General features: G+C 39.6%; 5 protein-coding genes across 11 annotated transcripts; 3 read left to right on the top strand and 2 right to left on the bottom strand.

The window, feature by feature from the left end:
* Window positions 1-28166: 28166 nt before the first annotated feature.
* Window positions 28167-34318, bottom strand: LOC137708361 (RNA methyltransferase family protein). 7 transcript variants are annotated; one of them, XM_088689577.1, is made up of 11 exons: window positions 33895-34318; window positions 32998-33240; window positions 32496-32657; window positions 31740-31849; window positions 30903-31011; window positions 30275-30430; window positions 30020-30131; window positions 29782-29948; window positions 28994-29124; window positions 28736-28912; window positions 28167-28653 (listed from the first exon to the last, which is right to left on the bottom strand). In XM_088689577.1, the coding sequence occupies exons 1-7, from the start codon at window positions 34219-34221 to the stop codon at window positions 30111-30113; spliced, it is 1128 nt and encodes a 375-aa protein (XP_088545703.1). In that variant the 5' UTR covers window positions 34222-34318; the 3' UTR covers window positions 28167-28653; window positions 28736-28912; window positions 28994-29124; window positions 29782-29948; window positions 30020-30110. The 7 variants fall into 7 exon arrangements, with proteins under 7 accessions (XP_088545703.1, XP_088545701.1, XP_088545706.1 ...); XM_088689575.1 differs by having other exon boundaries at window positions 28768-28912; window positions 30020-30091; XM_088689580.1 differs by having other exon boundaries at window positions 30271-30430; window positions 33895-34317.
* Window positions 34319-39621: 5303 nt separating this feature from the next.
* LOC137708663 (small ribosomal subunit protein eS30z/eS30y/eS30x) lies at window positions 39622-40466 on the top strand. Its single transcript, XM_068447785.2, has 3 exons — window positions 39622-39761; window positions 39852-39989; window positions 40234-40466. Exons 1-3 carry the CDS (start codon window positions 39758-39760, stop codon window positions 40278-40280), a joined length of 189 nt encoding a protein of 62 aa, XP_068303886.1. The 5' UTR covers window positions 39622-39757; the 3' UTR covers window positions 40281-40466.
* Window positions 40467-43065: 2599 nt separating this feature from the next.
* LOC137708210 (glycosyltransferase BC10) lies at window positions 43066-46152 on the top strand. The gene is made up of 3 exons (XM_068447233.2): window positions 43066-43513; window positions 43912-44457; window positions 45262-46152. Exons 2-3 carry the CDS (start codon window positions 43939-43941, stop codon window positions 45895-45897), a joined length of 1155 nt encoding a protein of 384 aa, XP_068303334.2. The 5' UTR covers window positions 43066-43513; window positions 43912-43938; the 3' UTR covers window positions 45898-46152.
* A 107-nt stretch (window positions 46153-46259) lies between these two features.
* LOC137708209 (IAA-amino acid hydrolase ILR1-like 4) lies at window positions 46260-49453 on the bottom strand. The gene is made up of 5 exons (XM_068447232.2): window positions 48826-49453; window positions 48607-48732; window positions 48016-48330; window positions 47012-47140; window positions 46260-46829 (listed from the first exon to the last, which is right to left on the bottom strand). The coding sequence occupies exons 1-5, from the start codon at window positions 49186-49188 to the stop codon at window positions 46422-46424; spliced, it is 1341 nt and encodes a 446-aa protein (XP_068303333.2). The 5' UTR covers window positions 49189-49453; the 3' UTR covers window positions 46260-46421.
* An 8538-nt stretch (window positions 49454-57991) lies between these two features.
* On the top strand, window positions 57992-63996 carry LOC148689562 (uncharacterized). The gene is made up of 2 exons (XM_088688499.1): window positions 57992-59392; window positions 63934-63996. The coding sequence occupies exons 1-2, from the start codon at window positions 57992-57994 to the stop codon at window positions 63994-63996; spliced, it is 1464 nt and encodes a 487-aa protein (XP_088544625.1).
* The last annotated feature ends 7538 nt before the right edge of the window (window positions 63997-71534 follow it).

Genomic DNA, 71534 nt, shown 5'->3' with positions numbered 1-71534 from the left:
CTTATCCCATCGTAATTAAAAACCTAGCCTAGCTAGGCTTTCTTTTCTTGTCATTATTTTATCACTCGTCCATACATCCTAATCCCATTTAATGAATTTCAAACCATTTAAAATTCATTTCTGACTACTTGTCAATCAACCTAACCTACTTAGGTTTTCTATTCACCATTATCCAAAACTTGCAGATCCATGCTATGCCACGTGAAGAGTCTAAGCCAAGCTGTTCTAATTCACACAGTACATTGCTACCAAATCCAAATTAACTCAGACTGTTCTGCTTGCTTCTACGTTGAGGTTGTGATTTGCATCCCACTTATTTTGTACAAAAAAATTGAGATAATTTATTAAAAGATAATTATTATGATTAAAAACCATAATATTATCTCTTAACAATAGCAAATTATCTTATCTGATGGTTAATAAACATGATCACTCAACGGCCTCGATTACTCGGACTGATGGTGTAAAATCGGGTCCAAACAAATCCAATTGCGAGTGCAGTGGTTCAACGGAGGTGTGCATACAGTGGATACAGTGGTGCAAGAGGATCTGGTACAGCTTGACAGAGATGGGTCAGGTGCGGATTGTCCAGGCGGGTCTGGCAACGAGTGGTGGTGGACAGCGGCGGCGAGAACTGATTGCAGTGATGCGTACAGAGGCGGTGCAGCAAAGATGGCGACGGATCAGGTGTGACACGGTCTGAAGCAGCAACGGAATGCGAGTCGGATCTAGCCCTCGATCAGATTTTTGAAACAGAGGGACGACAGGTTTGCGGAGGCTGGTTGCAGGAGGTCGTGTGCTCGGTTTCTAGTTGCTGCGGCAGCGTGGGTGGATGGTGAGGCGCGCAACAGACTAGTATGGACGGTCCAGGTTGAAGGCGTGACGTGGCTCGACTTTAGCGTGGCTCTGGCGCGGTACAGCTCCAGCGGCTCAGCTTCAGCCTTAGTTTTTCTACAGATTTTTTTTTTTCTTTTCTCTGCGAAACTCAACAATCAAAAGCCACAGCTCAAACGAAAAAGAAAGCAAATGGACAAGAGGACAAAATGATATCAATGATTAAATCTCAAAGGATTACATGCTTAGATACCAAGTTGAATATAAGAATGTGTAAACAAGACTACAAAATAATAAAAATATTATTAAACAGCTACAAAACCTCTAGAGGTTACATCTTGACTAACATAACTTTATGCCAAACTATAAGCTATATTTATAGAGAGCAAAATCTAGAAACCTAATTCTGAAGGGCGAAGCCCATATACTAAACTAACAAGTAAACTTAAATAATCAAATAACCATAAATACTAATATTTTTCAACACATTGTACATCTTGTGATCAGTTTTTATCAAGTACTGTTTATATTCAATTTTAAATAAAAAATTTACAATGATTTCTAACCGCACGATGTACGATGAACGGACGTGATTAGAGGATCCCTGAAATCCTCACAAAGAGGGACCAAGATTGTCTGCCCTCCCATTTTCCATCCCTTCCATCCCCTCCTATTTCTAACCATTGATTTCATGTTAAGTTAATTTAATGCTCCAAATTTTGCCACCTCACACATTTTCACTCTCCTTCCTTCCTCTTCGCTTCTGCTTTTGCATTCACAGACCAAGAAACATTTTTACTCTTAGCCCACAATTTTTGTTTTGTTTTGGTTTCATTTGTTCTCTTTCTCTCTTCCCCCTTTTCCCTTTCGCCTTCCCATTACGGATCTCCTCGGCTCTCTCACCACCCTTTCTCCTCTTGTCTCCTTTTGTCTCATGGATTTCTTCTTCTCAGTCTCCCATTGATTTCTTCACCGCCTATGCCTCTCAATTCATAGTCGCCACGGTTCCCAAGTGTTTATTTCATATTTTTTTAGTTCTCTCTAATCTGTTCATCCCCAAATTGCGACTTTTAGATGATTAAATTCATAAATTCTTTTTTTTTTGTTTTTTCAACACTCTGGATTCTGGGTTCTTCTCTGTTTCTGAAAATTTGCATATAATCCCATTTGGTTTTTTTTTTTTTTTTTTTTTTTTTTTTTTTTGGTAATTGATCAAAAAAACCATCCTTTGTAAAAATTTTGGTGTTTGAATTTATGGGTTTCTCTGAAAAATGGTGGCTGTGAATCTGGGAATGCTCCATTATGTTCTGGATCATGTGTATGGTGCATTCATGCATAGAACAAAGATAAGCCCTCAATTGTAATTCAATGGCATTCTTGGTGGAGGATGTTGTTGTGCAGTTGGAAATGTTTCTTGGTCTACGAATGCAGCAGCATAAGTGAAGAGGAAGAAATGAGAGTGAAAATGTGTGAGGTGGCAAAATCTGGAGCATTAAATTAACTCAATATGAAATCAATGGCTAGAAAAATAGGAGGGATAGAAAATGGGAGGGCAGACAATCTTGGTCCCACAAAGAGGATCCTCATTCGTGAAATTGGACCATCCAATTCGAAGTCGGAATCTCCCTTAAAATTAACATTATCATGGAGAACTTCAATCAAGCTTCTAGATTACCTTTGGGGCGTGTTTACATATCTATAATCGGAATGAAAAATGTAGAATTGAATTCTGATTACGGAGTACTCCGGTGTTTACTAAACATTGAGGAACCAAAAAAGCAGTAGGGCCCACACAAATTTTGGAATTCAATTCCTTGTATTGGTGGAATTGGATTCCTTAGATGTAGATGGTAATCCAATTCCTAATTGCTTGGGCAATCGGAATGACACTTTTATTCCCTTTATGCCCTCACTTACTTTTTTTATTTCCAAGACTATCCTTTATAAACCCATTAACCTTAGTTAATTATGCACAACTCCTTACTTTTTTTATTTCCATGCTCATTCACATTATGCATAACTCCATGCATATGCCGAAGAGAAGAAACTACAACTTGAGCGAGAAAATTTTATTATTAAAGTAAATACTTAAATTTATAAAAATAAAATAAACAAAAGCATTTTAGAGTGTATGAAGTAAAAAAAAACAATTTAATTTTTTTCTTACTATTATATATTATATCAAATTTTATTAATAAGAAAGTATATAAAATATTTGATTTGGGTAAAATATTTGATTTGGGGCAAGGGCATCATAGTAATCATGCTGGTTTATATTCCGATTCTGCTGAATTAGTAAACAGCTTTATGGAATTAGTGTTATTTCTATTCCAATTTCAGAACATTTAAGTAAACAGCTTCAACAGGAATCTGATTCTGACTTCTCCTCATTCCAACTCCTCCTCAATTCAATTCCTCCTATTTTCATTTCGGTTATGTAAACACGCCATTGATGTGGATGTGGTTGTAGAGCCTAAAATAATCCCAAAAATTCTAGAGGCGACACGTTGACTTTTATTCAAAGACGACAAGATTGCCCTCAACTAATGGGCAGGTTTCTCAGATGCTCCCACGCGCAGCTCACACCCATAGAGGTCTCAGCAGTTGAATATGACTGCCACAGCTCCCCTGCCCTTGGCAAGGAATTAAAGATAAGGATTAATTACCCAAATCCTATCTTTAATACATTCCGAATTGAAGATTGACTCCAATCAAGTAAGTAATCGCAATTTACATCAATTTGGGATAATTACTCCATTATCTCAAGATATTATTTCCTATTAAATATCTTTGGAATATTTAGAGAATATATCTCCATTAAATACTATATGGTCGGCCCTAACCCTATAAATACCTCATATTCTACCAAATTTTGAGAGCTATTGCAACCCTAAAAAATTCCTAAACACTTTACTCTCTCAGAGAAACTAACTTAGGCATCGGAGTTCCATTGACCTAACCCCCCCCCCACCTCGTGGGTGTGTGAGGCTCAGGTCCCTGATCAAAGGTGTTGATTGTTTTATAGGTGCATTTTCGTCAAGACTGAAGACAGCGGAAATTTGCATCGAGAAATTGGTGCTTTCATTGAGCGCTGATTCAAAACACTCGAAGAAGCCTCTCACATTTGTTTCTTGAATTTTCTATTGCGTTGAATTTCTCACATGTCGTATCGATTAATTTTTCTTAGAAAGGTTTCTTGATCAATCCTTGGAGAAATGATACAATGGAAGGAAGTTCAAAAACTACAACGAACAGGAACCTCCTACGTGAAAGGATTTGGATCGGAGAGTGGAGATGAGGACATAGCCCCATGATAGAGGTCCTCAAGGCTCAACGCGACAGTAGGATGAGCCTACCGCAGCGGAGCCGTGCTACAACCATCACCATCGTGACCCAGCAACCACGACAAAGCCACCAAGCCATGACACCATTGCCACCGTCGCTGCCTTTGCAGTGTCGCACCCTCCCAAACCCTAGGCAAGATGCCCAGGTCCATTTCCAAGCCCATGGGCAGGAGGCCCAGAACTTGGCAACTACCACAGCAAGCCCAAGGTAGAAGGCCCAGCCCACTGCAATAGCAGGCCTAACCGCACAGCAGGCCCAAACTCGAGCCCAGATCGCTGCAACTGCTACTAACCAGGCAGCTCAACGGGCCCAAGCCCAAGTCATCAATCCAGCAAGCAAGATGTGGAAGCCTAACAACAAGGAATGCCACGATCATGTAGGCCCAAGACGAGCAGGTGCCGGTCCAACTCACCCCGTGACCCGGCCCATGGCCCAATCCATTCCAAAGCTACCTCCAGTGATCTAGATGCCAACCACAAGTCCCACGATTGATTCAGGGTTACTTACACCCTATTTTTTGCAGGAATGTCCGCTTTAGGCTCAAGTTTTGTACCTACAGTCTACCATACTTCCACCATACGTAGAGACGCCCATCATCCAGACTCTTTAAATCCAAATGGCGAGCACTACTTGACCTAGCAGGTCTCCAATTTGACGAACACCATCACACAACAAGCCACCTTGGTGAACCAACTCCCCGAGTACATCGAGATGCAGCATGCCCCAGACTAGGTGTCCCGAAGTAGGATAAAGGGGGAAGAACATAACTCATTCCAGTGACGTCCTGGCAAAGAGCCATTCAACCCGCCACTAACCAGGCATTCGGGCAGTGTGCACTCTCATTTAGGCCCTCGAGGAAACGTCTTCTCCTACCTAAATGCATAGAGAAGCGTTCATTCCCGACTAGGCTCATAAGTTAATGTGCATTCGAGGTTGAGTCCCTACTCTGATAAGCACTTAGGACATTCCGGGAAAAGCATCCACACGAGGCTAAAACCATAAGGAGATCTTCCTACAAGGCAATGGAGTAGACAGCCGCATGATGCCTAGAGAAGAGCACGTGAGCAGTCCAACCCAAGTTCCACTGGTAGCCCCTGCCTAAAGTGACGGCGAGCAGCACAAGGTAAACCATTTGCACCACAACCGCGGCACAGACAAGCAGGATGTGCTGAAGAGCAATATGGACTGGCAGGTCAACACTGAGGGTAGCTGGAGGCTTTGCTGCCCTTACCAGGTTCAAATCCAGAAGAAAGTACAAAGGCTTGTAACATAGCAGCTGCATAGATTCCAGCACATTGACATTACCGACAATGCCCTCCATAAAGACGTGGCTAACCTGAGTAGGTCACCATTTTCAGACGAGATCAAGTAGATGAAGCCACCACCGGCCATATTTCACTTTACTCAAGGAGATGAAGATTCGGACAGGCACTTGATGCACTACCGAAGTGTCATGACCCTCTATGTCAACAACAACGCGCTCATGTGCAAAATCTTTGCCACAACTCATCAAGGCGAGGTGCAAGATTGGTTCCACACCCTGCCGCCACACTCAATTCGAAACTTCAACGAACTTTCCTTGGTTTTCATTAAGGAGCATTCGTCCTAGCGTTCAATCAAGAAGATGTCTGATCACCTCTTCAACATAAAGAAGGACCCGAAAGAGTTATTTTGCACCTACGTTAAGAGGTTCAAGGCGGAGAAGGTGAAAATTGTCAGATGCGATGACAACGTCGCATGCTCAGCTTTTCAAAAATGGCTTCCAGCAGATCACCCACTTTTCATAAAATTGATCATGAGCGAGAACTTGACCCTGGCAAACTCTTACACTTTGGCAGAGAATGATGTATTATGGGATGAGGCCAACAGTTTTGCGGGAATGAGCAAAAAAATAAGCACAGGTACCGTTCCCCAAACCGAGATGACGCAATACCTAAGGTGTTCACTAAGTTCACAATTTCGATTGGCCAGATTCTCCGTAAGCTCAAAAATGAACCATGGTTTAAACTGCCACCACCCGTGAAGGGTGATCTTACCAAGCTGGATCAGACAAAGTATTGCCCATTCCACCAAGGGTCGGGTCACACTATCAACGGCTGCCTAAAATGGAAGCACTACCTCGATGAGCTAACGCGGGAAGGTCAATGCAATTAATACCTCGACAAGCCAGCTGCACGACCTATGCAAGCAGCAGAAGTTGACATTAAATCCGCATTGAAAACGATGCGGATTAATGGCATCTTTGCCAGGTCAAAGAACCTCGGTCTGTCACCTCCTGAACTCTGTTTAGGCCCCTCCCAATAAGTTTGAAGTCTCAAGCAGTTCGACAAACAATACCTCGCAGGCTGAGGATTATCCCAATTGTTATGCAGTTTCTACCTTCTAGCATAGTTGATGCATTTCTTAATTCTCAATGAAGATCCAAGAAGTTATTCACAAACCTAGCTCAACTGATGCCTACAACAACTACTCAAAACCCCATTTGGGTAAGCTCTCCAAAGCAAGAGGTAAACTAATTCCCCGACACCCATCTGGGTTAGCTCTCCAGTGTAATAGGGTAAACTAATTCCCCGACACCCATCTGGGTTAGCTCTCTAATGTGAGAGAGTAAACTAATTCCCTGACACCCATTTGGGTAAGCTCTCCAGTGCAAGAGGGTAAACTAATTCGAAACATCCAGACATGGATGGGTGGTATGACTATTTAGTTTCCCCTGAATGCAGCCACTACCTGTATTGGACAACTCCTAGAATTGGCCATAATAGTCCTTCCCCCATAATAGACTTAGCCAACTGAATGATTCAATTCCGCGAGGTCTTTAACCGGAAGAGACACTAAGTGCAGGACCCCTGCCCATGAAAGAATTCAAGTAACAAGATAGTCCGTCCTTGACGTGCAAATCTTCATGAAGTGGCTTAATTTTAAAGTGTTATAATACTAATTAAGCAACCTGTGGAATCAAAGCTGTAACTCAGAAGGATATGGCCTCTGAGGTGAGATTTTTCCTACACTTCACGCCTAAAACTCTTCCGAAAGCTAGGGATGATACCTAAAGTGGTTACACGGGTCATCTTCTTTTGTAAGTAAGACGCCTGACCGACAACCCAAATGCTAAAAGCCCAAGGAAATCCGTAAGCCGAGACTTACACCTATTATAACTATGCGAACTCGCCTGCTTACTTACAAGCAGCGCTTCAGATCGACGGTCTATGGTTTAAGTTTTGCTGGAACAAAGCCGAGGTACGACAATAGTGGATACGCGAGCTTCTCTGCTTCCCACGAGAAGCACGAGCCTGGCCGACTACTCTATAAGTTAAACACTTCGCAATACCCCATAGGATGGCCAAGGCTCAAAAAGCCACACAAAAGCCAAAATACAACCATAGAGGCTATGCGAACTCCTCTGCTTCCCACGAGAAGCATAAGTCTGGCACCGGCCTTATAGGTTAAACATTTCACAAATACGCACCAGGAGGGCTAAAGCTCACAAAGCTATCCACAGCTGAGATTCACAACTATAGTAGCTATGCGAACTCACCTATTTTTTTCGAAGGCAATGAGTTCGGCCGCCGGTTCTATAAGTTAGAAATCTCACATTTTCCCTCTTGCAGGTAAAGCTCTATGAGCATCAAAGCCAAAAATGAAGACTAAAGTGACCACGCGAGTCAACTGCTCCATCGACGTAGCCAACTCAACCACCCATTCTACGATAAAGTTTTGCAAGTCGCCTCCAGCAGGCAAGGCTCCAGAAGCTTAAAAAGCTGAAGTTAAGACCTAAGTGATGACAGAGAATCAACTGCTTCACTCAACCAGCATACCTCACTGCCCATCCTATGGTGAAAAGCTTCGCAAATAGCATGGTGGAAAAAAAGGATAAAGTAAAAATAAGGGAAGTTGTTTATTGAATTTCTAGCAAATTGATAAACCGGCTCGAAGGCCAAAAAAGTTCAAGCAAAGTAGAACAAAAAGGAAAAGAAGAAAACTCCTAAGTCTAAGTAAAAATACTACTCCTTAGTGGCATGCGCAACCACTGGTTCCTCGACAGTCATGCCTTCAGTAACCACATCGCTTCCAACAGCCAAAGCTTCCATCAACTCATCCTCAGCCGTCCTTGCCTGGACTGCCTGACCCTCAGCTGCTCCACCAAAGGCAGCCTCAAACGAGAAATCAAGCAGATTAACTGGAGAAATGGAAAAAGTCTTGAAGTCCTTCTCGAAAAACTCATAATGCGACGGCCTGCCCTGAAGATGGTTTACATAGCTAAACTTGTAGAAATCAGCCTGACAAGAAGCAAGCGCCACTTCATGACCAACTTTCTCATTCTTCAGATGCATATTATCCTCAACAAGCCCAGTGTAAGCACCCTGCAGCTTATCCAGTTCCTCTCAAGTTCTCGCTAGTAGACAGCGCACCTTACAAATTCATCTCTTTGGACTCAAGATTATTGGCAACTTCCTTCAGACGAGACACTTCAACATGCATGAAGATAAGCTCCTCATCTTTGGCAAAGCAAGCAAATCGTAACTCCGAATTGACACACTCAAGGTCCTCGACCACCGGAGAAACATGACATACTTCCTTCTTTACAGCTTCCAACATCGCTTGAGTCACACTAAGCCTAGCATTCAAATAGGTGATCTCCTGATAAGCGATCTCCAGCTGCAAAGAAGTAGGGGCAGAGACATCAAACCCCTTCAAAACGGCAAGTTCAGATTCGAGCTTCTCGATATTTTCAGCAGCTGAGCCACCAACGCCACTCCGACCTCCTTGGCACACTTGACAGCATCATGATCAACGCGCATAGACTCAGCTGCCAAGATCAAAGTCTTATGCATTATAGCAATCAGGGATGACCTCCTCAAGTAGACAGAACGTTTCACAAATGAGTCTGAGCGGATGACTACTTTCCCAACATTGTCAACAAATTTGGCCCATGCATCGACATCCTCAAGCAAGCCAACCTTCAGCAGCACACAAACCTCGGGAAATTCTCTAGCCTAAGACTCGGTGGATTTCTCACAACTGCATGTGTGAGTAGATTTTCCCTTCTCAGCAGACGAGTCAATCATGATAGAATGAGGAACAAGCCCAGGTGCCACCTTAGCAGCAGAATCCATCTTCCTGCAGCGAGCCTCTCAGAAGCCGATCCAGACTTAGCTCCTAACGGACGTTTTTATACAATCACGGACACCGAAGGCATCACCAAACCCTTCTGCTGGGCAAGTATCTCAGTCATGGATGTGGTCACCTTTGGAGTAGCAGGTTCCACAAGCTCAAGCTCAACGATCTTCTTTGTCCCCTTGGGGGAAGTTAGATCAATGACAAGCTTATCGGCAGCAGCTGAGCTCCTATGAGTAGCAAAGGAAGTCTTTGGCTTCTTCTCAACCGAAGGCTCACAAGCAAGTAAGGAAGACCTCTTATTTCCACCCTCATTGGCAGTAGGCTCTACAGCAGGGATCGGGCGAGCCAACGCCTCGTCTTTTATTCGCTTTATCTCTTCCTTCGGAGGCAGGCCACCTCTCTCCCGACGAAGATGGCTAACCAACCGGTGCCACTCATGGTACTCAACATGAATGCCCAAGGAGACGTGCACTTTCTTCATATCTGCCGAAGTCCTTGGAGTTGGGCCAAACTTCGAATCTACGCAAAGTAAGAAAGATGATCAATAAATTGAGTCATGGAGCAGCTCAACAAAAATTCAAGCAAGACAAGAATGAAGTAGTTCACTTATTACTAATAAAGGTAGTCGGGACACGCAACTCAAGAGAAGAGTCAGACTCCCACTCTTCACTCACCTCCAAGGTATCTCTCGCCCATTCATGATCACCTTTGCTAGAAGCATCGAGCAACCTATGGCGAGATCCCAGCTGCTCCACACCTTCCATGTGGCCGATCTTAAAGAAGTAGAAAAACTCATTTATGGTAAAACCAAGATCAAAGAACCTACTCAAGTTTGAAAACCCCACCATTGCACGAACTACATTTGGGGAACATTGAGCAGGTGCACATTTCTAGGAATTCTAGAAGAGGGAGATGCGCCACCTTTCTAGGAATTCTAGAAACAATGTGTTTTGTGGCAGAAATTGGACTTCTAGAAGGGTTAAAGGGTGCGACGCCTATTTAGGAACAGATAGGGTGTTCTAGAAAGAGTATTTAAGGTAGATTTCTGGACCTAAAGGGACAAGGACACATGGCATAGGTGTAAGAGAGGGATTACAGCTCCTAAACCTCCAAGGAATGGCATATATGCGGTACATAAGGGATTAGGCTTCTAGAATCTGAGTAATGTGTTTAAATGTATAACTAATCCCTTCTAAATAGCTAGAATTAAGGCACAAACTGATTTGGATAAGATAAGATAGGATAATGCTAGAGTTAGGAAATGATAAGGTTGGTTAGGATAGGATAAGATAAGGTTGGATAATGTTCCTTATTTCTTGCTCTTGCCTTATCTTCTTTGTATTTGAACTTCTTTCTCCAGATTGGTAGCATTTCCTAGCCTCTCTTGACTTCAATTTCGTCCATCCACCTTGCTCCACTCATAAGCTATCCAATTGATGCCCAAAACTGCTCCAAATGGCTCCAAAATGCACTTTCTTGCTCCTTTTGCCATTAGGACCTATAAACATACGAAAATAGCTTAAAGACTATAATAAGTAGTAATTAACTATCTAAATGCAAGGAAACAACATATCTAAGTAGCATAAATATGCTCCTATCAAATTCCCTCACACCTAGCTTTTGCTAGCCCTCGAGCAAAACGAAATAAACCAAACAAACAAAACACAATCTAAACCTTCCATCAATTGCCTCAGGGATTTCCAATGCAACATGACATATTAAAGATCACCACTCACATAGATTTTAGTTATCCCTACCCTCAAGCACATACTTAACCATAGTCACCACTCACTAGCTCCTATTTAATCAATTAAAACATGATTTTGAATGTAGTAACATGCCTTAAAGAATCCTTCAATTCCTCACCGGATATACTCTCTATTTTCACACAGATTTTCTGACTACACTCCCTACACTAGGTATATGTGAGAAGATTGATGTAAACATGTAGACTAATACTCACATATGTATAATCAAAGAAGGCACTTTCTGGAATTGTTAACATGTATATGATCTCATGAATGGAATGCCACTACTTAGACGCGAGAACCAGAGATACCATATGCTCAAACCAATTTTAAACTCCACATATTGAAACACATAACAATCAAGATAGAAGTCTAAGGGTTGTAACAGGGCTAAGGTATTGGCTCACAAAGAAAGGTAAGGATAAACAAAAGTTTTTAAACTAATAGTAAGCAAAGTAATAAAATAAACACTTAGAATTCACTTTTGAATGCAGAAATCAACTTTGAACACCAAGGGAATATTCACACAAAACTTAGGGTCAAATTCAAACTTTTGGACCCTTTCTTCAACAATCAACACTTGTGAGTTCATTCTCACTTATTTTCAACTCTTTTTTCTTTTTCTTCAACTTTTCTTCTTCCTTTTTTTTTTTTTTCTTTTTCACTTTTTTTTTTCCGTGCCCTTTTCTTTCTTTTGGCACATAAATCATACAGCCTCATAAGTTTCCATCGAAAATCCTTCCCCCACACTTGTTTTTCTACAATTTTTTAGATCAAAAGAAATTCCCTCTAAGTCATGCTTTACTATCCTTTAAGAATAAGGGTATGGATAGTCTTATTCTAGGCTAGGTAAGGATAATGTGGTTAACAAAGAAAATAGGCTAACTAAGGCTCAAAGGGGTTAAACCTACAATACATATGCATAAGGTAAGGCTTTTTGGCTCTGGGCTTAAACTAAAGAACTTCATCTTGTTATTTGTTATGCTAATCAATTTCATGCTTTGAATGAAACGGGTATAAGTTCTAGTATTTGGAACTATAGTGATGAAACGCATTCTAAGTAGCAACCAAGCAAAGAATAATGAAATCATGCAACAACTTTAGAAAACAAAAATTCAAGATTAATAACTCTCCAAATAAAGTTTAGGCTCAAGTCTCTCAGGGTTGTAGCGTTAGTTTGAGTTTCTTCCTTCAAGCATGTTACAAAAACTGATTTTTTTTCCTTTGTGATTACATGTGAATTCGTAAATGATAACTACAACTAAGCATAAACTAAAGAGTAGATCAAACTTCCATCCATGTTTGTAACTTTCTTTAATAGTAATGCAATTAAAAGCCAAATCCTCATCATTATGTTGGAAGGTACCCTAAGACACAAACAAACACAAAACAAAAACGACTCTAAAAACAACTCTTTTTTGGGTTTTTAAACATTCTTTTTCGATTTTTTTTCTTTCAAATTTTTGGATTTTCTGTTTAAGACGCATCAAAACACACTAAAAACACTTAAAAATAGTGAGAAACAACTTTAGAAGTGATAGGTGATAAAATCCCATGAAAATCATGCAAAAACAGCCCCCCCAACACTTAAACCAAACATTGTCCTCAATGTTTTAAGCATAAACTCATAAACAAACAACCAAATAACACAACTAACAAACATGACAATCATGGCAAAGTAAAAGCAATAAAGAGTAGGGTTTAGGAATGCAAATCTGGTTATGTAGTGTTGGAGCTTCCTAGTTCTTCTTTATTTGTGTGGGTTGCCTCCCAAGAAGTGCTTCCTCTAATGTCTTCCAGCCGAACGATACCTCATTTTAAACTTCATTGGAGCCCACAGTATGGAGGGGTATCTCTTCCACTACATGCTCTTCAAAGTGGTCATAGTATGGCTTCAACCGATGTCCATTGACTTTGAATTCGGTTTTGGTATTTAACTTTGAATTTGAACTGCACGATAAGGAAAGACATTAGTAATAACAAAAGGACCAATCCACTTAGAAGGCAACTTACCTAGAAACAATCGAAGGCAAGAATTGAAGAGTAACACTTTCTGCCCAATTGAGAATGTCTTGCTACGAATCATCTTGTCATAGAATGCCTTTGTTTTCTCTTTGTAAATTCGAGCATTCTCATAAGCTTCATTCCTTAGTTCCTCAAGCTCATTCAATTGAAGCTTCCTATGGATTCCAGCGGCATCATGGTCCACATTGAAAGTCTTGACGGCCCAATGTGCTTTGTGCTCTAATTCAACGGGAAGATGACATGGTATCCCATAGATGAGCCGAAATGGGGACATCCCAATTGGTGTTTTGTAGGCCGTACGATATGCCCACAATGCATATATCAAACGCAAGCTCCAACCTTTCCGATTTGGCCTAACGGTCTTCTCCAAAATCTATTTGACTTCTCAATTAGAAACTTCAGCTTGCCCACTTGTTTGAGGATGATAAGGTGTCGCCACCTTACATATAACATTATACTTCTTGAGCAACGCCTCATTGGGTCGATTGAAAAATGGGAGCCCCTATCACTTATAAGAACCCTTGGCATTCCAAATCTTGCAAATATGTTAGTTTTCACAAATTCTGCAACCACTTTGGAATCATTAGTACAGGTGGCTTTTGCTTCCACCCATTTCGAAACATAATTCACCGCAAGTAAAATATAAACAAAACCATGATATGAAGGAAAATGGCCCATAAAATCAATACCCCAAACATCAAAAATTTCAACCGCAAAGATGGGGGCTTGCGGCATTTGGTCTTTTGAACCAATGTTTCCGGTTCTTTGACAACAATCACATGTTATGCAAAAAGTTCTAGCATTCTTAAAGATAGTAAGCTAATAAAAACCACATTCAAGTACTTTACGTGCAGTCCTTTGAATGCCAAAGTGACCTCCACATGCATAAGTGTGACAAAAAGTTAAAATTGAATTAAACTCTGATTCATGCATACATCTACGAATGAATTGGTCAGCGCAATATTTCCACAAATAAGGATCATCCCACACATAAAACCAAGCCTCATTTTTAAGTTTATCACGATAGTGTTTATTTAGGTTGCTTGGAACTTGTTTAAACACCAAATAATTCACTAAATCGGCATACCATGGCTCACTTACCTCAATGGACAACAGCTGCTCATTTGGGAATGTCTCTGGGATAGGCACAGCATCTTCTTCATGCACCATATGGCTCAAGTGGTCAGCCACCACATTTTCACTTCCTTTCTTATCCCGAATTTCGATATCGAACCTTAAAGTAGAAGCATCTAGCGAATAAGCCCTGGTTTGGCCTCCTTCTTGGTGAGTAAGTACTTCAACGCTGCATGATCAGCGTTTAAGTAAATAAGAATGAAACTTATCTAAAGCAAAAACAATAGCAAGAAGTTCTTTTTCCGTTGTCGAGTAGTTCAATTGGGCATCATTCAAGGTCTGGGATGCATAATAGATGACATGTAGCTGCTTGTTCTTCCTTTGGCCTAAAACAGCTCCTAATGCATAATCTGAGCCGTCACACATAAGCTCAAAAGGAAGGCTCCAATCTGGTAGAACAATGATGAGGGCCGAAGTAAGCATATCTTTGAGGTGTTTAAAGGCCTTCTCACATTCCTCATCGGACTTGAATGGGACATCTTTTTGGAAAAGTCGGCAAAGGGGGTTGGAAATCTTTGAAAAGTCCTTGATGAATCGCCTATAGAATCATGCATGTCCAAGAAAATACAGTAAAATCATCCATGAAAACTTCAATAATCTTCTCCACAAAATCTGAAAATATACTTACCATGCATCTTTGAAATGTGGCAGGTGCATTGCATAAACCGAATGGCATGCGACGATATGCAAAAGTACCAAAGGGACACGTGAAAGTGGTCTTTTCTTGGTCATCTGGAGCTATGACAATTTGATTATATCCCGAATAACCATCAAGAAAACAATAAAAAGAATGACCGATTAACCTTTCAAGCATTTGATCAGTGAACGGCAAAGGGAAGTGGTTCTTTCTTGTGGTGGCGTTGAGCTTTCTATAATCAATGTAAACTCTCCAACTTGTTTGGATACGGGTTGGCACAAGCTCATTCTCGGCATTTTTCACCACCGTCACTCCGGATTTCTTTGGTACTACTTGAACTGGTGAAACCCAACGGCTATCCGAGATAGGATAAATCACTCCACAATCAAGTAATTTGATAATCTCTTTCTTCAAAACTTCCATCATTGGAGGGTTAAGTCGACTTTGAGCCTCTTGAGTTGGTTTAGCCCCCTCCTCTAGAAGTATGCGATGCATGCAAGTTGTAAGGCTAATTCCCTTAATATCGGCCAAGGTCCATCCTATTGCTATTTTGTGCTCTTTCAACACTCGAACTAATTTCTCCTCCTCCATTACTGTGAGTGATAAAGAAACAATGAAGGGAAACATTTCTTTGTCTCCCAAATAGACATACTTCAAATGACTTGACAATGGTTTAAGTTCAAAAATGGGTTCCTGAATCACTGAAGGTAACAACTTGTTAGTAGAAACGGGAATTGAAATTGGGATTGGGGGATTACCTTGATATTGTGGCGATGACTTAAGTGCAGCCACCATCTCACTAACTTCATCATTATGCACGGCCAGATTGGGTTTTAAGCCCAATCCCTCGGCAATTGTTGTTTCAAGGGGATATTTGTCCAATGAATCAAGATAGTCCTACGCCAATGAATCAAATATATCAATAGAAAAACAAGAATGATCATCTTTAGGATATTTAATAGTTTCAGAAAGATTGAAATCAATAACTTCCCCATCAAATTCCATTGTTAAAGTCCCTTTGAACACATCGATCTTGGTGCGGGCTGTTTTCATGAAAGGTCTCCCAAGTAGGATCGGCAATGGTGTAGAATGGGTTGAATCTTCCATGTCAAGCACGTAAAAGTCCACTGGAAAGATCAAATTGTTAACCTGCACCAAAACATCTTCCAAAACTCCTTTTGGATAGGCATTAAACCGATCGGCCAATTGGATAATCACACCATCATTTTTAAGCTCTCCTAAGTTCATAGAGGCATAAATTGAGTAAGGCATGACATTAATTGAAGCTCCTAAGTCTAGCATAGCATGTTCAAACTTGGTATTTCCAATAACACAAGGAATTGTAAAACTACCCGGATCTTTGCATTTAGGTGGTAATTTTCTTTGTAAAACCGCAGAAACATTCTCACTTACCTGGACCACCTCCTTGTTCGAAATCCTCTTCCTTGTTGTGCAAAGCTCTTTCAAGAATTTAGCATACTTAGGAACTTGCTTGATTGCATCAAGGAGCGGGATATTAACTTGAACTTTCCTAAAGGTTTCTAGAATGTCCTTCTCATTCTCTTCTTTCTTTGATTGCCTAATCCTGCTAGGAAAGAGCACATTTAGTGGAATAGAACTAGAAAAATTATAATTTGGTCTTACCTTGGTGGTGTGGGATGGTTTTGGTGCACTAGGAGGTTGCGGCAAGGTTTGTTCCACCCTTGTCGTGGCTTTGTCCAATTCATCCTCTTCTTGCAGCAGCTTTTCTTCCTCTTGGCTTGTTTTGGACAGTTTTGGGGTGGTTCTAACCTCCTTACCACTTCTCAACGTGATTGCCTTGGCAGTTTCAAAACCTCCCTTCGGATTGACAATTGTTGAACTAGGCAATTTACCTTCCTCTCTGAATTGGCCCATGAATTCCGCCATTTGCCTTTTTGCTTCTTCAATTCTCCCATCTCCTTGGCTTGATTTTGATAGCCCTGCGACAAGGTAGTTAGTAATTGAAGAACATTATCATTATTCATTGACAAACCTAAATTTTGTTAGGTAGGTTGTGATTGAGGTTGAGATTGTGTGAATGGCTTTCGATATATCCCAGAAGGTGGTGGACGAAATCCTCCTTGTTGTTGAGGTTGTTGAGGCTCTCTCCACTTGAAATTTGAATGATCTCTCCATCCCGGATTGTATGTATTTGAGTATGGATCATTCCTTTGCTGATTTTGGCTTTGAAAACCTATGGCATTGGCGCTTTCCCATCCTCCATTCTCTATCAATTGAGGGCATTGATCATTGAGGTGTCTTTGCATAGAGCACACGCCACACACATTTGGTGTAATTCCTTGCACCTTGCATCCTTCGGCAACCTAAGATACAAGCATAGTGAGGTTAGCTAATTGAGATTGAGTTTCGACTATTGAACTTACCTCATGGACTTGCTGCCATGGGGTGTCTCTTTGTCCAACACCTTCGTATTGTTGTGCATTCAAGGCTTAATTTGCAATTAAGACTTTGGCAGCCACCGGTGTTTTGTCAACCAAAGCACCCCCTACCGAGGCATCTAGCATTTGTCTCTCAATTGGAAGGAGTCCTTCATAGAAATATTGAATTAAAAGTTCTTCCTTCATTTGATGTTGAGGGCATGATGCAACTAGAGTCTTGAAACGTTCATAATATGCTGGAAAAGACTCCCCTTGGTTTTGTTGAATGCCACTAATTTTTTTCCTCAAAAGAATCACTCTTGAAGTTGGGAAGAATTTCTCTAAGAATGCCCGCTTCATGCTTTCCTAAGAAGTGACGGTTCCAAGTGCCAATTCGTATAGCCAATCTTTAGCCTTTTCCAAAAGAAAGAATGGAAAGGTTTTCATCTTCAAAATGTTCCCATCGACATTGATGGGTGTCATGCTTGAACATACCACTTCAAACTCCTTAATATGCTTGTTTGGATCTTCTATGGACAACCCATGGTATTTAGGAATGTTATGCAACAAGCTAGACTTCAATTCGAACTCATCGGTCTTGCCTTAAGCTGCTATAGGATATTAAATGCATAAAGGCACGACATTGTCTAATCCCGAGGCCGAAAGTTCTTTGATTGTTCGATTGTCCACCGCCATGCTTTCTTCTTCTTCAAATTTAGATTCGACTCTGAACTTGAACTAGGTGGATTAGGTTCCGATTGCTTCCTCTATCTTTTCAAAGTTCGTTCAAAATCGTCGTCAAAATCCAATATGTTTGCACAAATAGGTTGAGAACGACGAGTCATAAATTAGTACCTGAAACAAAGAACAAAAACAAATCAGCAACAATTAAAAGGGCACGGCAACCACAAACAAAAAGACACAAAGAAACACACTACACACTTTGACACGAAGCTAAGCAACTTGAAACCTGATTTGTGTAGTGACAACTTTAGATGTCCGTTACACTCAACAACCGTATTTGTGACAATTGTAGTATATATGCAAGTAGGGATCGTTTTAGACCAGGGATTAACTAGGGATGCTAATCAACACAAATAAGACTCAAAAACACTAAACTAGACTCTATAGACTCAAAACTAACTTAAAACACTCAAAACAGCAACAAACAATCAAAAAGACTCAATTCTAGACCTATCAAGTGATTTTGGCGAAAATAAAACTTAACTTGACTCAAAAGACTAAAAGAAAACAGATTTTGGCTCAAATAACAAGACTAAACGAAAGGGGGATTGTTTTTGACGAAATTAAAATTTAAAACAGAAACTTTGCATAAAACACTTGGTAAAAACGAATTTGGGTGAATTAAATGGGTGAAAGGCTAGCTAGAGGGTCCTTCTCAACACATGACATATGCATACAAACCAATTTCCAGTTATTATTCCTTTAGACTATGAATGACAATGCCCCAAATTAAACGTGATAGCACAAATTAACTTTCAGATTTTCCTTAATTCATTGAATTGGATGGGATACGCATCACAACCAAATTATCCTTATCAAGTTCCCTAACTATGAAAAGCATGATAGAAAATCATATCAAAGGTCATTAAGTTCTTTGAAAACCATAAGCATTGACAAGGCATTCGTAACTATGAAAAGCATGATACTCATACCAAGGATTTACTTAACAAAATCATGACTAGTGACTTCCACTACTTGTGAATATAAGTTCGTAACGATTAGGTGAAATTCCCTTATACTCTAGCATCAAATTCATGCATGCAAATTAAGTGTCGACCCCCAATCAACATACATAAACAAGTTTTGATAACTCAAATAAGCAAATCACATTCAAGGCTTAAGAAACAATAATTGGATGTAATCAATTCATATAAAACATATAATCATGGCTTCGAATTCACCTCGAACTAAAAAAAAATTAGTTCCACATGTTCATCATAATTGAAAACCAAATTAACATAAACATTGAACTAAAACTAAGGATAGAAAGAACCAAGAAACTCTCCACACTCCAATGGCATGCACGTCACTCCCTTGGATGGCAGATTGCACAAGTCCTCTTCTCCTTCCTTCCTTGCGTGCGGCACTAGGGTGATGTGGTGTGAATTATGGTGTTTGATGGCTGAATGTATGAATGAATGAATGAGTAAATGGATGGATATTTTCTGTGGCATAAGCATGTGTGTGTGTGTATATATATATGTGTGTGTGTGTTACACGGCTTAAACTCTAGGGAAATCAGATTAGGTTGCGGTAGAAATCAGGTGGGAAAAGGTTTGCATAATCCTAGGGAAAAAGGACTAAGGTTCCACGACAAAGACCAAGGAAGAAAGGGAAAAGGATTGCAGGTTCTAGAGCTTCTAGAAAAGGGAGATGCGCCACCTTTCTAGGAATTCTAGAAACAATGTGTTTTGTGGCAGAAATTGGACTTCTAGAAGGGATAATGGGTGCGGTGCCTATTTAGGAACAGATAGGGTGTTCTAGAAAGAGTATTTAAGGCAAATTTTTGGACCTAAAGGGACAAGGACACACGGCATAGGTGTAGGAGAGGGATTACAACTCCTAAACCTCCAAGGAATGGCATATATGCGGCACATAAAGGATTAGGCTTCTAGAATCTGAGTTATGTGTTTAAATGTATAACTAATCCCTTCTAAATAGCTAGAATTAAGGCACAAACATATTTTGGATAAGATAAGATAGGATAATGCTAGAGTTAGGAAAGGATAAGGTTGGTTAGGATAGGATAAGATAAGGTTGGATAATGTTCCTTATTTCTTGCTCTTTCCTTATCTTCTTTGTATTTGAACTTCTTTCTCCATATTTGTAGCATTTCCTAGCCTGTCTTGACTTCAGTTTCATCCATCCACCTTGCTCCACTCATAAGCTATCCAATTGATGCCCAAAACTGCTCCTTTTGCCATTAGGACCTATAAAAGACTATAATAAGTAGTAATTAACTATCTAAATGCAAGGAAACAACATAACTAAGTAGCATAAATATGCTCCTATCATGGGGCAATCATTTTCCCTTTCCTAGAAGAAATCAATCTCCAAATCAAGAAAGAAGATTAAGTTCAAATTGGGAAGCAATTCTACAAGCCTAAGTAGCTTGGGATTCCTACACCTATTATCCTTTTCCAGTGTGCAACAAAGTAGGTGTAGGGGCATTTGTGGAACCTAAAATAATCCCAAAAATTCTAGAGGCAACACGTGGACTTTTATTCAAGGAAGACAAGATTGCCTTCAATAAATGGGCAGGCTTCTCAAATGCTCCCACGCACAACTCACACCCTTGGAGATCTCAATAGCTAAATATGATTTGCATGTTGTTGAGTGTAACGGACATCTAAAGTTGTCACTTGCCAAACAATGTACTATTACCATATGTGAATTTTTAGTCCTATAACACCAAATTCCATCTTAAAGTCCCTCCAAAAATCTTCAACAAAGCGGTGATTTAAATGGAAACTATGCAAAACCCTCAATGATGAGGAGAACTTTTTTGCTTGTGAAAAATGTGGCACGATGGGCCACAGATCATAGGTCATGTCCAATTCTACAGGCCAAAACTTAAAACGCAATCAAGCTCACCCAAAACATGGAGTATTTGATCCCTTTTCACGTGTACACAAAGTTTTGTCCAATCTGATGGCGTTAGTTCAACAACTCAGAAAAGGTCGAAAACCCATGAGATAGGACTCTCAAGTGGAAGTATCATTGTCTCAAAGAGTTCTTAAGCTGGGTCCATATGGGACCTAAACAAATTGTACTTTGTTCTAAGTTAGACTAATGATAATTCATAATAACATGCTTCCACAACAACAACAACAACAACAAAATATTATCTCATTAAGTGAATCAATTGTATGAATCATAAAACGCCATTGCTCTCGGTTTTGCGCCAAATCTTCCGTTAGCTCCAAGTACTCTATGTTATTTCAAGTCTTTTTAGGTCATTCCTCTACCCTTTTTGCCCTGAGCCTCTGTCTCATAATTACATCTTCTAACCAATAGATAGGTAGGCTTATAGTTCACATGTCCAAACCACCTTAATCGATTTTCTCTCATCTTATCTTCAATTGCAGGCACTCCTATTTTACTTCGAATATCCTCGTTCTTAATCATATCCTTTCTCATGTGCCCACACATCCAACGAAGCATTTTCATCTCCACTACATTCATTTTTCACATGTGTTGATGCTTGGTCACTCAATATTTTGTGCCATAAAGCATTGATGGTCTTATTCCCTCCCTATAAAATGTTCTCTTGAGCTTTAGTAGCATACGTCAATTGCACAACACACCCAATGCACTCTTCCACTTCATCCATCCAACTTGTATTCTATGGTTGAGATCTCCATTCAATTCTTTGTTCTTTTTTAAGATAGGCCCAAGATAATGAAAGTGCTCACTCTTTGTTACTTCATGATCTTCAATACTCACCCCTTTCTCATTTGGACATCTATCCGCACTGAACTTGCTTCATATACTCTAGCTTTGACCTACTTAGGTGAAGACCTTTATATCACAACATTTCCCGTTAAAGGTTAAGCTTCGCATTTACTCGCTTATGAATTTCATCTATCAACAATGTATCATCCAAGAAGATCATACACCAAGGGGTAGCATCTTGAATATGTCTCGTTAACTCATCCATTACCAATGCAAAAAGATAAGGACGTAAAGTTGAGACTTGGTGTAAACTTATGGTTATGGAAAGCTTTTAGTTTGTCCTTCATGAATTCTTACTACAATTCTTACTTCATCCTACAATATATTTATTGCTTGGATATGCAACTTGTACTCCTCCAAAAATTTCTCTTGGGACCCTATCATACGCTTTTTCCAAATCTAGAAACACCATGTGCAAATCCTTTTGCATATGTCTATATCATTCTATCGATCTTCATAGAGATAGATTTCCTTTATAGTTGAACGTCTTGGCATGAACCCGAATAGATTGTTTGAGACCCATGTCTCTTGTCTTAGTCTATACTCAATTACTCTATCATAAAGCTTTATTATATGACTCCTTTTTTTTAACAAATTATATGACTCATTAGCTTCATACCCCTTATAGTGTTGGGTGGTGGACTACATTAGTACATGTGTGTGTGAGCGTGGCAAGGTGATGTAAGCATATATAATCCAATTTACATGCATGGTTAGCAGAATTTTGGATTCCGTTTAACCTTATTAAATTAATCCACATGATCTAGGTGAACTGGCATGCTTGTGTTCTTGTAAAATATTTTTAAGAACACATGCATAAACTTAAATTAAGTTTAGAATTCCAACCTTTCGATTTCATATGAAGATGAATTTGTTGTTGAGGCTTCCAATTGTTAGCCCTCTACTAATATCCACATGAATGCATTTTCGGTTAATGAAGCAGGAAGACGACGAATTACTTGGTTCTTCTCTTCTAACAGATGCAGTGGCAAAGGTGTGTTTGTGTGGTGTTTTGTTTTTCAATTTCTCTAAATTGAAAAACCTAAATCCTTTTCTCTAAATTCGATTTCACAAAATGTAAAACCCACACTTTTACATGTAAAATGAAATATCTGACCCCATAAAATTTTTCTATTTCACATGTGAAAAGGGCCAGTTTGAAATTGCAAGCCTTTTATAAAAAAATAAAAAAATAAAAAATCTTATGATGTGCTTTAAGAAGAATCAATTGTAAAATAAATTAGTTGAGTGTTCAATAGATTGTATTTTCAAAAGTGTTGCGAGTATGGAAAGCAGTGTAAAAGCGCTTGGTAAATTTTAATGTAAAAGTGAAATAATTGTATATAATAACAAAAATAGATATGGTAATGGAGTGTTGACGACGACGGTAGTGGCGGGAGTAGTGGTGGAGGCTGCAGCCGTGAAATGGTGGCTATGCACAAACTCAAGCAACCTACGAAATATTAAACAACCATCATTATGCCTAAAACCAGGGGTGGTGTACCGGCCAAAGGCTCTCCAACTGTCAAGTTAGTGAATGATTTTAAGCAGTAGGCAAGAGAATTCATGTGTTTAGATTGCATTATTAGATTTAGAGATAAACCCTAGATGGGTGTATTTATACCATGGGAGAGACCTTTTTAGGATAGAATCCTCATTCTAAGCCAGGAGAATCCTAGAGGATATCTAAAAATAGATATTGCCCCTTTTAAGAGTTGTGATTACTTGTGGCACACATCAATTCCAAGATTGTAAAAACTCCAAGACTTATAGGATCTTATTATGTCCATATCCGGATCAGATTGCGTGTTTTGCACAACAAACATGGTCATCCAGTAGAGTCACAAAGACTCCGCCTATTGCCCCAGAACAGGGTGATGGTGGCACCTCAGCTCCGTCTAATATAGCTCCGGACGGAGCTTATGAGTCCATTACTGGACTTCTGATGTAACTGTATTTGGATCAGTCTTACTCGGCCTTGAAAAATCATGATCCCACAGTGATGGTGGTGATGATTGTGGCAGCAAAGGTAGGGTATGGTGGTGATGCCAATAATGGGTTATGGTGGTCGGGGTGCAGAGGTAACAATAGTGGTAGAAACGGCGGCAACGACTGTTGTGGTTATATTGGTGGTGGTGGTAGTGGCAACAATGGTATGGTAATGGTGGTGGTGGTGGTGTAAGTTGGTGTTTATAGTGGCATGGGCGGGCGATCACTTTGTTCTCCAAGGGATAAATGTGTATGGAAGGATAAAAATGTCATTTGTTAAAACTAATGAGGGTATAACAAGCATTGAAAATATTCCTTAAGGACTCAACTCCATTTTTTATAAAAGCAGATTTTAAAGCAACCTACATACTACTTATAAAAGATGTTTGGAGGCCATTACTTTTAAAATAAGCAAGATATTTTATTTTATCAAACATTTTGGGTAATTCACATTTTACTCCTTCAAGTTTGGGTGCAGTTACAACCTTATACAACATCTTTAAAACATTTCGATCTCATACATTTACTAATCATTTCATTGCAATTTCATACATCCATTAGTCAAACCGTCAATTTTGACCCTTAAGTGACGACATGGTTAATATAAGGCCCACGTGTTTTGGTGACGTGGAAAATAAAAATAATTAAACATTAAAAAAACAATTTAGTGAAAGAAAAAAAAAAACCTAAATTAAAACAAAGTGCGCCCCACCCACATTCTTCTCAAGGTACCTTAACATAGAGGTAATGGAGGAGACAGATGGATACCCGAGGAGAGAGATGGATACCCACTTTTATTACAATTTTAGTGCCATGGGGGGAAGGGGCACATAGAGGTCAGAATCAAGTGTAAGTGCCAAGGCACTTCCATTCCTTTCTACAATTGTAAAGTCTAGACTTTTATGTTTGGCTTTCCTTTTCAATATTGTAATTGTACCACACATGCTCAATCCAGTTTTAAGCTTCACTCTATTTAAGAGATTGTATTGGTGGAATTATGCGTTCAAGGCTATGGCTCGTCTCCTCAGAGGTTGGTTCATGCATGTGCATTTCATGTCTAAATTCTTGTTGCATTCTGATTAGTTGGTTGTCTCGTTAGTTTTGCGCGCTGACTTTCTGCAAGCTGGGCACACTATTTAAGGCAGCCCATATGGGCTGACTGACACCTTTTATACAAGATTGAGGTCTTCACCATTGATCTGCTCAGATTGCTTTTACATTTGACAAGTGTCTCTTTGTACTTTGTTTACAACAACCAAAGGTCTTGTTTTAATAGGGATAGAGGATTTCATTTCCTCTTTGCAGAGAAAGTTTACAATTCTTAGAGGGTTGATTTGTCCTCTCCATCTTAGATCTTCCTAGGAGTATCAAGCATTTTTTCTAGGTAAAATTCTTCTTTAAATATTTATAAATCTATCTCTAAAAAATGCTTGTTTAAATCTCCTTATATTCTCAATTGTTTTGGCTAGGAAATTTTACATTTTCAAAGAGTGTTTTTAAAGCCTTGGGTTTCCTATTGTGTTCTTCGTTAGAAACCCTCGCCACAAAACCATGTTTATGCTTTAAACACCCAATCATTGCATAATAGGGTTGCATTGTTCTTCATGGTTTTGCATTAAATTTGTGGTCAAGTTTTCAAGTTTCATATTTGCTTATTGACTAGTTTTTTTAATTCTCATCAATTTATTCTTTCAACTGTCTGATTAAAGAAATTGACTAGTCATTGAATTCAGATTGTACACTATCATTATTATCATATCAAGTGCATTTGTAGGTGCTGGTCTCGATGCCACAAGGTGAAGAGTTCAGGAGGAGCTTCTATCTTGTGAAGACTAGAGACGACTCTATTTCGGTGTCACAAGGTGAAGAGGTTAGAAGGAGCTGGCACTTCGTGAAAACCAAAGGAATCCTCAACTCGTGCAAAGTAAGGTTGCACAAAGGTAAAGCTACTCGGAAGATTAGATTTAGGAATTGAGCTTTGTGTGGATCTTTGTAAGAACCTTATTTGCACTAGTGGATTGGACTCAGTGGAGAATCCCCCTTTTTTTAACTATAGGTGGGTTTTTCGGCTAAAAACTTATTGCGTTCTTTGTCTCTTAAACTTGTTTACATATCTTATTTACTAGGATACATTTCATGCATTCTATGAGTTGTTAGTTGATATGTGTTTGTGACTATATTTACACTACATATTATGAGCTATGAAGTAAATTTTTATTGACTAGGATAACTTGTAGTGAACTAAGTTTGGTTCGTAGATTTGTGTTTGGTTAACTGACGAATCTACACTTAGTTAACTGATAAGTTTAACTACTCAATCCAACATACTTTAATTCATAATTGCTTTGTCACTGTTGTTTGCATAATGAACTGATATGTAAATGTGTTCAAGTTTAGGATTTGGTGTTGTGAAACTGATCTAGGCAAACTCTAAGTAGTTGGTCGTATTGATCAACCAAGATTTGTTCTTGCTACTACACTTTCTATCACTGACTAACTTGTAACTAGTTGACCAGCTCATTTGGCTAGTTTACTGTGCAAAGTTAAATTTTTATTTGCAGGATATTCCGTCTGGTACCAATTTCAACAATCCAAGAAAGTATTGTAGAAATTCTCATTATCAAGACTGCCCAAGATTTTGATCTGGCGTCTTAAGCTTCTCAAATTTAACTTCTCCATTCTATAAGCAGACAAAAAAATCTTAACTTGTCATTACCAAAATTCTTCACTTGCTCCCTGAAATTCTCTTTAGGCCTCATTTAGTTTCAGCCACCATCCCAAAATCCCAGAAAGCCCAGAAGATAATGGCATAATCGCCACCGACATCACGATCCGGTCCGCATAAGAGAGAGCCAGAGCCAAAGAGCATCACCACCACAACTTTGACACGCTGTTAGGTGATAAACTTAACGAAACTCGGCGCCTGAACTTTGTTTTTCTCCGAAAACGAGCCTAACTGAGCGTCGTTGGAAGAAACGTGCCTAGGTGCAGGATAACGGGGCAGGACTCAGCCGAATCATGCTGCAGTCGAATTCTCTGCAACAAGCTTGCCGACGAAACGTCTCGGAATCGGTTGTTTCGGTTCTGCGAGTCGACAAAACGCGAAGGGAGCTGAAGAGACCAGCACAACATGCCTAACCTCACCCACCTCTCCCTCCACAACAACTCTCCCGTCTCTTGGAATTTCGTTGCGGGACCTCGATTCGCATCCTGTTCTTGATCTCATGATTGACGGTGCCGACGAGGTCGACACCCATCTCAATGTGGGCAATGATTTTGGTCAACGAGGTGGATGTGAAATCGGGGTGGGAAGCAGAGATCAATGCGAGCAGGCGATTTCATACCTGTCTCGGGGCTGGAGAGTTACGATAGGGAGGTGAGGATTCTCTGCTTGAGCTCCATTATGGCCAGGTGGGTCGAGAAAGAAGAAAAATCGGAAGAAACGGTTTTTTTTTCCTTAAATCGTTTTTAATATTTAATTATTTTCATTGTCACGTCATCATAATATGTAGACGTTATATTTTCCGCGTCATCACTTAAGAGTCAAATTGATGGTTTATGTGACATCCCACATCGCCCAGGGGACTGATCCTTAAATGTATATTCCCATCTCTACCTAGCACGAGGCCTTTTGGGAGCTCACTGGCTTCGGGTTCCGTAGGAACTCCGAAGTTAAGCGAGAAGAGGGCTAGAGCAATCCCATGATGGGTGACCCACTGGGAAGTTGTTCATGAGTTCCCAAAAACAAAACCGTGAGGGAATGGTAAGCCCAAAGCGGACAATATCGTGCTACGGTGGTGAAGCGGGCCCGGGAAGTGATCCGCCCCGGGCCAGGATGTGACAATTGGTATCAGAGTCAATCCCTGGCCGGAAATGTGCCGACGAGGACGTCGGGCCCCTAAGGGGGGTGGATTGTGACATCCCACATCGCCCAGGGGACTGATCCTTAAATGTATATTCTCATCTCTACCTAGCACGAGGCCTTTTGGGAGCTCACTGGCTTCGGGTTCCGTAGGAACTCCAAAGTTAAGCGAGAAGAGGGCTAGAGCAATCCCATGATGGGTGACCCACTGGGAAGTTGCTCGTGAGTTTCCAAAAACAAAACCGTGAGAGAATGGTAAGCCCAAAGCGGACAATATCGTGCTACGGTGGTGAAGCGGGCCCGGGAAGTGATCCGCCCCGGGCCGGGATGTGACAGTTTAACTAATCGATGTATAAAATTGCAATGAAGAAGATCAACGCCCAAAATTAACAAGGGTGTGAGAGATGAAAATAGATGTGTGAATAACACTATTCTATTTTAAACACATCTTTTATTGTTTAAAAAATGGTAGTGTCATCCACACACCTAATTTTACTTGTCACATGCATTTCTCAATTTGTGTCAGGCACATCTAAAGAATTGAAAAGGATCAATTGCCAAAAATTAACAAGGGTGTGTGAGAGATAAAAAAATAAGTGTAAATAACATTATCCTATTAAAAATTAATTAAAACATGCCTCATGTAAAAATGTAGTGTTTACTCAATCCCCTAACTGAACAATGTAATCCCCCAAGTTATTTTCACAGTTTTGCACTATTTCATCTAAATAGTTGTCCTTCCTAAATTTCAGCAAAAGATTTACATAGAAGCAAAACAAAATATATAAAAACTTTCCGCCGCCACGATCAACAACACCTCCACTACCACCGGTACCACGGCCATCACCACCGCCATTACCAAGTGCTGAACCATCAATTTCCTAGGGGCGGGCTATAATGTTTCATTCGTTTCCATCGATCGTGTGCGGGTTAGAAACTGGCTGTCTTGGGAGCCGCTGGAGTGGAGAGAGCCAATTTTTGGTGGGGTGGGGGTGTAATTTACTCCGAGTGGGACGAACTTCATAAAAATTAACCCTTTCACAACTGTTACCACAGTTCCCTGGCAAAGCTTTTAAAATCCTGGAACAAACATTTCGAGCAGGTGTTTCAAAGCACACTAAAATAACAGGACCGTCGGAAATAAAGTTCCATTCAAATGTACCGTAAGTGAACAAGGCAAAGAGAATTCTGAACCTTTGGCATGAAGATCACAACCGAAACTGGCCGGGGGTCAACGAAGCTCCAAAAGGCAAACACACTCGATATGAGGAGTATGAGGGAACATGTCTACTGGCTGTACGCTCCTTAGCTTATAACAGCCTTCTATACCTTTCTCAGTCTGCATAAAATTTTCAGTGGGTCATACAACTGAGTATCAAATAAAGTCTTAATTAACAAGGGTGAAAGAGGAGACACATACCACACCATGACAGAGATAATCAAGGTCACGTGCACATGTGGCAGGATTACACGATACATAAACTATCCGTGGCGCCTTAAGCTTTAGAAGATATCTTATCAACTTCATGTGCATTCCTGGACGGTTTGGATCTGTATGATTCAACACATCAAACACGGTAAGAGGCAAACTGATGTACGTTCTCATTAAAAGTTAGTTACATGAAATTAAGCGGCAATTAACCTTTCTTTTTCCTTCTGTTAAACAAAAATCAACTTTTGAAATCTAAGCCATGTTAGACATATTTCAACCTAACGATACAATTCGGACATACCAAACCATCTTTTCCTCCTGCACTAAAAATCTCTCTTGACAATGGAAATATAGAAATCATGAGCCCTTAAGCCAAATAATTGATTTAAAAACGGAAAATTAGTCTAACATCCACGCACTTATCAAGAACACAAGTTCACACTACTATGAAAAGATAGTCACATCCAAGAGGTAAAAAAAACATCATTGTGCTGTGCAAAATGAAATTGCCTCAAATGCCTGTTTGATCTATAGAAAGATATGAATAAGAAAAACTAGAGATTCCAAAAAGTAGGAGAGAAACAACAGATTGAAAACAAAATTTTAACTAGAAGCCTATAATATTTGTAATCATTTGTTATCCAATAACCAAAACACTCATGGGTCTGAGACCTATTTCTTACTCTTCAAAATCATTTTAAGAACAGAATGCTTATTATTAGGTCCAAGAGATTAGTGAAGCTAGATGAATTATAGGATCAAGAAAAGAAAAAAACCTGAAATCACTATGTCGGGCTTAGGAAAATTTTTCCCAAAACTTTCATCGATTTTGTTAAGATCCCCTTGGACAAATGTGGCATTCTGGATGCCATTCAGCTCGGCATTTAGACAAGCATCTGCAATGGCTTGAGGAATTATTTCATATCCATAAACATGTTTGGCCCTGCACCAAAAGGCAACCACAACGTCAGATTTTAACAAGAAATGTAAAACAAATGAAAATTCGAGAATTACCTTCTGGCAAGTGTCAACCCAATGGTGCCGGTTCCACAAAACAGGTCAAGAACAATCTCTGAGCCATCTCCTCTGAGACCAGCACAATCTTCTATGAGTTCATATAAAACCTCTGCCTAAGCATTTAAAAAAATTAGCATTTAATCTCACAGTTAGTATTCACCAGGAAAACCTCAAGAATTTAACTATAAAGATAAAATGAGTTGAAAGTAAGCATCGGCGGATGAGGGGTTAAACTTTTGTCACATTACATGCCTGGTGAGTATTTGTTTGGAAGAATGAGTTTGCTGATATTTGAAATGTTAGCCCTCTTAAGTTCTCCGTGATGCTGGATTTTCCATACAAATTGTATTCCACCTCCCCAAGAGATGTGTTACCAACAGAACTATTTATATTGTTCATGACACTTACCTATCAGTCATAAAAAAAGATGATTTAAGAGATAAATAAAAATAAGTAATTCAAAACTAATACAAAATGATAAGCAGAAAACAAATAAATAATAGTAAGAACAAATGCAAACACAATTAGGAGTAAAATGCACAACATTTTCACCTAAATTTTTCTATCTCTTTTCTTTTTAACAAAAAGTAGCTAGAATTGGAAACTTGACCGTCAGAAACAGCTTTTTAGGAGATTGCTAAAATGAAAGGCTGCAAATGTTCTAGGTATCTAATTTGGTGTTGTAGCTAAACAACCATAGAAGTAAATATGTGGGGGTACCCAATAGACGACAATAGAAAATATGCAATCACACAAAAAATTTAAATGTGTATCAATTAATTCAGTTTAGGTTGAGAAGCTGGGGTAGATGATAATCTTCTCCAGATACTTCTTCAGGTTATACTCCAGAACCAATTAAAATAGAAATGGCCATACTAACCACTTCAGGGATAGCTGATATCTTTTCAAGAAGAGGCTTAAGCAGCTCTGGCTTGTTAGATGAGGTCACAAAATTAACCATAAGTTCAGGAAGACCAGTCTCCGCATTCCTGGAACACAATCAAAGACATTGCTTACTATGAGAATTTGATTCATGAGCTCATGGGGGACAACATATAATCAAATCACTGTACGATGATCAAATTTGTGCACAAATTACAAGTAAACTACAGAAATGCTCAAGCTATCATGACAACTTATGTGGGATATTTTATTGTTTGGTTTCTCATTTTTGAACTAGTTTTCAACTATGTCTTCTTGTAAGACATCTACAATTTTAGGCCTCCAAAATATGTACTCAGAGAGATAAAGAATTTCCATTCTTCATTTGCTTGTTTGACTACATGACGGTGGGTTGAGTTGACAACTAAACAGTGCATGTTCAACATTTCCAACTATTTTCCAAAACTTGATATTTTCCCAGACTATCTCGTTCAGCCACATAAAGGTTTCAAAGGTACGAATATCTGTTCATAACCCGCACGGATTTTTCAATCTTTGTATTTTCTAGTTTATTGTCCATACTTTCTTCCTACCACTTCGTATGAAAAGTTATTAGTGAATTATGGAAAACGATTCATAAGTTGGTAGATTCATGCATATCTGTGGCTTCTTTTGTGAGTATGAAAACTACAACATGCTTACGGATGAGCAAACTCACAGCTGCACAGGAACCATAATTTGCAAGTTGAGAACAAGTTACAGCTTGCTTACACACATTCACATATGTGCATTTATAAGGATAATAAATTACGGACATCAATATAGCTCACAGTACCTTCCAGTTCTTAGCATTAGATGCTTAAGAAATCCAACATGAGAGTAAACGTCAAAAGGAGAGAGACCTAATTGTGGATCTCTCCAACAGTCTTGGACTACAGCAAGAACCTGCACATCAGCAATGGAAGTCATTGGTGCAGAATAGTACAATTTCCTGACACTACTAAAATAAACTGGCAATAGGGTAGACGAAAAAGAAAAGTTGTGACATCACGGACAATGTTACAAATTACAACCTGCTGGCTTGACAATGTGGAGACTTTTTAACACATACAGCAAAACAGGACAAGGAATCCTTGATTGGGAATTACTCTGGGCTTGTGCCCACATACAAATTACTATTTTAAGATTATGCTAGCAAGATACAATGGAAAAAATCTTACAAAACTACATTATCTTTTTACAGGTATTAATCACATAAATTCCAATTGTTGAGAGTTACGTTATGGGAAGGCAATTATTTCCAAAACCTCTTCATGAACGTGATATGGTAATAGGCTCTAGTGCAACATTTAGGTCTCGAGCATTACCAATTCATAATAGTGATTTTTCATATAATTAAACGCCAACTTTAGGCACCATGCAGTAGTTGAGTGACAATATAAAAATATAAAAGAGCTGGAAAAAGGGATCCTGAGTTTAATGGTATATGCAAGGTAAGGAGTCTCAAGGTGAGAACAAATCCAAAGGTGATGTATAGTTTCTGCGTTTAATAGCACAAAGAACTCAGAAAACAAAATTACACAGGAAATACCATATTCGCCGGCTCACTTTGCAATAAGCACTTGTCAACATTCAGAACCTTATCGAAGAATCCAGGAGCATGCAATCCCAGGGCATAGTTCTCAATTCCATCTTGTCTCTCCATCAATTTTTCCTTGGGTAACCATTTTTGAGAACCAAATGAGAACTCCATCTGCAAAAATGCCAGAAAATATCAAAAACTACTTTTTAACATTAATACACCTCGATAAAATAAAAAATAATAATTACAAAGTACACAGGATTTACAGATTCTTAGAAATTTATTTTACAGTGGATTTCCAGGTAAAATTAAGAATATGCATATATGTATACACTACACCAGAAGAGTACTCTGATACTTTGATTCTTAAAAGGTGTCAAATGACAAAGAGCAAGTAGGTTGTGTAACTGTTTTCTGATGTGATAAAAACAAGAGGAAAGTATTACAGAAATTGTATGCACCAAAACTGAATGAACATTCAAATTTAACAAGGTTCACAGTATGCACTAGCCTTATTCCTGTAATGAAACTGGATTTCACAGGGAACGATGGGCTTCATGATGCTTAAAGATTCCAGTTCTGTGTGAGAAAACTTTCCAAAGTTTATAATCAACTCATGAACTTGCTGCTCCTTAGCTTTGACTTGCGCCTCATAAATCAAATTTTGTGTTTTACATCCTCCACAGTAAGAAGCATACTCACAAGGAGCGTCCACAAAGTCCCAAGGAGGAGAAATTGTCTCAACCTTTGTCACCTGCATTTTTTACCCAAGAAAAAGATATTTTTATTGTCTTGCAAAGTTCTTGAAATGAATGATAGCTTCCATCACACGCACTAGACTATGAATTGTGTAAGGGCAATCACATAAAATTCAAAACCAATACAGGTAGCATGTAATGTCTCAAGTTGTATACAACTGAAACTTCTAGTTCTAGCAACGTCATTTGTTTTTCTCGTCTAAGCCTCAACATCGGTCACAACAACCTCCAGACTTAGCAATGCCTCAACTCATCTCTTTTACCCTCGTTTTATTCCTTTCGGCAGTCTCATGTGATCTGCTTCTTCATTCGGTTTAGCAATTTGTACAAGGACTTACTTAAACAGATCATTAAGCAGGACTAATTCACTACTCCATCTCCATGCCTCCTCCTATCACATTTGTCTCAAAAGTTAACCCAACGATTTTGGGAAAAAAAAAAAATGATTTAAAAGCTAGAATTCAGCAAACAGATAAAGACCCCCAATTTGTCCACAAAAATCAGCAAACAGATAAAGACCACTTCACGTTATCAATTTTCGGAACCAAATGATACCGGCAAAATCATCACATAAGTAAAACCCAATGATTCAATTTTCCCACTCCATCCCAAAATTTTCTCGGTAACCAAAGAGAACCCAGAACCCGTACCTCAGCATAGGTCCCTTTCCGGCGAGTAACCCTCCCAACGAACCGCTCCCCGGGCAGCGCGCGGTCGCACATGACGACGAACCCAGTCTCTGCCACCTTGCATAGACCTTTCCCTTTGAAAGCCAGAGACTCGCACACCAGCTCCAGAGTCTGCCCTCGCTTCGGAAAGTACGAGTTGGGCTTGTCGCCGCTTTTGGGCTGGGCATGCTCCGAGTCTTCGGTGTAAGGGGAGGAGAGAGAAGCCAGGGAGGTGGAGCGACGGAAGGTGGGGAGCCACGGGCGAATGGCGCTCACGTACCTCAGTCCGTGACACGGCACGTTCACCATTTTTGCTGGGGATAGTCTTGTTGCTGGTACCGTCAGTGTCTCGGAGGGAAAGAGAAAGACGACGGTTATCGTTTGGGGATAGAGGGCATTCTGGGTATTCCACTCTCGCCATGCAGATTATGGATTAGGTTTAGACATGGTTTGGGACTGAGGTGATTCTGAAAAAAGTTGCTATAAAAAAAGGTTGGGATCTGTTTTTGTGTTTAGTAAACATTCAGCTTCAGTTTTTTTCACAATTTTGGGTGAAAAAAAGCCAAAAACAAGAAGCTGCGAAACCAAGTTTTGAAAAATCAGTTTTTTTTCACATCTGTTTTACATTAAAGTTTACCAAGCACTATAATACTGCTTTTTTTTTTTTTCAAAAGCACTTTTACAAAAAAAGTTTACCAAATATTCTCTTATTTTATTTCACAGCTGCTTATTTCTGACAGCATAGTAAAAGTAATTTTTTTTCAAAACACAGCAATACCAAACCAGCCCTTATTATAGGCTTATTTACATGTATAGAAGTTGAAACTCTATGCCGGTCTCAATTTGAATTTTTGACCTTTCTAACTCGTCAGAAGATATACTAGAATTTTATTTCATCACTTGTATTAATAATATACTAGAATTTTAAAACTAAAAAATGTTCAAACTAATTAATTCTCTCGTTTGTGACATCTTTTCTCTCCCTTTGTGAGAGCTCTTTCCTTTTTCCTTCTTCTTATATCTGGTTTGCTTTCTTTCTACTTGCCATTTTGAGAGTCGGCGTCTCCGCCGGCTTTTCACTGTTGATTTCTTCTTTTCTTCGGTTTTTCTGCTTTTCAAACTCCAATACCAACTTTGAAGCTCCTGCCTTTCAACCCAACATTTCCATATTCCCATCAATTTTCTGAATCTACTTCCTTTTCTCCCATTTACTTCCCCGCCACCCTCCTTTCCCTTAAGCAAATATTACATCTCGCAATTCTAATGGTTTTGCTGTTTTCTTCTCTTTGTTTGCTGCTAGTGCCCTTCTTCGGTCTCACGTTTGCGGTGAGAGTTCGTTAGGCCATCTCCAATCGAGCGCTGGTCAGAAGTTTTGTTTTAGTTCTGATCCTCAAAAATATTAATATTTTAATGAACAATACCGTTTCATATTTGTCTCTGTATCCAACGAGGGTCAAAGGGCTAGAGGGCTCGTTTTAGCTCTATTACGAAAAACCGTCTTCAACCGAGGGTCATAGGACCAAACATAATTTATTATTTAAATTCAAAAACTACAACAACTTAAATTTAAAAACAACTTAAATTTAAAAACTACAACTTATATTTAAAAACTACAACTAAAATTTAAAAAAGACAAATTAAATCTAAAAACTACAAATTAAAATCGAAAACAACATTAACTTAAATTTAAAAACTACAACAACTTAAATTTAATATTCATAATCAACATCATCTTCATCATCCACCATCGTAGGAGTATAGTTAGAGGTAAACAGCTATCGTCGGCTCATAATTTCTTTTGTTTTTTCCTATCAAAATAGGTCTCACTTATTGGTGTGTAATTTGAAATGTTCCTCTTCATATTCTTATCATTCATCTCTTCTTGTATTTGTTTGGCCCGTTCTTCATGCCTACACTTCCTTTCTTCCACCTCAAGGGCATTTTGCTCCACCAATAATCGCAATGAGGCCGCCACTTCATGTTGAGCAGCGTAATCATCATTTGCCTTGCCTTTTTCCTTCAACCTTCGCGCCTTGTTTCGTCTCATAACCCTGGGTATGGAACCTTCACCCAAAGATGGATTTTCTACCCTTATTTTTTGAATGGTTGGAGATCCATCTTCATCCATATCTACAACTGAGGATGCAGTTCTGAGCACCGGCGAAGGAGCTCTCTGCGGTGGATCTTCAAATAACACCCACACTTTACAAATTTCCCAACAACTGTGAAACTGAAAGGGTTTCGAGCTGTTGTCCATATACAATTCCTCTGCTTGGCATACCTAGAAAAAAATTAAAGTAAATTAATTTATGAAATTAAATGCAATATAATTAAATATTTAAAATAAATTGTGAAATCAGTTACTTCGTCGTAGTAATTAGCTCCGCTTTCATGTCTACTTGCGGTTGCTAACAATACTTGATGCCATTTGTTCAAACTTAGCTGAAGATGTTTCTTCCATCTTGAGGAACAAGTCTCGTGGTTTCGAATACTCACTGGAGTGGTGCCTTCATAGAATTCTTAGTATTTTTTGGACACACGAGTCCAAACACCGTCATTTGTTTGACAATTCCCCCTCACACTATCTTCCGACACTCATCTATAAGCCTTGCAAAGAGCTTCATCTTTTTTTCAGGTCCAAGCCCTACCTTTCATTGCAGACGAGGCCATTTCAAAATTATTAAAAAAAATTGAAGGATAAATTTTTAAAAGAGAAAAGAAAATATGAGAATTGAAATGGTGTAGGAATGGTGAAAATTTTGTGAGGAATGGTTTAGGTATTTATAGGGAAAAAATAGAATTTTTTTAAAAAAATTAAAAAAAAAAAAAAGCCCTAAAAAACCTAAAAAAACAAAAAAAATAAATAATAATAAATTTGAATCCAACGGTAACTGGCGCCAGCTACCCATTGGATTCAAAATTCTTTTTAAGAATTCATGTTGGTTATAACCGACAAGATTAATTAGTTTTCTGGCAACCAGACTTCCAACCCTTTCAGATTCCGTGGGGCCCTCTCAGATTCCACGAGCCATTTGGCCCGGTTGGAGACGGTTTTAGGGCTATTTTCGGCCCTCTAACCTTCTAGACCCTTCGGTTGGAGATGGCCTTAGTTTGTGGGTCATGTGTTGTCCCCCTCTTTGTTCACTTGAGGATGATGCTTATTGATGGCTCAGGTAGAATGCGACAAAACCATCCTTTACAAATCTTCTGTCGAGACTTCTACATCTTCTTTGGTGTTGGAAAAGTCCAGCCGCGACCATAGAAGTTGTTGTTTTAGGCTCCAAATATTGTTGTTGGGATCTGTTTGGGATTGGTTTCAGGGTCCATCGCTATGTTTTGAGCTTAATGTTGTAACTGGGCCTCTCTATGTTTAAGTTTGTTGTTTGGTAATCATTTATCTTTACCCAAAAAATATATGTTCAAGCTTTGATAAACACTCGTAACTTACTCCTCAAGAAATAATATTCATTTCTCACATTGGTCAATGTAACATCCCACATCGCCCAGAGGAGTGATCCTTAAATGTATATTCCCATCCCTACCTAGCACGAGGCCTTTTGGGAGCTCACTGGCTTCGGGTTCCGTAGGAACTCCGAAGTTAAGCGAGAAGGGGGCTCGAGCAATCCCATGATGGGTGACCCACTGGGAAGTTGCTCGTGAGTTCCCAAAAACAAAACCGTGAGGGAATGGTAAGCCCAAAGCAGACAATATCGTGTTATGGTGGTGGAGCGGGCCCGGAAAGTGATCCGCCCCGGGCTGGGATATGACAGTTGGTATCAGAGCCTAACCCTAGTCGTGGTGTGCCGACGAGGACGTCGGGCCCCTAAGGAGGGTGGATTGTAACATCCCACATCGCCCAGGGGAGTGATCCTTAAATGTATCTCATCCCTACCTAGCACGAGGCCTTTTAGGAGCTTACTGGCTTCAGGTTCCGTAGGAACTCCGAAGTTAAGCAAGAATAGGGCTAGAGCAATCCCATGATGGGTGACCCACTGAGAAGTTGCTCGTGAGTTCCCAAAAACAAAACCGTGAGGGAATGGTAAGCCCAAAGCGGACAATATCGTGCTATGGTGGTGGAGCGGGCCAGGAAAGTGATTCGCCCCGGGCGGGGATGTGACAGTTTGGTATCAGAGCCTAACCCTGGTCGTGGTGTGTTGACGATGACGTTGGGCCCCTAAGGGGGGTGGATTGTAACATCCCACATCGCCCAGGGAAGTGATCCTTAAATGTATATTCCCATCCCTACCTAGCACGAGGCGTTTTGGGAGCTCACTGGCTTCGGGTTCCGTAGAAACTCCGAAGTTAAGCGAGAAGGGGACTAGAGCAATCCGATGATGGGTGACCCACTGGGAAGTTCCCAAAAACAAAACCGTGAGGGAATGGTAAGCCCAAAGCGAACAATATCGTGCTACGGTGGTGGAGCGGGCCCGGGAAGTGATCCGTCCCGGGCCGGGATGGGACAGTCAATCTTTGTAGTCTCCATCGACGTGATATCAAAAGGGTAAAAGTAATTTTGAGTATTTAAACGTCATAACTTATTTTACTTAATAAGAGCTCACAAAAACTTTCCCATACCAAACAGTTGTGATCTAATTGAAAACACCCTGAATGGGAGGCACAAATCAGATTTAGTGACGATTTTTCAGTTGAAGTGATATGGTGCTTTTGTTTTAGGGAAAATGAATAATTAAACTTAAATTAGACCTCTAAAACCATCTCCAACAATGGGCTAAAAGCCAAATTCCCCCCTCTATTCCCACCCCCCCCCCCCCAAACCCACTCCAATCCAAGCCAAATGCCAACCCACCCCACCCCCTCTCCCCCCCCCCCAAAAAAAAATCCCCCCTGTGAGTGGACTCGCTGGAACTTAGGCCATTCTCGGCCCGCCCACACTAGTGCGTGCCCCACGCACTAGGCTTGCAATGCTTTCCCGATAGGGGTGGGCCCCACAGTCAGCTGGTTGTCGACCAACATCATCATCCTAACGACTATAATTGACATCCAATGGCTGGGGTTTAAGGACCATTGATCCAACGGTCCAAATTCAAATTTATTTTTTTTAGAATATGTTATTTTAAAATACATTGAATCCAACGGCTGAGATCGAATATAATCAAATTTAACAGTAAAAAAAGAGATCTAACGGCCCAAATTTAAATCCAACGGCTGAAATAATTAAAAAAAATTATTTAACTCAAAATTCACCCAAAAACTCTATCAATACCTATGTGGTTTATGTACTTTATTAAATTTATGTCTTATTAATTATTGTTTCTATTATTCCAGATGCTTTCAATAATTATTGTACTTATTATTCCACACTTTGATGTAGAAAATTTGGTGTTGAACGGTTGGTGAATTGAAAGTTAGCACAGGGTTGAAAGATTGGTGAAATTTGAAGGCTTGCTTTGTGGAAAATTTAGTGATTTTTCAATATTTATCGGAATTTAAATATTTTTAGATTAAAATGTTCATAAAATTAATTTACAGTAGTCTACATATTAATTTTTTTTTAAATTTAATTTAAGAAACAAAATAGCCTAAGTTCATTCTTTAATAATTTCGGGCTAAAATTTTAATCCAGAATGATTAGAACAGAAAAACTGTTTCTAAGCTAAAAAATTTGGTTTTTAGCCTAACTATTGAAGATGGTCTAAGGATAATAATGAATGAATAAGTTTGCTCAACCATACGACGTCGTTCAGTAACGTCGGTCACGCTACAGAACGGCCTTAACCCTAAATGGTGCCACGTCTCCTCCTCTGCCGAAGCCCTAACTCGCAAAGAGAAGCGCTCTTAACACACAGAGCAGCAGCAGCATCAGCATCAGCATCAACGGTCAGCCATGGGTATGTGATCCCGATCTTACTTTTTCCCTTTTTTGTATGGATTTTCGCGATTTGTGATTGGTCTGTGACGCTGGGTGAGTTGGTCTGCAGGCAAGGTTCACGGTTCGCTTGCACGTGCCGGGAAGGTTAGAGGTCAGACTCCGAAGGTGGCCAAGCAAGACAAGAAGAAAAAGCCCAGAGGCCGCGCCCACAAGAGGCTGCAGTACAACAGGAGATTCGTCACGGCGGGTAAACTCATCAGTCTCACTTGCACACCTTAATTATTTCATGATTTTTTGGGATTTGGATTTCTTTGGATTTGATAAATTAGTTCGATTGAAGTCTCTGGGTGTTGAAATTTGACATTGGTTTTTAATCCTGACATTGTTGTGCTGTAGCTTTGGGTAAACATGTTTGTTTTAAGCATGTGAGTTGGGGAGGCCAATGTTGGTAATTTGGGTGGTACTGATTGTGATTTTTGTTCGATTTGCAGTTGTCGGGTTTGGGAAGAAGAGGGGGCCGAACTCTTCCGAGAAGTAAGGTTTCTGTTTGAGGACTTTTACTGGTTTCTTATGAGGCATTATTTTCTTTTGAAGTATGGATTATGACATTTTGTAGCCAAACCAATGGTTTAGATTATGGTTATGTTTAATTTGTACCCTTTAGGAGCGCAGTATATGATGTCCAGATTCAGAAATGCTTATTAATATGTTTTACTTTTGACCACATGATTGTCTGGTACTGGTCTTCATTTTAAGTTCCGATTTGCGCATGTCTCGTCATTCTGTCGTTAGAATTGGTTTTGGTATCTCTGGTGCTACCGTTGTATGATCCTACTGGAAATTACTGTTATTCTCGTTTCCGAGAGAGTTAAGAGATTAAGGAGTTGTTTCTTTGTTTAGAAATCTTAAGTTAAGTGATAATGTGTTTAGATTTCGGTTGTCTTCCCCTCCCGTAAACCCACAAGCCTTTCAAACCATTCTCCTTTAAAGTTTAAACCATAGAAAAAGACAGCATCAGCGTTTCAATCCTTTCTCATTGGGGAACCCGTCTGCTTATATTAGGTGATCCTTCTCAGAACAAGAGCTAGAGTCACACCAAAGCATAGGCCTTCCAAATTGAACTTGGAAGAGACCACGAGTGTACAACGAAGCTCTAGCTGTTGTAATTAATGAGAGGTAAAAATGACTTCAATTTGAAGTTTGAATGTGGTTATGAGGTAGGCAGTGGCATCCCCGTTTCACCCTTTTCTCGTAGGGGAACCCATCTCCCCGTATTTGGTTCTCCTTGGTGGTACAAGAGCTAGGGTCGCACCAAACCGGCAGCCTTCCAAAATTGAGCTTTGTGAGAGACCCTGTATGTAGAGTAGAACTCAGTTCCTGATGTTGTATGTAAATAGGGGAATGCTCTTGAATGAAAGGTAAAGGACTTCACTTTTGAAGTTTGAATGTGGTTACGAAGCAGGTGGTAGCATGTTCTGTGCATTATCGAGCGCTTACATTAGTTTGAAATCTGTTTAAGAGTTGGTGGGGTTTTGCATTACATGACTGGAGGGTAGAGATGGGATTGAACCGATGAGTATATACGAGGAACAAAGTTGGGGAAATCCGTAATGATATTCCGGATGAAAGCAGAAGCATAATTATTCCTTGAACATGATAATCGGAGACCCTGTCGAGTTGAGTGTTCCAATTGTATGATTGTATCTGATAGTGTGGCAGTGAGTGACAAACACTTTGCAGGATGATTCAGACATGACTGCTGGGACTCGTCTCTGCACAATGATTCAAACATTGATTGATTTTTATGAGATGCTATGGCAGAGGTGAGTAGGATCGAACTCCATCGTAGCAGCGCGAGACAGGTTTGGATGTTGATAAGGGATTGATTCCATTGTAAGTAAGTCTTGTGGATGGGAGCTGAAGCCTGAAGGTGGTTAAGGAGACAACATTTCATGGTCAAGTCCCTGCCAATCCAATTTTATCACTAAAGCTCAATCTCATTGAGCCCACCTAACGGGCCCTCGGTATTCAACAATTATTGTATGGGATATGCTATCCGAAAATATTTTTTTACTTTTCACACATCCTTTTAATTTGCGAACGTCGGATCGAATAAATTAAAGAAGATCAAATAATAGAAATTAACAGGAGTATGAAAAGTAAAAAAATGTGTGTAATCCGCACACCCTTTGTTGTATATGACATTACAAAGCAATATTTTGAATATTTGATGAATTTTGAATTTGATAACAAGCATCCATTCCGATGGGAGTCAATACGTTTTAATAACAGAGGGAAGACGGGACATACAACAAAAAATGAAAGCAAAAGGTTGAGGTTGGAGTTGGAGGCCGGCCAATTGCTATCACGTTGTTCCGACGGCCGTTTCGTAAAGATTGAGAAAATAGAGAACCAAACATTATGTTATGATTTTGTTGCCAATGCCTTGCTTACACCTGCAAAGCGGAAACGCCATGTCTGTTGAAGTTAATACATGTGAGGGTTTGTAGCTCGGTTAATTAACAACATTTATTTTTATACACGATGTTTCGAGTTCAATGTCCTCCTTCGGTTTAACGTTGTATACCTTTTGTTGTATTCTTAGTTTTAGGTTAAAGTTGACTAATAATTGTCCTAACCGCTCAAGCGTTTAAAAGATTTACACCTCGACTCTAGTTCCTATGTTAAATTGTCAAATTTAATTAGGATATACATGTCAATTTATTTTCCAAATAGGTGCCCTATGTTATACATGTTAAGTCAAATTGTTTGCCTAACTAAGATGTGCATGTTGCTAAGATGTGAATATCGACCGTTGTCTTAAATGTCTACCTAATTAAGATGTGTATGTTGGCAACTTGTAAATCTTCACCGTTATTAGTTTTATTCTTGTATGATTGTGTGCTCGATTATAAATCTAATGGCATCTAGATCATCAAAAAAAGAATTAAACCAAAAATTAGGATAGATAATATATGAATCAAAACATTAACATTACCCCAATAAAGTTGGTGAACATGTAGGGGCCACATACCATATTTACTAGTTACCAAACAAACTATATTATCTCATAAAGGTTTGCGCTTAAATTTGTTAAAAATCCCCAAGGTTTTTAGTGAAAGCAAAAAAAATGTAAATAAAATAAAATAAAGAAAAACAATGGAATAATGTAAAAGAGTGCAACTATAAAGTTACGTTCCACTCAATGATACAAACATATAAAATATAATAATTAAAAAAAACTATTAGACTCCTACATGCAAAATATTTTTGTTAATTTTTTAGACCACTCAATAAAATGTATCACGAGTGAAATAAATGTTGAAAGGTAAAAACATAGAACGTGGAAGCAATTGAAATAATTTTGCTTTCCCCTTCCCTTTCCTTTTCCGTTTTCCTCTGCACCAGCTCGAAGGATCAAACCAAACAAACAAAATCCCCAACACACACCCTCCCTCCCTCATCGGGGTTTCCACCACTCTCCCTCTCTCTCTCTCTCTCTCTTGAATGCTTCTTCAGTTTTACTTTTCATAACACCCCACGAAGACAAACCAAAAACAAAAACAGAGGAACAATGAAAGCCCCTTAAACCTCTCTCTCTCTCTCTCTCTCTCTCTTTAAATTTCATTCCTTCGTTCAATGAATGAAAGCCGGCGCAAACTCGAGAGAAACAATTGAAGTGAGGAAAGTGTGAACCGATCTGCTTCGCTTCCTCAAACGTGTCCGACATTGATTCATCCACATATTGCTCTCCTTCTTGCAAAGCACATGGTATTTGATTCTCTCTCTCTCCTCTCTCTCTCTCTCTAAACATGTTGCATGTTTTTTCATATTTGCCAGGAAAATGGGAATACAAGCTTTTGTGATTTGAATTTTGATCTCCCATTTGGAAAGTAGTACTTTTGTTCCTGACTTTGCGATGTGATCTCGATCTTTGTTGGATTTGGATACGTTATAGGCGTCCATTGTTCCACGAATTTGAAACCCCATAACCCAAAATCCAAACTTTCTTCACGCTTCACATTCGAAAGTGATATTTTTTTTTCAAAATTTCGGGTGTCCTTGTGTGATGATTTGAATCCAAAAAAGTGTTTTTTTAAATCCGAAATTCCGAAAACTACACAACTCATGATTTGAATTTGAATTGAATTTTGTTGTGTTTGTGGCAGTTCGATTTGATTAAGATTTGAATCAAGATGCAATCAAGGGGGGTGGCATTGGAGGAAGGCAAGGATCCTACAAGTACATTTAAGTCCGGCCATGCCAGGGCCCTGCCGTTGCGACTTGTTCAATATCTTGTCATGTTTGTACTTTTAGGTATTGGGGTTTCGATTTTGAGTATGCACACAATTAGGTTTTTTGGTGTTCAACATGTGGCTCCAACAGCACCTTCCACCATTAGGCCTTGCTTCGAAGAGCCGAGTAGTTTAGAAAGTCGGATTAGACCTCCATCTAATCTGTTGCACGCCATGAACGACACCGAGTTGCTGTGGCTTGCTTCACATACTACTCAAATAAAGGAGTATCCGTTTAAGAGAGTTCCAAAAATTGCCTTCATGTTCTTGACAAAGGGACCATTGCCAATGGAGCCTCTTTGGGAGCGGTTTTTTAGAGGACACGAGGGGATGTATTCGATCTATGTTCATTCGTTGCCATCTTATAATGCCAATTTCTCATCTACATCAGTGTTTTACAAGAGACAAATCCCAAGCCAGGTACCCTAATAATTATTGCTAGGTTTCTTATATGAATTTGCTTTGATTGAATTTGTTTCATTCATTTGGCGTTCTTCTTGTGGGTTTGTACTTTTGAATTTGTATTGTATGTCGAAAAATAGTAAATTTGAATTTGTCATCTAAAAGGTATTGAAAGATGAACTCCTCCGACCCATGTTGGATTGGACCTTCCCATTGTACTATATGATTTTGCAATCTTTATTGCTAGTCTTATGTTGTTTTAAATCCGTAAGCTTTTAACTTTCCCAACCATGATCAACTAAAAATCCTCTCACAAATCGTCTGCCAATTCTTGCCGTGTTATGGTGTTGGTTAGGAGCATTCCGTGATCATCCTTGCACAGCGTGCATTTTGCTTCCACCTTGATCCATGCTTAAGTACTGAAACGCGAGTATCTACTTTGAATAACACATGCATTGATCAATAGGGAACATGTTGTGGTTCTAAATTGTCTCCCCCGTTGGTTATACCTTCATACATAAAAAATAACAGTTCTCTGTCACTCCTCTTGCCTTTGTTTAGCACTTTTATTGATAGCATTGGAACATTGTTTTTGAACTCGGTTAGTTGTTAAAACTGTCTTGTCAGCCAGTTCTTTGACAAGATTCGGGCACTTCGTTCTTTCTGTCTGAAACTGAAACTGAAAAACGCGATTATGTAGAATGTTCAATGGAATAATTCTTTTATCACTTGGAAATCCCTATTTCTCTGTGGCTTAAGCATAATTTTCGGAACTTGTTCTCATGCATTTGGACCTGTGACCATTTATATTCTATGATTCAGGTTGCCGAGTGGGGAGAGATGAGTATGTGCGATGCTGAGAGGAGACTCCTAGCTAATGCGTTGCTTGACATCTCAAATGAATGGTTTATCCTCCTTTCTGAGTCATGTATTCCTCTCTACAACTTGAGCATTGTCCATCACTACCTATCAAGATCCAGGTACAGCTTCATGGGTTCATTTGATGAAATCGGGCCCTATGGGAGAGGACGTTATGACAGACGCATGGCTCCTTTGGTCAATCTCTCTGATTGGCGTAAAGGGTCTCAGTGGTTTGAGATTAATCGGAAACTTGCAGTTAGGATTGTTGGAGACACAAGTTACTACCCTAAGTTCAAGGACTTTTGCAGACCAGCATGTTATGTGGATGAGCACTACTTCCAGACAATGCTAAGCATCGAGACCCCGCAGCTTTTGGCAAACAGGACCCTTACCTATGTAGACTGGTCGAGAGGCGGTGCTCATCCGGCTACGTTCGGCAAAGCAGATATTACAGAAGATTTTTTCAAGAAGACCGGAAGTGATACATGTCTTTACAACAACCAGCCAACCTCACTCTGTTTCCTTTTTGCACGAAAGTTTGCCCCGAGCGCTCTGGGACCCCTTTTAGAATTAGCATCGAAAGTATTTGGGTTTTGACATATCATCGGCTTCTAATTGCCTGTCCGGAGAAGTGCTGATCGGAGCATGTGATCGTAGTTTTGAGTTAACCCCGGACTCATCTGCTGAGACTGATCACTTTGTACCCAAATTCAATAGGCTTTTTGACTTCAATGTTAAAGCATATTGCATGTATATAGAAATAGGGCTTAAAATTAGGATCTTACATAAACGGCTGGTACAATAATGATCTATTTTTCCCCTCTAAAGATTTCGTACACTTGCTTTCGAAAATCTTCTGATGCGATTCCCGCTTAATTTTTGTGCTGCATAAGACACCGTGGATCATACTACCAAGAATGCTTGTATAACTAAACATCACCTAACCTATTTGGCAAATGTTATCCGAAAATTACAACATTGATCATAACCTAATGTTGATACATGAATGTATATTTTTCCAAGGAACGAATCATACAATGCACAGTTGCTGCAATATGGAATCCTCCGGTGAATATGAAGACTAGGTAACGTTCGAACCAACAAATTAATCAATGAGCTTGTTATAATTCATCGTGGTGTTCTTGCGCTGGCAAAGGAACTTCCTGTGGAAACTCGAGCAAATACCTAACAGCGAAAGCAGCATGGAGCGCAGCACCAAAAGGAAGTGCATCTTCATTGATTCGGAAGTGAGGTGAATGAGGTGTAGGCAGGGGTCCAAGTGCGTCATCTGCCATTCCAAGCAAGAAAAAGTATCCAGGTATTGCCTCTTGGTAATATGCAAAATCCTCGGATCCCATCAACGGTTGATGGTCTTTGACCTTTTGGAAGCCAAGCATATCTCCAGCTACATTTCGGAAGTGTTCATGCAAGTCGTTATGGTTTATGGTTGGGGGGGAAATAGGTTTCTCATCTTCAAAGAAATTGACAGCTGCGATGCACCTATGTACGGATGCTTGTCCTGTTATAACCTGGTAAAAGAAGCACATCAGCCTTTTGTTGCCAAAGTAAGTTCAAACAGAATGCTCAAATGGAAGTGATGAACTAAATTGCCCTCGAAAGATTATCAATATATAAAAATTAAGCACATCAACCTTTTAACTTATATTTTTTTCATAACATCCATATTATATGAGCAATTTAACCGTTTTACCTGCTTAATCCGCTGCTTGAGTTGCATTAGGCTTTTCATTGTAAATGCACGGAAAGTACCACCTATTTTGACAGAATCTGGAATAACATTGAATGCATCACCTCCTTGAAACTTTCCAACGGTGACTACCTGAAAATATATGCTTTCAACTTAGTTGACGAGAGGACTTAAAAAACAACTTTACTAAACATGAATTAAGCCAGCCAAAATTTTCTGCAAATGCACTAAGTTCTAACATAAGCAGTAAGTTATCCTAAACTCTTCAAAGGATAGGAATGGTAGAGCATAAATAAGAAAATGGTAAACAAAATACTTGAAAGTTGATGGTAATCTGAGTCATTGATAATATCAGAGTTGATATTTCATTTCTGTATTTGTTATATACAGATGAAATTAGTGTATATGGTCCTTCAATTTTCTTCCAGAGAAGTTCGATAACTTATGATAATACGCTTGCCTCATCAGAAAGGAATTAAATATTAATGTCACCTATCATAGCCTCTCGTCTCTGAAAATAAAAATGAAAATTTTCTCTCTAATTAATCTCATTTCTGGCAACTCTGTGATTTCAATCTACTTCAATATCCTTAAATACTGTTAGATTGTCCTTGCTTCAAGCTACTTTATTTCTAGACAACCAAATGCTGGAAAGCAATGCAGTTGTAGGTAACCATCAGGCAGCCACCATATTAGACAACAAAAATGCAGAACACCACTGCACTTAGTAGTGCTGCAGTCATTTGATAAAGGAATGGATCTAAAACTCCCCACTAAACTGTCATTGTTTAACACAAGCAAGCAACGAGCAGCAAGGGATGCCCTTTACATTTCAAATTGGTGAGCGTAGATTTTCAGTGAGAAGACAAGTGTAAATAACCCAAGTACAAAAACCAAACAAGGAATCTACCGATTGTAATAAGATTTGAGTGCATTATTCTAAATGGGCTCAAAGCATGCGCCAAAAAGGTCACAACTTCGGAAAGAAAAAAAATGAGGGGTTTTACCTGCGAGTCAAGTGGATCAGCTTCACGCGAAACAAGATGTTGCAAGCTGACAATCACATTAGAAGCTGCCAGTATCGGGTCAACAGCATGGTGAGGAAGGGCTGCATGACCGCCTTTTCCACTTATTGTCGCTTCAAAGAAGCCACTCCCAGCAAAAAAGGGACCAGGTCTGGAGGCCACTTCAGCAACAGGTATGTGGTTAGCAACATGCAACCCAAAAATAGCACTAACATTCTCTAACGCTCCACCAGCTATCATTTTCTTAGCCCCTGCTCCTCCTTCCTCCGCTGGTTGAAATACAAGAACAACTGTTCCCTGTTGATGTTGAAACAACAACACAAAAAGGTTACAATCTTATGAGAATCATAAAAGCCACATTATGCTTTCCGGCTACGAAACCAAACATGAAAACGGAAATGTGGGGGCAAACGATTTGTCTAGTCCCGCAAACGAATTCTCATATATGCATACTCAGATCATACACCACAGACATCAAAAACCTGTTCATTTGTTACCAATTACAGAAAGGAGTGCAGTAGTAACTAGTAAACAACAATAATATGAATGAAAACTAAGATCAAAGAAACAAACCTGCAAATCTTTCTCATGGTCTTTAAGGATCTTTGCAGCACCAAGAAGCATTGCAACATGAGCATCGTGCCCGCAAGCATGCATTTTCCCTGCATTTTTACTCTTGTGCTCCCACTCCACCATTTCCTATAAATACCAAATCCCATCTATCAAATTACAAACTAATTAGTACATCTACAACAAAAACTCTACCTACCTACAGAATTTGCATAGCCAAACCTGCATAGCCAGAGCATCCATATCAGCTCTGATTGCGACGAAAGGCGGTTTTCGGGTGCCAATGAAGCCTACAACACCAGTAACCCCAATTGGGTGTTTATATTTAATACCCATTTTATCCAATTCTGCTCTGATCAGCTCACTGGTCTCAAATTCCTCATAACCCAGTTCTGGGTTTTCATGTATTTTCCTCCTGATTCCCACCATCCAATCAAACACCTGGGGTCTCTGGGCACAATTGAGCAGCTTCTTGGGGATTTCTGAGACCCCATTTGAGCTCAGAGAGGAATCTGACAGCACAGCTGCTGGAACAACAAACACAGAAAGAACTAAAACCAGAGAGAGTTGCATGCAGAACTCCATGATTGAAAGCAGAAGAGAAGGTGAAGAAAAAAAACCAAATATAAGAGGAAAGAAGTCTGCTGTGCTAAGTAGCTGAGCATAGAAAATTGATGGCTGCCTTGTTATGCTGACCAGGTTGTACAGTCAAAACAGGACACCCCCACCTGCTGAATTTTCCAATTTGCGCACAATTTAGTAATGATTTAAATGTCTTTGGCAAATGTATCTGTACTTGCTTTAGCATAAAATATCAGGCAGCCATCAAATCAAGTTTTTCTACTTCCTTGGCGTGATGGAGGATCTCTTTACCTTTAAAGCAGTCCAACGTGCAATCAGGCAGTACATTATGCTATCTATTTAGTGGACAGTAATTGTCTTTAATAAACAGTAATCTTATTTTGCATCTCTATCATTGTACTTCAATAGCTCTGGTAATAGGTAATAAAATAATATTATTTTTTAATTTATAAAATAATACAAAATAATTTTATTTGTAATTTCAGATAAGATTTTTAATCGTTATCGTTACGTTATGTGTCATTATCCGAAAATTTATAAGATAATACAAAATAATTTTATTTGTAATTTCGGGTAAGATTTTTAATCATTCTCGTTGCGCCATGTGTCATAAAATCCGAAAAGATAATTATTAGTGCTGGATTTCCGATAAGATTTTTAATCGTACTCATTGCGGTACATGTCATTATCCGAAAATACAATTATTGGTGATGGATTTTTGATAAGATTATTAACCAATCACGTCACGCCACGTATCATAATCTGTTTACAATCTTTGAGGATAGATTTCCATCATATTTTTAACGAATGACAGCATGTCACGTGACATTATCTACAACCTAATCCTTTCTGAATCCTCCATATAATCCACCATCCATCCTCACAAATCTCACACCAATTTTCTCAAGATCTCTATCATTATTCATAATTTCTGCTTCATTCTTCACCAAAATCTTTATCATTATTCATAGTTTCTGCTTCATTTTTACAATGTCTTTGTCACATCCCGGCCCGGACCCCCACCACATCCCGGGCTCGACTCCACCGTAGCACGATAGTGTCCGCTTCGGGCCCCGACCATGCCCTTACGATTTTGTTTCTAGGAACTCACATGAGAACTTCCCAGTGGGTTACCCATCCTAGGATTGCTCTCGCGCGAACTTGCTTAACTTCGGAGTTCCTACGGAACTCGAAGCAAATGAGCTCCCAAAAGGCCTTGTGCTAGGTAGAAATGCTAATATACATATAAGGCTTATAGGATCCTCACCTTTGGGCGATGTAGGATCTTACAGTCTTCTTCTTCAAGGATGTTGTGGGAAATTGATCAGCAAAAGGAAGAATTGTTTAACCAATCAGAAGGAATGTTCAATATCCAGGTGGCCCAAAATGAGAAGGAAGAGGATGAGGAGCGTAGAAGGAGAGATGACGAAGCAAGAATGGGCAGAGCCTCACATTCCCGTTTAGTCATCCAAGCTGTAGGTCAGATCTGCAGGCCCAGCCGTTCCGAAAACCTTGATAGAAGCAGGCAACAACGAGGTACGGAACTCTTGGATGATGATTCTTACTTTGTGCAAAAGAATGATGCTTTTGTTGCTATGGGTCTCTTTCCTCAACAAAAAATTACTGCTGCTTTGCTGATGCTTGCATATGGAGCATCTGCAGACCAAGTGGATAAGATAATGAGGATGGGGAAATCAACCATTCCTGAGTCCTTGATGAGGTTTTGCGGAGCAATCGAATCTATCTACATCGCAGAGTACCTCAGGAAACCTACTGACATAGACTTGCAAAGGCTTCTGAAGAAGGGCGAGATGCGAGGTTTTCCTGGGATGATTGGAAACATTGATTGTATGCACTGGACGTGAAAAAATTGTCCAAGTGCATGGCAAAGCGCTTATGGGGACATAAAATGAGCAAACAATATCATTTTAGAGGCAGTGGCATCTTTTGATACATGGATTTGGCATGCCTTTTTCGGGGTTCTAGGAGCTCAAAATGACCTCAACGTCCTTACCCAATCCCAGTGTTCAATGATGTCTTGCAAGTAAAGGCACCAAAAGTCACGTACTGCGTTAACGGATGTACGTACGACGGGCTATACTACATAGCAGATGGCATTTACCCAAGGTGGTCAACATTTGTCAAAACAGTATCACGTTCACGAAGTGCAAACGATAAACACTTTGCAAGCTGTTAAGAAGGGTGCAGGAAAGATGTGGAGCGTTGTTTTGGTATCCTCTAAGCTCACTGGGTGATCATCAGGGGTGCTGCCAAATTGTTTGATGTAGAGTCGCTTCGATCCATCATGGTGACGTGCATCATTCTTCACAACATGATTGTGGAAGATGAGTACGATTATGATGCGGTTGATGAATATGAGCCAAACACGATGAACAATTCTAGAACACGTACATATTGTACTCATGACGCCACCGAAAAACCCGTGCAACATGAGCCATTAGAAAGGTGATGTGGTAAAAACTAACACACAAACTAAACCCTTTTAATGCAATTGCAGTATGAGCAAATAGGGATCGTTCTATCCAGAAGGGATGCTAATCAACAAAATTTTGACACAAAAACCCTAAAAACTGACTAACACACACTAAAACAATGATATGGGGATTTTTGGACGCATTTTAAGAAATAAAAGTAAATTGCATCAAACAAAGTAAATTGTGAATGAAAATTGGGTGAAAGGCTAGTTAGAGGATTCTTCTCCACACATAAACCATATGCATACAAATCGATTTCCAGTTATTATTCCTATAAACCATGAATGACAATGCCCCAAATTAATCGTGAACAACACTAATTAACTCTCAGATTTTCCTAATTTCATTGAATTGGACTCAGCGATGAAATCAAATTATTCTTATCAAGTTTCCTATATGAATAACATGATAGAGATACATATCAAAGATCATTAAGTTCTATGAAAATCATAAGCATTGACAAGGCATTCATAACTATGAAAAGCATGATACTCCTACCAAGAATTTATTTAACGCAATCATGACTAGTGACTTTTACTACTTGTGAATATAAGTTCATAACGATTAGGTGAAATTCCCTTATACTCTAGCATCAAATCCCTGCATGCATACTAAGTAGGCCTCCTTAATAAACATACAAGAATAAGTTCTCTATAAAACAGATAAGTAAATCGCATTCATGCTTTACGAAACAATAACTGGAGGAAATCAATTCATATAAAACATGTCCATGGCTTCGAATTCACCTCTAGCTAAAACAAAACTTAGCTGCTCATGTTCATTGTATTTGAAAAGCAATATAAAATAAACATTGAAACTAAGAAAGGATAGAAAGAACTCTGGAAATCTCCAAGGCTTGATTGCAATTTGTGGCACAAGACTTGGGTGTATCTCTGCACGGCACAAGCTCTCATTTTCCTAATTGTAGGTCATAGCACACTTAATTTCTTCTTTGAATGATCCTAAAACCTACAGCACACCCCTGAATGCTGCGGCACAATACAATTTATAGGGCAAGGGTGCAGCTGAAACCAAGGAGGAAAATGATTGATGTGTTTAGATGGATTAAGACTCCTAAATTCAGATGGAAAGGATTTAGAATAGGATAAGGACTCCTTTTGCTGCTAGAGATAAGTTTAGATAATGTTGGATTAAATAGGATAATGTTTGGATAATATGGGATAAGATAAGATAAGACTGGATAAGATTGGATAAGATTGGATAAGATAATGCTTTTCCTTTTCTTCCAAGCTTCAATTATGATTTCTCCAGATCTTAAGCACATGTTTAACACATGTTAAACACCTTTTAAACCTCAAAAACGTCCATCCCACTTGTTCTCTATGCATGCTATCCATTCCAAATCCAAAACTGCTCCAAATTGCTCTTTTTAGCCATTTATTGTCATCTTCACCAATTGAACCTACAATAATATGAAAATAAACTAAATCACTATAATAAATGGAAATTAACTAAGTAAATGCAAAGAAATAAGATAACAAAGTCGCATAAATATGCTCCTATCAAAAGGGATGGACGTTACAATGAATTGATCATTCAACGATATACTGCACTTCAAAGGCCATATATGCACAATGCCCGGCAAATTAATTTGATAGAGCACCAATGGGAATTGAAACAAGCTCAAGATACTTAAGTTTATTTTGTGTGTTTGTTTTTTTTTGGTGTGTTTATTTAATTTTATTTGATGTGTTTATTTAATTTTATTTGGTGTGTTTTTTTTAGTTCATTAAGTGAGTTTTTTTATTATTTGGTGTTTATGTAATTTTATTTGGTGTGTTTAAATGTCTTTTCTCTTAGTATAAATAAATTACCAAATTAAATAAATATACTCTTAGTTTAAATAAAGTACTCTATTCAACAAATAAGAAATTACAACCCAAAGTGATTGGAAAATTATGGGCTCCGATTACAAAAAGTACTATATTCATCATCACTTAACCAATTTGTGGTGCTAGGATGATCTTTGCTTGTTGTGCTAGGACCATTTCCTTTTGCTCTCGCTTCTCTTGCACGCCTCCTTCGCACCACTTTCGCTTTCTTCGACTTCCAAAAATATTTAGAATTTGGAGACTTCCCTTCTAAAGGCGTGTTCATAATATCACGATCTCGTTGAGCCATTCTTTCTTCTTTAACCTGTTCCCTTTCTTGCCTAAGTAGCTTTCTTTCTCTCTCATTAGCTTGAAATGCTCTCTCAACAGCTGCAGCATTTGCCTCCTCTCTAGCATTATCAGCCTTAATTTTGCCATTTCCCGCGCCAAAGTCAATTCACCTTGGCGAGCAAGTTCTTCCATATACTTTGCATAATCATTCTTCGAAGCACTCCCTTTTCTCTTTGAAGCCTTCGTACCTTGAGGACTAATTGGATAACGGGTCGATCTCGACGCTTGTTCAGGGAGGGTATTTCGGGCACTTCTTTTGCTTCATCTTCATGAACATGCGAGGCATGATCGGGTGTAAAGTGTAGAAGGGTGCTGTTCATGAAAACTTTTGGACCGACGTGCACAACTTTGAATTTAGGACAATCTTTGACAATATTCCAACATTCCCACCGGTTGAATGATTTTTTTTTGGGTTTTGGTTTTGGCACCATACCAAACTTGTGCTTGAAGTTGCTACACAATGCGGGATAAGAAATAATTATAATGAAAGTAGGTAACAAAAAAATAATACAAAAAAATAATTATAATGAAAATTTGGGTATAGTACAAACAAATAAGTAATATATTGTTACCTGATCCGCGTAATTTTCCCCACTTCGAAGATTAGTACTAGTTTGTGCCAAAGCGTCTCTCCACGTACTAAACGATTGGCTAAGTAATTTCCAACGGCTGGACATCAATTCTTTGGTTCTTTTCCCACCCATTTTCTCAAGATAATTGGTATGAATAAGACTCCACATTTCTCGCAAGTGCATCTCATTACCCGTAAGCAAACTATGAGTAACTTCAACCTAGCTAGTCCACAACGCAACATCTTCAAGAAGCATCCAATTCGTACCAGCATCAGTAGTCATTTTGTTGAAAAAAAAAAATTGGATTGAAACTTTGAGAGAAAGATAGGAATATGGTTGAAAGTAGTTGAGAAAATATGAAATTGTGGTGTAAGGTAGATGATAATGAGAAGGTATTTATAAAAAAGTAAAAACAATTTTTTTTTTTAATTTTTCAATTTTTTTTTTCGGATTTTTATTCATTTTTTTACAGTTAAGTTTTTTTTTATTCAACTAATTAATCTCTGCTGTTGGATTTAAAAAAAAATTGTATTCCAACACTCAAGATTTTGCCATGTGGCACAACGGTAACATTTCTAAATTTTAAAACTATTTTTTTTATTTATAAAGAAGAATATATCAACTGTTGATCTCAGATCCAATGATTGATATTAAATAAGATTTTTTTTATTTTTTTTATCGTTGCAAATCAGACAGTCCACATTATATAGCCGTTGAGATCCAACGGACCATGGGAAGCCACGTGGCTTCCTAACAGTAACTTTTTGAAACTGCGCCGCGGGCCCCAGGCGCTGAAACTGTGTCGAGTGACGCACCCCCATGCGCGGGTGAGTGCACACGCCTGACAGAAAAAAAAAAAAAAAAATTGGGCTGACACTTGGATGACGTCAACCCTGCATCAGATCCACTTCGGGCTCGTGGGCTGGCAATTCCTCACAGGCCTGGTGCTCGGGCCTTCATTGTCCCTCGGGCTCCCCACGCTGAAGTGTGTAGGCCGAGCTTTCGGGCCCTTTTTCCTGGTCTGTCCCCCGAGCAAACTCCCACGCTGGAGCTGCTCTTAATGAAATTGTTATTAACATTTAAAATATGTAATTATACATTGGATATATTTCTCACAAGTATATATTTTTTTTCTAAATATAGAAAATTTAAAGCGCACGATGAGAATTTAGGAATACCAATGTCATTTCTCATTAATAATGTAACATCCCGTCCCGGGATTTATTAAAACGTACGTATGAATTTACGATTTTACCCCTAGATCGTTTTTGTCACGTTATTAGTTGTTGGTGTGGTGTGGAATGTATTGGATCACACCCACACACACACACACACACTATCACTTTCCGGGATTCCCTCCCTCTTTTCCTCACTTTCTGTCACTCTGTCTCTCAGTCTCTCTCTCTCTCTCCCCGAGTCCATCTTCTTCTTCTTCCTTCTGCAAACTTACGGACCACACACAAACACACTCAAAACATCAACCATCGAGGAAACAAATTGCACCATTGAACTCGTGAGGTTGTGAGGAGCACAACCAAACCAATTCCAGGTAAGAAAACTACCATTTTCACGTCGTTTCGAAGTGGTCCGAATTATGCACTGTTCATGCAAACCTAATCTAGCTTGTTTTAGGAGATTCTAAGCTTGTAGTTGTGTTTGTGAAGTTCCCAGGAGCTTGGGAGTAGTTCGTTGGACGAGTTTGGACGTCGGGAAGGCTAGGTTCGAAGTTGGCCGAGTTTTGGAGATTTGGACAGGTATAATCTCGACATTTTAGGCCTTAAAACTTGTTGGGTCATGTTCTACTAGCTTTAGGGTTCATTTTGGTGCAAGAAACGTGGAAAAAGGTGGAAAAACGAGAGAGATATAGTGATTTGCAGGTTTCCGGCGACGGTCGCCGGCGCCGGCATCGGGAACGGATTGGAGAAGGAGACGGAATATTCCGTCAAAGTTGACGGAATATTCCTGACGCCGTTAACGGTATCCGGTTAGATTTGACGGAATATTCCGTCAGTTAACGGAATATTCCTGACGGCGTCTGTTGACACCGTCAGTGTGCAGTGCACGTGGCCGCGCGTGGGGGGCGCGTAGGTCCGTGCCTGTTCAGGCGCGTGGGGGCGCGTGCGTAGTCCAAAATTTTTTCTAAAAATATGGGCGTGATCCTGAGGTTGTGTAGGTCACGTTGGTATATTCAATTGTCCAATTTGAGCAATGTATGAGAAGTTATTACAAGAAGTTGCTTAGGTGCTTTTAAATTAACGTTTTCGTAACTTTGTCGCGTATAGGTGATTCGTTTTCCGAAGACGAGCGTACACACTCGAGGCAGGGGGGCTACGACCCTTCTAATTATCAGTGAGTGGGCTTTTGTTTTCCGTATATACCTATATACATCTAAATTCCCAGAAATAGAATAGAAAAGGTTATTTGTTTTATGCCATGCATCATATGAATATTGTTTACGCATCATCGCATGTATTAGTAGTGGCATACATATATATATATGTGTATTTGGTGCTGTGGACGCACAGGTAAGTGCCAGGTAAGCGGTATTCATGTGGTTATGCATTCCTGTTTATTATGCAATAGTAGTTTGAAATGCTTAGAGAGCTCATAATCTGCACCCCCGGTGTTAGTGCTCCCGCCCAGAGAGGGGCAGAGTCCTTCACGTGTATGTTCACCAGCACCACACGCTCGCCTTGGATCCAAGTTAGGTGCAAGCCTTGTCGTGCAGACCACATTAGGTGGTCCCGACTCGTAGGTGACCCGCGATTATTCGCATAGTCTTCACGTGATCGTAGCACTAGAGCGTATATATTACACCCAGTCCTGTCGTACAGACCACGTTAGGTGGCTCCGACTTGTGTGCAGATTCAGATGTTGAGTTGAAATTGGAGCTCTATATGCAGCGGTACATGTCACGTTAGGTGACTCCCGGCTGCCAGATTATATGTTATTGATGTGAATTACGCTTGAGCATTTATATTTGATTATGAGATTATGTTGTGGCATATTATGGAGCATGAATGGCATATCATGGAGCATGATTGACATATCTATACATACGTATATATGTTCATTTTCTGGGAAGTATACAGGTTTTACGGCGAGGGGTTAGAATGTGTTTTGCTAAAGAGTTTTCAAAGAACTTTGTTTTTGCCCACTCACGCTTTTGTTTTTGCGCCCCTCTAGGTTCTAGTGGTCTAGCAAGTTCGGTGGTTTATCCCAGAGGGCGTCCCGGCATTTCTGACAGACACTCACCATTGTAGGGTCACCTTCGGGTGTAAATATGTCGTATCTTTTCCTTTTGGACTGTTGTAGACTTGCTCTGAATTGTGTCTCACATACACTAGTACCTTGTATGCTATTAGGTTTTTAATTATTCGTACTTTTATATTACCTTCTCAATAGCTTCCGCACGCGCACATGGCTACGTCACATTCGTGTGACGGCCAGCACTCCCTGATCTCGGTCGGGGTGTGTCAGCTTGGTATCAGAGCCTAGGTTTGGCAGTCCTGTGTCTTTGTGAGTATTCTAATAGTTGGTGTCTTCTGTCAGAATCATGCCGCCTCGTCGGGAACCACGTCGCTCAGATGAGTTTAGTTTCCCTGATCTTACTCAGTTGGGGGAAGTGATTGCTACAGCCCTTCAAACAGTGATGCGCCCTCCCCAGAGGACTCCTCTGGAAACTATGTATAACCTGAAGTTGGATAAGTTTAAAGGTAACGAGGGTCATGAAGGTGCAGAGCGTTGGTTGGAACACATAGAGAAGACTTTCCGTGTGTTGCATAACCAGGGGAACCTTCCTATGGATAGGTGGGTTGAGACAACCTCTTGGTTTCTGGAGATGGAGTCTGCAGCTTGGTGGGAGCAAGAACTTCGTAGGTTGACTCCAGCTCAGAGGACCGATTGGAATGTTTTCAAGGATGTGTTTCAGAGGAGATTTGTACCCCCTGAGTATATCGACTGTAAGAAACAGGAATTCACTGAGTTGAAACAGCGAAAGATGACGGCTAACGAGTATTATCGTAAGTTCACTGATTTGTCTCGTTACTATCCTGATGTCGCTGGTAATCAGGCGGAGATGCTTCGTCGTTTTCGCTTGGGCACTAGGAAGAGATGGCGTTCTATGGCCACTACTACTCACTGTGAGTCCTACCAGGAGTTCTATGAGATACTACTGAGGATAGAGGACTCAGAGAATATGTCGAGTGACAATGATGAAAAGAAAGATGACAAAGGGAAAAGTCAAGTGTCGCTTGGGCCTCGCCAAACTCAGAACTTCAAAAGGGGTGGTGCTAGTTCGAGTTCGTCTAGTGGTGGTTTCAGTGCCTCTGGACAGGGACGTGGAGGTAGGTTTTATGGAGGCGCTCGAGGCCAGAGACAAGGTGATGGTGGTCGAAACCGAGTTCCATTTTGCCGTAGATGTAATAACCGACATTTCGGCGAGTGTAGGCGTGGCAGCGGTGGTTGTTTCACTTGTGGACAGATGGGACATATAGCGGTGAATTGTCCCCAGGGTCAGCAGCAGAAGCCACAGCAGACCTTTATGCCGCCACCTGCACCGATTCGGCAAATCCAAGGTCCGAGTAATTATGGTCAAGCAGGTAGAGGTGATGCCTATCATTATCAGGGTGATGTTGTTCCCTATGCCCCGGGACCGTATCAAGACCCCCAGGACCCGTATTCACAAGGTGGTTATCCCCCGTATCCCAGCAACTACATGCCGTATCCTCCAGCTCCAACGGGTGGTTCTCAGTGGTACCAAGGAGGACAGTATCAGCAGGGTGAGATTGCCACTAGTAGCGCAGGGTCTTCGAGACAGATGGGTCAGCCCAGTCAGGGGCGTGGAGCTCAAGGTCGCGGTGTTCAAGCGAGCAGAGGTCGTGGTGGACGACAGCAGGGCCAGGGGCGTATTCACAATATTTCCCTGCAGGATGCTCAGAACAACCCGGACTTGATTATGGGTACGTTAAACATTCTTGGTTATTTTGCTAGAGTCTTAATTGATTGTGGAGCTACACATTCCGTTATTTCTCATACATTTGCTCAAGTAACGCAACCTCGCCCCATACCTCTAGGGTACGATTTAGAATTCGCTATGCCTAGAGGAGAGAGATGTGTTGTAGATTGTATGTACCCAGGATGTCCAGTGATAGTAGAGGGTGTTGTTATGCCCGCTGATCTTATCCCGTTAGATATTGTCGATTTTGATGTGATTTTGGGCAACGATTGGTTGCACTTCTATCGTGCCAACATTGATTGTTACGGGAAAGTAGTTACGTTTCACCGTCCTGGATTACCTGAGGTTACTTTTGTGGGTGAGCAGAGTGGAGTAAGACATGGTGTTATTTCGGCTTTGCGAGCGAAGAAGTTGTTGACTAAAGGTTGTCAGGGGTATCTAGCTCATGTTGTACTAGAGGAGACTGTTCCTAGCAGAATTGAGGATGTGAGAGTGGTTAGACACTTCCCTGATGTTTTTCCTGAGGATTTACCTGGTTTACCCCCAGATCGAGATGTGGAGTTCAATGTTGAGTTGCTTCCAGGTACCAATCCTATTTCTTTAACTCCTTATCGTATGGCTTCTGCTGAGTTAAGGGAATTGAAAGTGCAGTTACAGGAATTAGTGGATAAGGGATTTATTCAGCCTAGTATTTCACCTTGGGGCGCTCCAGTGTTGTTTGTGAAAAAGAAAGATGGGACTTTGAGGCTATGTATCGACTACAGGCAATTGAATCGGGTGACGATTAAAAACCGTTATCCATTGCCTCGTATCGACGATTTGTTTGATCAGCTGAGAGGTGCTTGTGTATTTTCTAAGATAGACTTGAGGTCTGGGTACTATCAGCTGAAGATTAGGAGGGATGATGTTCCTAAGACGGCGTTCAGGACTCGTTACGGTCATTACGAGTTTCTGGTTATGCCGTTTGGGTTGACGAATGCACTAGCAACTTTTATGGATTTAATGAACCGGGTATTCCAGCCTTACCTGGATAGATTTGTCATTGTCTTCATTGACGATATTCTGGTGTATTCTAAGTCCAAAGCAGAGCATGTTCGACATCTTACTTTGGTGTTGAAAAGGTTGAGGGAACACCAATTGTATGCTAAGTTTAGCAAATGCCAGTTCTGGTTAGATCAAGTCGCGTTTTTGGGGCACATCATTTCTGCTCAAGGTATTCTGGTTGATCCTCAGAAGGTTGCAGCTGTGGAGAGTTGGGAGCAACCACGAACCGTCACTGAGGTGAGAAGTTTCATTGGTTTGGCGGGATATTATCGGAGGTTCGTTAAGGATTTTTCGGTGATTGCCTTGCCACTGACGAGGTTAACAAGGAAAGACGTTAAGTTTGAGTGGAATGATAAGTGTGAGCAAAGTTTCCAGCAGTTGAAGCATTGTCTTACTAATGCACCTGTTTTGGCACTCCCGGACGATAGTGGTGATTTCGAGGTTTATAGCGATGCTTCGTTGAATGGTCTGGGATGTGTATTGATGCAGCATAGTAGGGTGATTGCTTATGCTTCGCGGCAGTTGAAAACCCATGAGATGAATTACCCTACACATGATTTGGAGTTGGCTGCTATCATCTTTGCGTTGAAGTTGTGGAGACATTATCTTTATGGAGAAAAGTGTAGGATCTTCACAGATCACAAGAGTCTTCAGTATCTCTTTACCCAGAAGGAACTTAATCTTCGTCAACGGAGGTGGTTGGAGTTGCTCAGCGATTACGATTGCACGATTGATTATCATCCTGGTCGCGCGAACGTAGTAGCCGATGCACTTAGCAGGAAGTCACATGGCCGTATCAATGCGTTGTACACTAGTCGTATTCCTCTTTTGGTGGACTTGCGTGCTACGGGAGTAAGGTTTGAAGCAGAAGATCGAGAAGTGGCATTACTTGCTAATTTTCAAGTTAGACCAATCTTAGTTGATCGGGTGCTTGAAGCTCAGGTAGCTGATGAACAGATTCAAGAACTAATTCGAGCTCGAGATCAAGGAAGGAGGCGAGATCTCAGAGTTCGTGATTCTGATGGCATGTTGATGTTAGAGGGTAGAATGTTCGTGCCTAGTAATGTGGAGTTGAAGAAGGAAATTCTCGATGAAGCACATATCTCGGCTTATGCTATGCACCCAGGAGCAACTAAAATGTATCATACTATTCGACCATTTTACTATTGGCCGGGTATGAAAAGGGAGATAGCTGAGTATGTGAGCAGGTGTGCTGTTTGTCAGCAGGTTAAAGCAGAAAGAAAGAAGCCGTTTGGATTGTTGCAGCCGCTTCCCGTTCCAGAGTGGAAATGGGAAAATATTACTATGGATTTTGTGTACAAGTTGCCGCGTACACATAATGGCTTTGATGGCATTTGGGTGATCGTTGATCGGCTCACTAAATCGGCACATTTCATTCCCGTAAGAGAGAAGTATTCTTTGAGCCGGTTAGCGGAATTGTTTATCTCAAAGGTTGTGAAATACCATGGTGTCCCTGTAAGTATTGTCTCAGATCGTGATCCACGATTCACATCGAAGTTTTGGGTAGCTTTTCAGGAAGCTTTGGGTACGAGACTACTTTACAGTATGGCATATCATCCACAAACGGACGGACAGTCTGAGAGAACTATTCAGACCTTGGAAGATATGCTGCGAGCATCGGTGTTACAGTTCAGTGATGCTTGGCACCAGCGATTAGATTTAATGGAATTTGCTTACAACAACAGTTTCCATTCGAGCATTGGCATGGCGCCATTTGAAGCTTTGTATGGTAGATCTTGTCGCACTCCGTTATGTTGGTCAGAGGTTGGCGAAAGAGTCTTGGTAGGTCCGGAGATTGTCGAGGAGACTACTCAAAATGTTCAAGTAATTAGGTCTAACCTGAAAGCAGCTCAGGACAGGCAGAAAAGTTTAGCAGATCGACATGCTACGGACAGAACGTATGAGGTCGGAGATTGGGTATTTCTGAAGCTTTCACCGTGGAGAGGTGTTGTACGGTTTGGAAAGAAAGGGAAGTTGAGTCCCAGGTACATCGGACCGTACATAGTCACAGAAAGAGTTGGTGAGGTAGCTTACAGGTTGGAGTTGCCTCCGGAGTTGGCTAAAGTGCATAACATTTTTCACGTATCTATGCTCCGACATTATGTTGCGGATTCGTCGCATGTGATACCTCCTCAACCGTTAGAGATTAATCCAGATTTGACGTACGACGAAGAACCGTTAACGATCTTAGATTGGAAAGAGAAGGTTCTGAGGAACAAAATGGTGAATTTGGTGAAAGTTTTGTGGAGGAATCACTCGGTTGAAGAAGCGACATGGGAGACAGAAAATAGGATGAGGGATTTGTATCCTAGATTGTTTTTCGATCACTAGGGGTGTAATTAGTTATTTTGAATTTCGGGACGAAATTCTATTAAGGTGGGTAGGTTGTAACATCCCGTCCCGGGATTTATTAAAACGTACGTATGAATTTACGATTTTACCCCTAGATCGTTTTTGTCACGTTATTAGTTGTTGGTGTGGTGTGGAATGTATTGGATCACACCCACACACACACACACACACTATCACTTTCCGGGATTCCCTCCCTCTTTTCCTCACTTTCTGTCACTCTGTCTCTCAGTCTCTCTCTCTCTCTCCCCGAGTCCATCTTCTTCTTCTTCCTTCTGCAAACTTACGGACCACACACAAACACACTCAAAACATCAACCATCGAGGAAACAAATTGCACCATTGAACTCGTGAGGTTGTGAGGAGCACAACCAAACCAATTCCAGGTAAGAAAACTACCATTTTCACGTCGTTTCGAAGTGGTCCGAATTATGCACTGTTCATGCAAACCTAATCTAGCTTGTTTTAGGAGATTCTAAGCTTGTAGTTGTGTTTGTGAAGTTCCCAGGAGCTTGGGAGTAGTTCGTTGGACGAGTTTGGACGTCGGGAAGGCTAGGTTCGAAGTTGGCCGAGTTTTGGAGATTTGGACAGGTATAATCTCGACATTTTAGGCCTTAAAACTTGTTGGGTCATGTTCTACTAGCTTTAGGGTTCATTTTGGTGCAAGAAACGTGGAAAAAGGTGGAAAAACGAGAGAGATATAGTGATTTGCAGGTTTCCGGCGACGGTCGCCGGCGCCGGCATCGGGAACGGATTGGAGAAGGAGACGGAATATTCCGTCAAAGTTGACGGAATATTCCTGACGCCGTTAACGGTATCCGGTTAGATTTGACGGAATATTCCGTCAGTTAACGGAATATTCCTGACGGCGTCTGTTGACACCGTCAGTGTGCAGTGCACGTGGCCGCGCGTGGGGGGCGCGTAGGTCCGTGCCTGTTCAGGCGCGTGGGGGCGCGTGCGTAGTCCAAAATTTTTTCTAAAAATATGGGCGTGATCCTGAGGTTGTGTAGGTCACGTTGGTATATTCAATTGTCCAATTTGAGCAATGTATGAGAAGTTATTACAAGAAGTTGCTTAGGTGCTTTTAAATTAACGTTTTCGTAACTTTGTCGCGTATAGGTGATTCGTTTTCCGAAGACGAGCGTACACACTCGAGGCAGGGGGGCTACGACCCTTCTAATTATCAGTGAGTGGGCTTTTGTTTTCCGTATATACCTATATACATCTAAATTCCCAGAAATAGAATAGAAAAGGTTATTTGTTTTATGCCATGCATCATATGAATATTGTTTACGCATCATCGCATGTATTAGTAGTGGCATACATATATATATATGTGTATTTGGTGCTGTGGACGCACAGGTAAGTGCCAGGTAAGCGGTATTCATGTGGTTATGCATTCCTGTTTATTATGCAATAGTAGTTTGAAATGCTTAGAGAGCTCATAATCTGCACCCCCGGTGTTAGTGCTCCCGCCCAGAGAGGGGCAGAGTCCTTCACGTGTATGTTCACCAGCACCACACGCTCGCCTTGGATCCAAGTTAGGTGCAAGCCTTGTCGTGCAGACCACATTAGGTGGTCCCGACTCGTAGGTGACCCGCGATTATTCGCATAGTCTTCACGTGATCGTAGCACTAGAGCGTATATATTACACCCAGTCCTGTCGTACAGACCACGTTAGGTGGCTCCGACTTGTGTGCAGATTCAGATGTTGAGTTGAAATTGGAGCTCTATATGCAGCGGTACATGTCACGTTAGGTGACTCCCGGCTGCCAGATTATATGTTATTGATGTGAATTACGCTTGAGCATTTATATTTGATTATGAGATTATGTTGTGGCATATTATGGAGCATGAATGGCATATCATGGAGCATGATTGACATATCTATACATACGTATATATGTTCATTTTCTGGGAAGTATACAGGTTTTACGGCGAGGGGTTAGAATGTGTTTTGCTAAAGAGTTTTCAAAGAACTTTGTTTTTGCCCACTCACGCTTTTGTTTTTGCGCCCCTCTAGGTTCTAGTGGTCTAGCAAGTTCGGTGGTTTATCCCAGAGGGCGTCCCGGCATTTCTGACAGACACTCACCATTGTAGGGTCACCTTCGGGTGTAAATATGTCGTATCTTTTCCTTTTGGACTGTTGTAGACTTGCTCTGAATTGTGTCTCACATACACTAGTACCTTGTATGCTATTAGGTTTTTAATTATTCGTACTTTTATATTACCTTCTCAATAGCTTCCGCACGCGCACATGGCTACGTCACATTCGTGTGACGGCCAGCACTCCCTGATCTCGGTCGGGGTGTGTCAAATAAAGACTTAATGTTTAACAGAGTGTATTCAATGTTGGAGTTTGTTGGAGTTTTAAAATCTAAAGGGCATTAAGATTTTAAAGGATTTAATAAAAAGTATATGGGTACCAATTAGTATTACCGTTTAATGGTATTGTTTTTACTTGTAAGTAGAGGTTTTTAATTTGATTTGTATGGATTAAGATAACGTATTATATTTGTGTAGAGTTAGGTGTCCAGCCCATTGGGTTGTCTCACTCCCCCCTATGCCTCCTTTGCCATATTGTAAGCATTAATATTTATAAAATAGTAATAATAATAGCAGTTCAAAGACCTCTCATCCAGTATAGTATTAAACACAATATAAATTAATCCATCTTTTATTCCAACACAACATTGTTCGATGCACAAATTAGTCTATCTTATTGAAACAGTCAATACAGTTCGACATGCCAAATAAGGCCTTAGAGTAGAATATCATTGTATAAAAAAAATTAAGAAATCTATATTAAAAAAAAAAAAACCAAATACTTTAGTCTAGAGTAAGGGATGAAATTGCACAGTACAAATGGATAGTGTTTGGGATGGTTTCAGTTTATTTACGGTTGTGCCAATGGTTTAAAGACCAAGCTTTGTGGCTTTGGGCTACGTCTGGGCTTTTCATGTTGCCTCGGTGGCCCCTGCTATGGTTATCGCCAAATTTCCATTTCGAAATGAGAGGCTGCAATCGCATTGGATCGATGGGGAATAGGTGAGGTGGCTGTAGTGATGCAAAGGAGGGGCTGCGATTGCTTTGGATCGATGGGGAGGAAGTGAGCTGGTTGCAGCAACATAAACTAAGGGCTTCCTGTAGGGATGCTAAGGAGAGGAGGAAAGAGGGAAGAGTGATGTGGTTAGGGTAGGGAGGTGAAGTCGTTACACCAACAGAAAGCAAAGGTTGTGTGTGGACATGTCAGACAGAGGAGGAGAGAGCGAAGGGTAAGATGATCGAAAAGGGGGTAGGGGTGCCGATAAGTGTGTGTAGTTTTGTCGACAAGGGCTGGAGAAAGAAGGTAGGGCAAAGAGGGGGTTAGGGCTAGTCTTGGAATTTTTATTTCAGCTGGAGGTCCTCCTTGCAACAATTTATGTGCTTTTCTCCTCATCTTCTGAACTCTGCTTTGTTCTTTTAATTGCTGCCTTGCTTTTATTTTCTATTTTTCTAGCTTCTGTTCTGCTCTTTCATTTTTGCAGTTCCTCTGCAGAGATTACACTGTATGCGCCTTTGTTCATTTTTGTTCATGGTCGTGTTGTTTGTTATTTTGGTCGTGATCCTGCATTTTTTTCATCTGTGCTTATTTTTGGAGGTTTTCTTTGGGACACTATTGTTGCTTCACATGGTTGCTATTTTTGTTATATTCTTGCTTTTTTATTCATTTGTGCATGATTACCTAATTATTGTTACGGTTTTGTATGGCTTTATTAATTTATTTGTTTGGTGTTGATTGTGTTCATGTGTTTTCAGTGTTTAATCCACTGTCATAGGAGAATCTTTGTTTTCTGTTGAACTTTTTTCTATCTGTCATGTTGTTTGTTAATGTGAGGGTGAGCCTGCGTCTTTTCATGCATACTTATGTTTTGGGCTATTCTTTTGGGAAAGTATATTGTTTTTCGCCTCTGATGGTTGTTCTTTTGCTTGGATTGTCGTTTTTTATTTACTTGTCCATTATTGGATAATTGTTATTGCTCTTCTGAGTGGCTTCATGGATGTTTTGTTCACTAATGATTGCATTAAGTTATTTTTAGTTCTTCATGAGTTGTCATGAGAGCGTCTTTGTTCTACCTTCAAGTTTTTTTGTAGCTGCATGCATTATTTTAATAATTGGATTTTCTGTGTAGGTTTTCTCTTTGCAATTTACTTGCTTTGTTGTTGTTCACTTGCGGTTGCGTCTTGTTGGTCTTGTACTTTCGCAGTGATTAGATATCTTGCCCTTTAAATATTTCATGCCTTTTAAATTTCTATTTGGTCTTTGTTTGGCTTGTAGTTGTTGTCCTTGCTTAATTATTGTAATTTGATTTTTATTATGTTGTATTCTTATTTGATGAATGTGTTGATTGTGCTTATTGGGAATTTAATGCGGTTATTTGATGAATATGCTGGTTTTGTTTTTGGCAAATTACTGTGTGTACTATGGTTTCTGGTTTTTGTATACTTCCATGTCCAGTGATGAAATCAAAATCATCAATGGAAAAATAATACAAATCGTGTGAACATAGAGATGACAATAAAGTGCCATTATTTGTGCGTTTACATGATTTGTAATTTTTTTAGCCTTTTGGTTTAGTTTTGATTGATGGATGAGGAAACCAATTGCGTGTGCGACTCGATTTTGTTTATTTTAAAATATGTGGTGCTGTCTGGCTCTTTGTGCAAATGTTTATCCATTTGTTTTTTACAAAGTTCTTTTCTTTGCATGGGTTTATTTGTCCTCGCTCTGTAGCTGCATCCATTTACTTTTATGTTGTCTCCTTGTTACTGGTTTCGCTTTGAATACTAATCAAAGAACATAGATCAATCTGTGCCTTGGTATTTAAAAAAAAAATTGTATTAATATCTGTATCAATGTGTGATTTTTTATTTAATTTTTTTTTTTTATCAAAGTGGTCAAAAAGTGAGATCCTTTTATTTTTTTGTGGCTCCATTAAATTTGTTTTGAAAAAGAACAAATTTGTGTTCTTCTTTGTGTGTTTGTGGATGAAGTTAATTTGTTTTATGAGAGGACAAATTAGTCTTCTTCTTTGTGTGTTTGTGTAGAAAGCTAAATGGTAAGCATTATTTCTTTGGGGATGGTTTGTAGTTTTGCAATGTTTGTTGGGGATTATCACTCGGGTGATCACATTTAGTGTGCATGAGTTTTGGGTTTAGAGGAATTGTGATTGAGTTTGTTACCAAAATCCAAGCTTCTTGATCAACAGGAATTTGGCTTTTCTCTAACTTCATTAGTGTTTATTGAAGAAAAAAAAAATCGACATTTGCTATTTTTTTTATTTTTTATTTTTTTGTGTTTTGACAGGGATTTATCTATTTTATGTTGTTTCATTTCATGCTTTTGGCATGGTTTACTACAACAAAATAGCTGTTTGGTGAGGACTTTTGTCCTCGTTGAAAGTTGCTGTTTTGTTACTGAAGGTTTTCAGCGAGGAAAAAAAATTTCTCACTCATTTCTCGTATTAGGCCCATCGGGAAATGTGTACAGCGAGGAATTGTTTCCTCATAGAAATGATACAACGAGAGTGGAACTTTTTCTCATAGTTGAGTTAGAGCGGTGACAAATCCTCGCTTAAAGGGTTGGAATGTGGTCGTCAAAACCTTTTGAAAACCTAAATATTGACATTCCGTAACTTGTGCGAGGATAAAATTCTTTGCAAAAATAATCAAATTCCCCGCTCTAAATATCTTTTGGCGAGGAATTTGTAGGTGAGTTTTCAGTGATGAACATATTATTTGTCACTGCATATCATATATTGCAAGAATGAATTTCCTCGTTGATAAGTATCTAGAAGACACTCAATTCCTCGTTGTAGCAAGTCTATAGCGAGAACTTTAACGAAAGTAAAATTTCACAGTGTAAGTTGAAGATAATTATTCTCATAAGTAACCTACTACGAGAAGTTGGTTTCTCCCTGTAATTGGAATTTAGTGCCAAGAATTAATGATCAAAGGTACTTAAAGTTAATTCATATTAGTCCAAAACCAAAATAGCTTACAATGATAATTCGTAGTCTACAAAATCAGTTAAGCTTAATGTTAACAACTATGAAAGTTCACATTGTTTTCACAAAAAGTTCACATGTTCCAGCAAAACAAAATGATTACTTATGGAGGCGGTTGCTGCCCTTCCATTATTTTGTGTAGGAGTTCCTCAAATTTCTTTTGGTTCTCCTTCAATTCTTGGATCTCTTGTTTTGCTTTACCAAGCTCTTGTTTTGCTTCAACAAGCTCTTGTTGTTGAGTCTCAAGTTTTTCTTCTAAATGTTTGTCCAAAATAGTGTCTTCACGAGAGACAGACTTTGAAGGACCTTTGAAGTACCTAGACTTGTGACCAAGAACCCCTAGAGCAATTTCATCATCTATCAATGTCACAGTACCATCTGGAAGAGTTGTTTCGTTTTTCATACTTAGCATCTCTTCCTCCGAATGAAAAATAAACTATCATGTTTGGCTCCTTCATGTACACAAACATAAAATTTATCATGTTTGGTTCCTTCATATATATATATATATATCATAAACAGAAAATCTTCATAGAAAATATACACAACCAGCATGTGCATAACTAACTTACCCACTTCAGTTTAGCTCCTTCATCCCAACCATTTTTGGTGTTTTTATGCATATCCTCAACGTAATCAATTGCACTTAGTTGCTCTCTAGTTTTGGCTTCTTACTACATGGATCGCAAATTAAAGTTAATAACTTATTATCTACCTAGAATCTAGATTAAAATTATGAAAACCACATCTTAAAATCTCTTCTTTGTGGGCCCTAAAAGATTTTGACCCTCCTTTATGATTGTAAGTCAAATGAGACCTATTAATTGCATTTTTATTTAAGCGTTCCTGCATAGCAAAATAAATGTTGTGACATGAAGAAGATAAACATCACACATGGCAACCACAATTCAATTCATTTAATATACACGTGTACCTTGAATTGAACACTTGCATAACAATCACAAAGAAAATTTCATTCCTCTTCATTAGTTACACCCTCATGTTTGTTTTGTTTTGTCTCCTCCAGAGTAGGGAAGGAATCAAAATGCTTCCTCAGCTTGTGTCGAAAATCAACAAACCGCCTTTGTAACGCATTCTTAATATATGTACTAACATGAGTTAGTGAAAATCAACAAACCGCCTTTGTAACGCTTCCTCAGCTATATCGTACTTGCTCTGCATGGAATTCAATTTATGATAAATCTAATTTAAGAAGACTTTTACATACTGAATGTAACAAAAATGTGAAAAGAAAATATTACTCACATTTATTCTTTCAATCATCTTATCCACATCCTTCTTTTCTACATTCCTCCATTGCTCCACATTTAGTGGTGCATAGGTTCGAACCACAAAACCAATATCATTCACAAGAAATGAGGAATTCAGACCTGTGGGCTTCCCCTTTAGTTTTGTCAATGTAATTGGTATTTTCAAACCACCAAGCTGCTCTTGCAGTTTATCAAAATTCTTCCCACGGGTCTTTGACCTTTTTTTTTTCTTTTTCGGTTCACCTAAAGCATCATTAAGGCAAATTTTATTTTACATATGATACAAGAACCTTTTACAGAAACAAAGACAATACAAAACAAGTGGAACACGAAGGCCGAGGACCAAGAAAACCATAAAAATAAAAAACCAATTGAACACACCAATAACATCCTAAAAGAAGCGGGCCACATTTTTTTGCTATAAAACAGAACACCTTTTGAGGTTTATATAAAGAACTTGCTCTAACTTTTAATCCATTAATGAAAAGTTCAAATAGTTAATAAAACACGTCATAACTCTTACACATATTATATTCAAATCTATAGAAAAGAAAATCACTTCAATTAAGCAACCTAATATAGATAACATTCAACATAAAAAGGCATATCATTAGCACTTCCATGGGTATTGACTGACGATATAATAGCAACAACCGTATTACTTGAAGGTGTCACAGAAAAGCCACAGAAAAACAGTTTTAGCCAACCAAGATTAAGCGTGATTTTGAACACCCATAACTATACCAAATGATGCAAACAAACATGAGATTCGAAGCTTGTTTTGAGTACATTAAAAGAATCTAAGATTTGTAGGAAACGGGATTCCTAGTTGAGAGTTATGCAAGATATAAAATAGAGCCCCGAAACTAGAAACCCAGAATTTGTTGCTGTCTGGCAGCCTTGTGACTCAAGTTTGTACATGGTTTTGACATATCAAAACTCAACGGAATTATGTGAAATCAGATAGGCTTTGATCATGGACATGTCAAGTTTCAAAACACATGATAATGGATCAAAAGGAATCCATAAGGACATAGAAAACAAGAGCCAAAGTAGGCTACTTGAAACATAGTTTTTCTTCACAGAAACATAAATTCCTTGCAACTTAGAACCCAAACTCTTCTAATTATAACTTCAGAATACTTCCATACAATCCCAAAATCATGTCTATAACTTTGATTTCAATTATACTCACAATTAACAAAAATTGACTTTTTAAGCCAAACCCTAAAACATGATATTTTGATCAACACACCCAATGTATAAAATTAAAGGTAACAAGAAAGATTGATACAAAGCAGCTATGGAAATAACAAAGAAAGCTGGGAATTTTTACCCATGTTGCAGGTCGACAAAAGGAACCATACTTTTGTTATGATTCTCTTTGCTTCTCCAAATGTAGTATTCTAT

This window comes from Pyrus communis, chromosome 17 (genome assembly GCF_041283825.1).
Source record: "Pyrus communis isolate YQ-2024b chromosome 17, ASM4128382v1, whole genome shotgun sequence".
Taxonomy (NCBI): Eukaryota; Viridiplantae; Streptophyta; class Magnoliopsida; order Rosales; family Rosaceae; genus Pyrus; species Pyrus communis.
Note: the sequence above shows the minus strand (reverse complement) of the source record. Positions and strands in the feature narration are given on the sequence as shown.

Coding starts and splice junctions, on each gene's coding strand:
- LOC148689562 (XM_088688499.1), top strand. CDS start 57,992: ATGCCGCCTCGTCGGGAACCACGTCGCTCAGATGAGTTTAGTTTCCCT. Junction 59,393..63,933: donor AGAACAACCCGGACTTGATT/ATGGGTACGTTA, acceptor ATAGGTGATTCG/TTTTCCGAAGACGAGCGTAC.
- LOC137708361 (XM_088689574.1), bottom strand. CDS start 34,221: ATGGTGAACGTGCCGTGTCACGGACTGAGGTACGTGAGCGCCATTCGC. Junction 33,241..33,894: donor GGAAAGGGACCTATGCTGAG/GTACGGGTTCTG, acceptor TAAAAAATGCAG/GTGACAAAGGTTGAGACAAT. Junction 32,658..32,997: donor AGTTTCATTACAGGAATAAG/GCTAGTGCATAC, acceptor GCATTTTTGCAG/ATGGAGTTCTCATTTGGTTC.
- LOC137708209 (XM_068447232.2), bottom strand. CDS start 49,188: ATGGAGTTCTGCATGCAACTCTCTCTGGTTTTAGTTCTTTCTGTGTTT. Junction 48,331..48,606: donor ACCATGAGAAAGATTTGCAG/GTTTGTTTCTTT, acceptor CAACATCAACAG/GGAACAGTTGTTCTTGTATT. Junction 46,830..47,011: donor TCAAGCAGCGGATTAAGCAG/GTAAAACGGTTA, acceptor TTCTTTTACCAG/GTTATAACAGGACAAGCATC.
- LOC137708663 (XM_068447785.2), top strand. Junction 39,990..40,233: donor CAGGAGATTCGTCACGGCGG/GTAAACTCATCA, acceptor TTCGATTTGCAG/TTGTCGGGTTTGGGAAGAAG.
- LOC137708210 (XM_068447233.2), top strand. CDS start 43,939: ATGCAATCAAGGGGGGTGGCATTGGAGGAAGGCAAGGATCCTACAAGT. Junction 44,458..45,261: donor AGAGACAAATCCCAAGCCAG/GTACCCTAATAA, acceptor TCTATGATTCAG/GTTGCCGAGTGGGGAGAGAT.